At 44.8% G+C, this 72,089-nt stretch overlaps 3 protein-coding genes and 2 pseudogenes across 3 annotated transcripts; 1 reads left to right on the top strand and 4 right to left on the bottom strand.

Moving 5' to 3' along the window:
* Positions 1–14,710: 14,710 nt before the first annotated feature.
* Positions 14,711–22,560, top strand: LOC125548851 (protein SUPPRESSOR OF GENE SILENCING 3 homolog). The gene is made up of 6 exons (XM_048712379.1): positions 14,711–14,874; positions 17,412–18,202; positions 19,066–19,363; positions 20,577–20,821; positions 21,426–21,583; positions 22,158–22,560. The coding sequence occupies exons 1-6, from the start codon at positions 14,793–14,795 to the stop codon at positions 22,381–22,383; spliced, it is 1,800 nt and encodes a 599-aa protein (XP_048568336.1). The 5' UTR covers positions 14,711–14,792; the 3' UTR covers positions 22,384–22,560.
* Positions 22,561–29,530: 6,970 nt separating this feature from the next.
* On the bottom strand, positions 29,531–30,424 carry LOC125548850 (acidic endochitinase SE2-like). Its single transcript, XM_048712378.1, has one exon. The coding sequence runs from the start codon at positions 30,422–30,424 to the stop codon at positions 29,531–29,533; it is 894 nt and encodes a 297-aa protein (XP_048568335.1).
* Positions 30,425–38,232: 7,808 nt separating this feature from the next.
* LOC125545348 lies at positions 38,233–41,059 on the bottom strand (annotated as a pseudogene).
* Positions 41,060–53,305: 12,246 nt separating this feature from the next.
* Positions 53,306–54,199, bottom strand: LOC125548849 (acidic endochitinase SE2-like). Its single transcript, XM_048712377.1, has one exon. It carries the CDS (start codon positions 54,197–54,199, stop codon positions 53,306–53,308), a length of 894 nt encoding a protein of 297 aa, XP_048568334.1.
* Positions 54,200–63,757: 9,558 nt separating this feature from the next.
* On the bottom strand, positions 63,758–64,640 carry LOC125548848 (annotated as a pseudogene).
* Between the last annotated feature and the right edge of the window lie 7,449 nt (positions 64,641–72,089).

Below are 72,089 nucleotides of genomic sequence, written 5' to 3'. Positions count from 1 at the left end.
TGTGATATACATGTAATTGATGTGTACCTTCCCAGTACTCGTAGTAGCTCCTGGGTATTTGATACCGGTGCGGTTGCTCACAGTTGTAACTCAAAGCAGGAGCTGCGGAATAAACGGAGACTGGCGAAGGACGAGGTGACGATGCGCGGCGGGAATGGTTCCAAGGTCGATGTGATCGCCGTCGGCACGCTACCTCTACATTTACCTACGGGATTAGTTTTAAACCTCAATAATTGTTATTTAGTGCCAGCTTTGAGCATGAACATTGTATCAGGATCTCATTTAATACGAGATGGCTACTCATTTAAATCTGAGAATAATGGTTGTTCTATTTATATGAGAGATATGTTTTATGGTCATGCTCCGATGGTGAATGGTTTATTCCTAATGAATCTCGAGCGTAATGCTACACATATTCATAGTGTGAATACCAAAAGATGTAAGGTTGATAATGATAGTCCCACATACTTGTGGCACTGCCGCCTTGGTCACATAGGTGTCAAACGCATGAAGAAGCTCCATGCAGATGGACTTTTAGAGTCTCTTGATTACGAATCATTTGACATGTGCGAACCATGCCTCATGGGTAAAATTACCAAGACTCCGTTCTCAGGAACAATGGAGCGAGCAACCAACTTATTGGAAATCATACATACTGATGTGTGTGGTCCAATGAGTGTTGAGGCTCGCGGTGGCTATCATTATGTTCTCACCCTCACTGATGACTTGAGTAGATATTGGTATGTCTACTTAATGAAACACAAGTCTGAGACCTTTGAAAAGTTCAAGGAATTTCAGAGTGAGGTTGAGAATCAACGTGACAGGAAAATCAAGTTCTTGCGATCAGGTCGTGGGGGAGAATACTTGAGTCACAAATTAGGCACACACTTAAGAAAATGTGGAATAGTTTCACAACTAACGCCGCCTGGAACACCTCAGCGTAATGGTGTGTCCGAATGTCATAATCGCACACTATTAGATATGGTGCGATCTATGATGCCTCTTACCGATTTACCGCTATCATTTTGGGGCTATGCTTTAGAGACTGCCGCATTCACTTTAAATAGGGCTCCGTCGAAATCCGTTGAGACGACACCGTATGAATTATGGTTTGGGAAGAAACCTAAGCTGTCGTTTCTAAAAGTTTGGGGATGCGATGCTTATGTCAAGAAACTTCAACCTGAAAAGCTCAAACCCAAGTCGGAAAAATGCATCTTCATAGGATACCCTAAAGAAACTGTTGGGTATACCTTCTACCTCAGATCCGAAGGCAAGATCTTTGTTGCCAAGAATGGGTCCTTTCTAGAGAAAGAGTTTCTCTCGAAAGAAATAAGTGGGAGGAAGGTAGAACTTGATGAAGTATTACCTCTTGAACCGGTAAGTGGCGCAGCTCAAGAAAATGTTCCTGAGGTGCCTGCACCGACTAGAGAGGAAGTTGATGATGATCATGAAACTTCAGATCAAGTTGCTACTGAACTTCGTAGGTCCACAAGGACACGTTCCGCACCAGAGTGGTACGGCAACCCTGTCTTGGAAATCATGTTGTTAGACAACGGTGAACCTTCAAACTACGAAGAAGCGATGGCGGGCCCGGATTCCGACAAACGGCTGGAAGCCATGAAATCCGAGATAGGATCCATGTATGAAAACAAAGTATGGACTTTGACTGACTTGCCCGTTGATCGGCGAGCCATAGAAAATAAATGGATCTTTAAGAAGACATACGTGGATGGTAATGTGACCATCTATAAAGCTCGGCTTGTCGCTAAGGGTTATCGACAAGTTCAAGGGGTTGACTACGATGAGACTTTCTCACCCGTAGCGAAGCTGAAGTCCGTCCGAATCATGTTAGCAATTGCCGCATTCTATGATTATGAGATATGGCAAATGGACGTCAAAACGGCATTCCTTAATGGTTTCCTTAAGGAAGAATTGTATATGATGCAGCCGGAAGGTTTTGTCGATCCTAAGAATGCTGACAAGGTGTGCAAGCTCCAACGCTCGATTTATGGGCTGGTGCAAGCATCTCAGAGTTGGAACATTCGTTTTGATGAGATGATCAAAGCGTTTGGGTTTATGCAGACTTATGGAGAAGCCTGCATTTACAAGAAAGTGAGTGGGAGCTCTGTAGCATTTCTCATATTGTATGTGGATGACATACTGTTGATGGGAAATGATATAGAATTCTTGGAAAGCATAAAGGCCTACTTGAACAAGTGTTTTTCAATGAAGGACCTTGGAGAAGCTGCTTATATATTAGGCATCAAGATCTATAGAGATAGATCGAGACGCCTCATTGGTCTTTCACAGAGCACGTACCTTGACAAGATATTGAAGAAGTTCAAAATGGATCAGTCAAAGAAGGGGTTCTTGCCTGTATTGCAAGGTATGAGATTGAGCACGGCTCAATGCCCGACCACAGCAGAAGATAGAGAAAAGATGAGTGTCGTCCCCTATGCCTCGGCCATAGGGTATATCATGTATGCTATGCTGTGTACCAGACCTGATGTAAACCTTGCCGTAAGTTTGGTAGGAAGGTACCAAAGTAATCTCGGCATGGAACACTGGATAGCGGTCAAGAATATCCTGAAGTACCTGAAAAGGACTAAGGAGATGTTTCTTGTTTATGGAGGTGACGAAGAGCTCGTCGTAAAGAGTTACGTCGATGCTAGCTTCGACACAGATCTGGATGACTCTAAGTCACAAACCGGATATGTGTATATTTTGAATCGTGGGGCAGTAAGCTGGTGCAGTTGCAAGCAAAGCGTTGTGGCGGGATCTACATGTGAAGCGGAGTACATGGCAGCCTCGGAGGCAGCACAAGAAGCAGTTTGGGTGAAGGAGTTCATTACCGACCTAGGAGTCATACCCAATGCATCGGGCCCGATGACTCTCTTCTGTGACAACACTGGAGCTATTGCCCTTGCCAAGGAGCCCAGGTTTCATAGGAAGACCAGGCATATCAAGCGTCGCTTCAACTCCATTCGTGAAAGTGTTCAAAATGGATACATAGAGATTTGTAAAGTACATATGGACCTGAATGTAGCAGATCCGTTGACTAAACCTCTCCCTAGAGCAAAACATGATCAACACCAGAACTGCATGGGTGTTCGATTCATCACAATGTAACTAGAATATTGACTCTAGTGCAAGTGGGAGACTGTTGGAAATATGCCCTACAGGCAATAATAAAATGGTTATTATTATATTTCTTTGTTCATGATAATTGTCTATTGTTCATGCTATAATTGTGTTATCCGGAAATCGTAATACATGTGTGAATACATAGACCACAACACGTCCCTAGTGAGCCTCTAGTTGACTAGCTCGTTGATCAAAGGATAGTCATGGTTTCCTGACTATGGACATTAGATGTCATTGATAACGGGATCACATCATTAGGAGAATGATGTGATGGACAAGACCCAATCCTAAGCTTAGCTCAAAGATTGTGTAGTTCGTTTGCTCTAGCTTTTCTGAATGTCAAGTATCATTTCCATAGACCATGAGATTGTGCAACTCCCGGATACCGTAGGAGTGCCTTGGGTGTGCCAAATGTCACAACGTAACTGGGTGACTATAAAGGTACATTACAGGTATCTCCGAAAGTGTCTGTTGGGTTGGCATGAATCGAGACTGGGATTTGTCACTCTGTATGACGGAGAGGTATCTCTGGGCCCACTCGGTAATGCATCATCATAATGAGATCAATGTGATCAAGTGGTTGATCACGGGATCATGCATTACGGTGCGAGTAAAGTGACTTGCCGGTAATGAGACTGAACAAGGTATTGGGATACCGACGATCGAGTCTCGGGCAAGTAACGTACCGATTGACAAAGGGAATTGTATACGGATTGATTGAATCCTCGACATCGTGGTTCATCCGATGAGATCATCGTGGAGCATGTGGGAGCCAACATGGGTATCCAGATCCCGCTGTTGGTTATTGACCGGAGAGACTTCTCGGTCATGTCTGCATGTCTCCCGAACCCGTAGGGTCTACACATGTAACACCCCGGATGTAACTTTCCCAATTTGTACTCCAACTCTTGCCATTTCCAGCGTTAAGTTATATTTATTTCCTCGGGTTCGGGTTTTGTCTCCGTGTGTTGTTGTCATTGTCATGCATCTCATATCATGTCATCATGTGCATTGCATTTGCATACGTGTTCGTCTCTTGCATTCGAGCATTTTCCCCGTTGTCCGTTTTGCATTCCGGTGCTTCGTAATCCTCCGGTGGCCATTTCTGGCTTTCTTTTGTGTGTGGGGATTAAACATTTCCGGATTGGACCGAGACTTGCCAACCGGCCTTGGTTTACTACCGGTAGACCGCCTGTCAAGTTTCGTATTATTTGGACTTCGTTTGATACTCCAACGGTTAACCGAGGGACCGAAAAGGCCTCGTGTGTGTTGCTGCCCAACACCCCTCCAATTTGGCCCAAAACCCACCTAACTCTGCTCCATCATCTAGAGCATCCGATCACGATCGCGTGGCCGAAAACCGCACCTCTTTTGGACTCTCCTAGCTCCTCCTATTTCTATAAATAGACCCCCCCCCAAATCCGGATCTCTCCCTCTCCGAAACCCTAATTTTCCACCGCGCGCCGCCGGACATTGTCCGCCCGAGGCGGACACACCGCCGCCAGCCAACCGCCTCCTCCCACGTCATCGCCCGCCGCCGCCACTCCCACCACGGCCCGGGAGCCCGCATCCGGCCCCCGCGGCCCGGTGAGCGCCGCCGCCGCCCGGGTCTCGTCTCCCGCGCCGCGCCGCCACCTCCCTCGCCTCCGGCGCTCCGGCCGCCGAGCCGCCATCGCCGCCCCGCCGCAGTTCCTCGCCGGCCCCGCCGCCTCCGGCCGCCGCACTGGCCTCGACCCCGCCGCCCGCCGTGCGCCGCCGCCCGCCGCCGCCCGGGCCGGATCCGGCGTAGATCCGGCCGGCCCCTTGCTCCCCCGGCCACTCCGGCGAGCTCCAGCCCCGCCGGTGAACAGTGCGCGCCGCCGCCTCGATCTGCGTGCCGGGTCAAACCCTAGATCCGATGGTAAAATTTCGTCAAAGTCCTCGGAATTTTCAGTCCAAGTGCTCCTGTTCGTAGCTCCGTAACTTTGCATCCGTAGCTCCGATTCATGCATATAGCATATCAAAATGTTCATCTCAGAGAGTACATCATTTCATTCCATTGCATCATTTTCATTTGAGTTCATCTTGATGCCCGAAATGCTGTTAGAAGAGGGCTACTTGAGATATCTGTTACTCCGTGTAGCTTTTTGTCATTTTTTCCATGATTAATGTGTGCATGCTATGCCCTGATGCTCTACATGTGTTTTGTTAAGGGTTTTGTCATCTTTTCAGAGGTGCCACCCATGTATTTTTGTGATGTGTGTGGTGACTTGTGCAAGCTTGCAAAGTGGTGCACTTGCTAATTCTGTTTTCAGGGACTTAGTGATTTCACCAAGTCCTGGAGCTGTTTATCTCATGTTGCCATATGTTCTTGTTGTTTCCTAGTGATCCGTGCCCCTTTTGAGAATGATCAGTAAGGATGTTTTGTTAATATTGTAGTGCTCTATCCATCCATGTCTTTGTTTTCAATTATAGAGCACCCTAGCTTGAGTCAATCGAGCTCTACTTTTGCTACTTTGTGAATCTGGGCAGATTGTCAACTTGTTTGCAATTTTGCCGGCGATGTTGTAGGTGATCCGTGCATGCTATGCTATTGTTCTTGCCATGTCTAGCTTGAATTTTGTGCCTTGATGTGTGTATGCTTGTCTTGCCATGACTTGCACCGTAGTGAGTGCATCAAGCTCGTGAACATGCCTACTTGAGTTATATTTCAGCTTGCTCCAGTTTTCACTAAGTCTGAAAACTGATTATGTTTTTGCTATGTTCACATGCTTGCAATTGTATTTTCTGATCCCTTTTGGCTCAAGGTCACTAAGGGACTTTTGTTAAGCTCTTTGAGTAGCTCCATGCCATGCTTTACTTTGCCATGTTCAGATCCTGTAGCATGTAGTTTTTCTGCTCCGAAGAGGGCTACCTGATCTGAAATTCCAGACAAGTGTTAATTTCACTAAGTCTGAGATCTGTTTGCCATATGCATTTTTGCCATGCTTGTTTGAACCTGTTAATGGATGAATTGGCCGTAGCTCAGTGCTAGACTTTTGTTAAGCATCTTGTGTGCATCCCTACCATGTATTTTGTTGTCATGTTTGGGTGCTGTAGCATGTTCATTTCATTGCATTTAGATGCCTACTTGCGTAAATCGCAGACCGGTGTCATTTTTGAATCGATTGCCATTTCCAAACCGTAACTTCGATTCTGGCGTTCTTTATATCGTTTTCAAGCGATTTCATCTCATCTTTCTAGTGGAACACTTGGTTTTCCATGTTGAGGCCAGGTTCATGCATTTCCTGTCATATCTTGCATTTTGCATACCGCATCGCATCCCGCATAGCATATCATCATCGCATCGTCTTGTTTGGGTTCTTGCACGTGATTGATTGTATCCTTGTTGCTTGTTTGTCTTGTTTGGGTAGAGCCGGGAGACGAGTTCACTAACGAGGAGCCCGTTGAGTTTACTTTCGAGGATCTAGTCAACTCTGACAACTGTGCAGGCAAGATGATCATACCCTCGAAATCACTACTATCTTTGCCATGCTAGTTTGCTCGCTCTTTTGCTATGCCATTGCTACGATGCCTACCACTTGCTTGCAAGCCTCCCAAATTTCCATGTTAAACCTCTAACCCACCATGTCCTAGCAAACCGCTGATTGGCTATGTTACCGCTTTGCTCAGCCCCTCTTATATCGTTGCTAGTTGCACGTGAAGATTGGAGGCCGTTCCTTGTTGGAACATATTTTATTTAATTGTTGGGATATCATTATATTGCTATGTTATCTTATTGCATCTATATACTTGGTAAAGGGTGGAAGGCTCGGCCTCTCTCCTAGTGTTTTGTTCCACTCTTGCCACCCTAGTTTCTGTCATATCGGTGTTATGTTCCCGGATTTTGCGTTCCTTACGCGGTTGGGTTATAATGGGAACCCCTTGATAGTTCGCCTTGATTAAATCTTTTCCAGCAATGCCCAACCTTGGTTTTACCATTCGCCACCTAGCCTATTTTTCCCTTGGGTTACCGGAGCCCAAGGGTCATCTTATTTTAACCCCCCCGGGCCAGTGCTCCTCTGAGTGTTGGTCCGGACTGAGCTGCATGCGGGGCCACCTCGGGGAAACTTGAGGGTTGGTTTTACTCGTAGCTAGTCTCATCTGAGTGTGCCCTGAGAACGAGATATGTGCAGATCCTATCGGGATTTGTCGGCACATTCGGCGGTGTTGCTGGTCTTGTTTTAACCTATCGAAGTGTCTTGAATTACCGAGATACCGAGCCGAGATCACCGTTGCTTCCACCACCACGCCGTCGTGCTACTGGATCTTCATCAACCTCTCCTTCCCCCTTGCTGGATCAAGTTGGAGGAGACGTCTTCCCAACCGTACGTGTGTTGAACGCGGAGGTGCTGTCCGTTCGGCACTTGGTCATCGATGATTTGAATCACGTCGAGTACGACTCCATCAACCTCGTTCTCTTGAACGCTTCCGCTCGTGATCTACAAGGGTATGTAGATGCACTCCTCTTTCCCTCGTTGATAGATGACTCCATAGATTGATCTTGGTGATGCGTAGAAAATTTTAAAATTCTGCTACATTCCCCAACACGAAGGAGTTCGGAGTCCCAGATGAGATCGGGGACATGACGAGGAGTCTCGAAATGGTCGAGACGTAAAGATCGATATATTGGACGATTATATTCGGACATCGGAAAGGTTCCGAGTGATTCGGGTATTTTCGGAGGTACCGGGAAATTACGGGAATACGAGGAAGAAGCAATGGGCCTTAATGGGCCTTAGTGGAATGGACCAGGAGGTGGCGCGCGCCCCTCCCAAGCCCAGTCCGAATTGGACAAGGGGTTTGGGGCACGGCCCCTCTCTCCCTTCCTTCCCCTCTTCTCCCCTTTCCCCCCTTCTCCTAGTTGGACTAGGAAAGGAGGAAACCTACTCCAACTAGGAGTAGGAATCCTACTCCCTAGCGCGCCCCTCCTAGGGCCGGCCTCCTCCCCCTTGCTCCTTTATATACGGGGGCAGGGGGCACCTCTAGACACACAAGTTGATCTTCGTGATCGTTCTCTTAGCCGTGTGCGGTGCCCCCCCTCCACCATAATCCTCGATAATATTGTAGCGGTGCTTAGGCGAAGCCCTGCGACAGTAGAACATCAAGATCGTCACCACGCCGTCGTGCTGACGGAACTCTTCCCCGACACTTTGCTGGATCGGAGTCCGGGGATCGTCATCGAGCTGAACGTGTGCTAGAACTCGGAGGTTCCGTAGTTTCGGTGCTTGATCGGTCGGGCCGTGAAGACGTACGACTACATCAACCGCGTTGTCATAACGCTTTCGATGTCGGTCTACAAGGGTACGTAGATCACACTCTCCCCTCTCGTTGCTATGCATCACCATGATCTTGCGTGTGCGTAGGAATTTTTTTAAAATTACTACGTTCCCCAACACCTATTTGGTGTGTACTTACAAACCCAATGCACTCCACAAAAATTGACATGTTTATAGGAGACATTTTCATCATAACTAGTGCAATTATCATTAGTATCATGGATATTCAAATAATTCGTACTAAGAACATTGCAATCATGCTCATCATTCACATATTGTATGCCAAACATTTTATAGATTTCTTCTTCTAGCACTTGAGCACGGTTATCCTTTCCATCATACTCACAAAAGATATTAAAAAGGTGAAGCGTATGAGACAAACTCAATTCCATTTTTTATGGTTTTCTTTTATAAACTAAACTAGTGATAAAACAAGAAACTAAAAGACTCTATTGCAAGATCTAAAGATATACCTTCAAGCACTAACCTCCCCGGCAATGGCGCCAGAAAAGAGCTTGATGTCTACTACACAACCTTCTTCTTGTAGACGTTGTTGGGCCTCCAAGTGCAGAGGTTTGTAGGACAGTAGCAAATTTCCCTCAAGTGGATGACCTAAGGTTTATCAATCCGTAGGAGGCGTAGGATGAAGATAGTCTCTCTCAAGCAACCCTGCAACCAAATAACAAAGAGTCTCTTGTGTCCCCAACACACCCAATACAATGGTAAATTGTATAGGTGCACTAGTTCGGCGAAGAGATGGTGATACAAGTGGTATATGGATAGTAGATAATAGTTTTTCTAATCTGAAAATATAAAAACAGCAAGGTAACTAATGATAAAAGTGAGCGTAAACGGTATTGCAATGCGTTGAAACAAGGCCCGGGGTTCATACTTTCACTAGTGCATGTCCTCTCAACAATAATAACATAATTGGATCATATAACTATCCCTCAACATGCAACAAAGAGTCACTCCAAAGTCACTAATAGCAGAGAACAAACAAAGAGATTATGGTAGGGTACGAAACCACCTCAAAGTTATTCTTTCCAATCAATATGTTGGGCTATTCCTATAAGTGTCACAAACATCCCTAGAGTTCGTACTAGAATAATACCTTAAGACACAAATCAACCAAAACCCTAATGTCACCTAGATACTCTAATGTCACCTCAAGTATCCGTGGGTATGATTATACAATATGCGTCACACAATCTCAGATTCATCTATTCAACCAACACAAAGGACCTCAAAGAGTGCCCCAAAGTTTGTACCAGAGAATCACGACGAAAACATGTGCCAACCCCTATGCATAGGTTCATGGGCGGAACCCGCAAGTTGATCACCAAAACATACATCAAGTGAATCACGTGGTATCCCATTGTCACCACAGATACGCACGGCAAGACATACATCAAGTGTTCTCAAATCTTTAAAGACTCAATCCGATAAGACAACTTCAAAGGGGAAACTCAATTCATTACAAGAAAGTAGAGGGGGAGAAAACATCATAGGATCCAACTATAATAGCAAAGCTCGCGATACATCAAGATCGTATCACCTCAAGAACACAGGAGAGAGAGATGAAACACATAGCTACTGGTACATACCCTCAGCCCCGAGGGAGAACTACTCCCTCCTCGTCATGGAGAGCACCGGGATGATGAAGATGGCCACCGGAGAAGGATTCCCCCCTCCGGCAGGGTGCCGGAACGGGTCTAGATTGGTTTTCAGTGGCTACGGAGGCTTCTGGCGGCGGAACTGCCGATCTATTGTCTGTTCTGGAAGTTTTAGGGTACGTGAGTATATATGGGTGCAGGAAGTACGTCGGTGGAGCTTCGGGGGCCCCACGAGGCAGGGGGCGCGCCCTAGGGGGGAGCCCCCCACCCTCGTGAGCACCTCCCTTGGCTCCTGACGTGGGGTCCAAGTCCATCCAGTAGCTTTCCTTCCAAAAATAACTTCTCCAGTTGATTTCGTTCTGTTTCGACTCTGTTTGATATTCCTTTTCTTCAAAACACTGAAATAGGCAAAAAAACAGCAATTCTGGACTGGGCCTCTGGTTAATAGGTTAGTCCCAAAAATAATATAAAAGTGGATAATAAAGCCCAATATTGCCCAAAACAGTAGATAACATAGCATGGAGCAATCAAAAATTATAGATACGTTGGAGACGTATCATTAGCACAATTTACATAAATAGAATTTATTATAAAAACATTGCAATCATGCTTTTTATTCAAAGATCTATCGTGAATCGCTTCATAAAGTAATTCATCACACTTTTCAGATTCACGAATTTCAAGCAAAACCTCATAAAGATAATCTAGTGCACAAAACTCACTAGCAATTGGTTCATCATAATTGGATCTCTTAAAAAGATTAGCAAGCGGATGAGGATCCATAGATCTTAGGTTCTCTGTTTAGCAATAAATAAACAACTAATCCAACCAAACAAGCAAACGAGCCAAGTAAGACATCAAAGCAAATGGAGAGACGAACAGAAGAAGGGCGAATAAAACGGCAAGGGTGAAGTGGGGGAGAGGAAAAAGAGAGGCAAATGACAAATAATGTAATGCGAGGGATAAGAGTTTGTGATGGGTACTTGGTATATTTTGACTTGTTAATGGCGCCAGAAATGACTCGTTGTGGGAGTCAAATCTTGACTTGACTTGGCGCGGATCTCCCCGGCAACGGCGCCGGAAATCCTTCTTGCTACCTCTTGAGCACTGCGTTGTTTTTTCCTTGAAGAGGAAAGGGTGATGCAGTAAAGCAGCGTAAGTATTTCCCTCAGTTTTTGAGAACCAAGGTATCAATCCAGTAGAAGATCACGCTCAAGTCCCACGCACCTACACAAACAAATAAGAACCTCACAACCAACGCGATAAAGGGGTTGTCGAGCCCTTCTCGGTCACTTACGAGAGTGAGATCTGATAGATATGATAAGATAATATTTTTGGTATTTTTATGATAAAGAAAAATAAAGATGCAAAGTAAAATAAACGGCAAAGGAAATAACTAAGTATTGGAAGATTAATATGATGGAAGATAGACCCCGGGGCCATAGGTTTCATTAGTGGCTTCTCTCAAGAGCGTAAGTATTACAGTGGGTAAACGAATTACTGTCGAGCAATTGATAGAATTGAGCATAGTTATAAGAATGTCTAGGTATGATCATGTATATAGGCATCACATCCGAGACAAGTTGACCGACTACTGCCTGCATCTACTACTATTACTCCACACATCGACCGCTATCCAGCATGCATCTAGAGTATTAAGTTCAAGAGAACAGAGTAATGCTTTAAGGAAGATGGCATGATGTAGAGGGATAAACTCATGCAATATGATATAAACCCCATCTTTTTATCCTCGATGGCAACAATACAATACGTATCGGTTCCCTTTCTGTCACTGGGATCGAACACCGCACGATTGAACCCAAAGCTAAGCACTTCTCCCAATGCAAGAAAGATCAATCTAGTAGGCCAAACCAAATTGATAATTCGAAGAGACTTGCAAAGATAAACCAAGCATACATAAAATAATTTAGAGGAGAATCAAATATTGTTCATAGATAATCTGGATCATAAACCCACAATTCATCAGATCTCGACAAACACACCGCAAAACAAGATTACATCGAATAGATCTCCAAGAAAATTGAGGAGAACTTTGTATTGAGATCCAAAGAGAGAGAAGAAGCCATGTAGCTAATAACTATGGACCCGTAGGTCTGAAGTAAACTACTCACACATCACCGGAGAGGCCATGGAGTTGATGTAGAGGCCCTCCGTGATCAATGCCCCCTCCGGTGGAGCTCCGGAAAAGGCCCCGAGATGGGATCTCTCGAGTACAGAAGGTTGCGGCGGTGGAATTAGGTTTTCGTGGTGCTCCTGGATGTTTAGGGGGTACGTGGATATATATAGGAGGAAGAAGTACGTCGGTGGAGCAACGGAGGGCCCACGAGGGTGGAGGGCGCGCCCAGGGGGGTAGGCGCGCCCCCTGCCTCGCGCCTTCCTCCCTTGTTTCTTGACGGTCACTCCAAGTCTCCTGGATCACGTTTGTTGAGAAAATCACGTCCCCGAAGGTTTCATTCCGTTTGGACTCCGTTTGATATTCCTTTTCTTCAAAAGCCTAAAATAAGCAAAAAACAACAATTTGGGCCGGGCCTCCGGTTAGTAGGTTAGTCCCAAAAATGATATAAAAGTGAAAAATAAAGCCCATTAACATTCAAAATAGATAATATAATAGCATAGAGCAATCAAAAATTATAGATACGTTGGAGACGTATCAAGGTTCATCGCATTGGAGGAAACTCGGCGGAGCTGTGGTCGATCCGATCCGCATAGCCTCCCCCAACCTCCTGATGATGCTCCTCCAGGGCACCTCCTTCTTAGTAGTGTTCTGGGCCTATACCTGCTAAGCGACCCCTCCATCGGATATGGAACGCTGATGTTGTATCCCCATTCCCCACTAGCTTACGTCACCAATCTCGATGTCATGACCCCCACGCTCATGACGATGTTAAGGAGAAGAAGGGGAAGATGTCATGGGTAGGAGTAGAAGGTTGCGTGTGGGGGGAGAGGAAGAGGAAACAAGAGGGAGGCATCGTAATCAGTGGGCTTTGATGGCTTCATTGCAGACAACTTCCAGGAACCTTCCTTTTCCCTCTCATCCAGCGTATGGCAAATGGTCCAATCAAAATGACCAAGACGAGAGGAAGGAACGAGTAGAACTGTGCATGTTTTTACCCTTTATCGCTAAATTGTTGATGATGACGTGGCATAGCCCTAAGGCCCTCAAGAAGTCGCAGTTAATGGGTTTAATGCGGTGCTTTGGTGGGCCCTTCTAGGTGGTGCGATTTTGTGATATCTATTAATCAACCTAGCGAACCCACACATATGTGGGAAATTTTTTTGCGCTGGTGACCCCATGTACTAATATTGGTGAGGTTGCACAGAGCTGATGTGTTTTTGTAGACCGGTTGTTGTTGATTTTGATTTGATGATTTGACAAGTCATTAATCTAGACCAAATCTAAATCAAACACCTTGACCGATTGGGAGAGCTCTAAAGTTAGAGAGTATAATGAATTTTAAAAAAATAGTGACAACAGACTTACATGCATCGCAGTGTTGGGCATGTGCTTACGGAAGTCAGAGATAGTACTCTTTAGTGAGAAGAGCAAACATTTCCCAAGGATTGATCATGCCGATTACACCCTTCGATTCCTCACCAACTCGGTGAAAGTCAAATGCGCGATTGGAAAAGAAACAATCCCGCCGTTGGCAAATCAGACGTTTGCAATGGTCTTCACACTTCACACGCAAAAGAAAAAAAAATGTTCTTCACACTTAAATTTCACCAAACTGGCAGGCAAGACGAACCGTGTGAAACGAAACGGGTTTGCGCGGAGGAAACACCCCGTCAACCGTCGAACGCCGCTCCGCCAACTGAAACCTGGGGCGAACCTCCCGTCCCCATTGGTCAGCGTGAGGGGTGCGCCCGGCCGGGATGCGAAGCGGGCGAAGGCTCCCCCAATCAACGGGCAGTGTGCCCACTCGTCAGTTAGCCTTCCGCTGGGCGCTGGCTATATAGAGAGAGAAGTGCATATTTCAACTCTGAACTTTGGCCCTAATTTAATTTACAATCCCGAACTTTAATACCGTCTAAATTACAACTTCCAAGTCTCAAAATCGGGTAGGATTCAACCCTCCCTTTTCTGTTGACCGGTTTTGACCTAGGGTGACCAGTTTTGACTAGTCAACGGGTCCAATCAGCATGCCACATCAGATTTTTTTTTCAAAATTTCAAGAAAAAGTAAATAAAAATCTGTAAGATTAGGAAAAAAAATATAAAAAAGCAAAATTCCGAAAAAATTGTTCGCGAAAAAAGCTAGGGAAAATAAAAAATGATTTTTTCTGGAAATATTTTTTTTCTAGAATTTGAGTTTTTGGGTTTTTTCTGGATTTTTTTGGAAATTCGTTTTTTTATTTTCCGTGTTTTTCAGAAATTGGATTTTTTATTTCTTTTTCTGTATTTTCTTTGATTTTATAAGTTGTTTCCTTGGAAATTTTGCATTTTTTGTTGATATGGCATGCTGACTGGACCTATTGACTGGTCAAAACCGGTCAATAAAAAGGAAAGGGTTGAATACTGGCCGATTTTGAGAATTGAGGGTTGTAGTTTAGACGATATTAAAGTTCGGGATTGTAAATTAGACTAGTCCAAAAGTTTGGGTTGAAATATGCACTTCTCTCCTGTATAGAAGGCGCCTCCCCCTCCGGCCGCTACGGTGGCCTCCCTCCTCCCGCCCGCCCTAAAACCCACGCCGCGAGCCGCCGAGACGCCCGACATGTTCGGCGGCGGCGGGCCTCGCGGCAACGGCGGCAGCGGCAGCGGCAACGGCAACCCTGGAATGGCTGCTCGCGGAAGAGGTGAGGTGTTTACCCGTACGCGTCGTCCTTGCTGTTACCTTTTTCTCAGTTGTCCGTTCGTCTCCTCCGCAAAAGATGTTGCGGCCGGGTTCGTGTTCCCCTGTTCCTCGTCTCCCGGGGATCGCCGGATGTGGGTCGATTTGGCTGGTGGGGCGGGCGGATTGTTCCGATAGGGGTCTTGGTTTCGCTCGATCGCGGTGAGCACTGAGGAGGAGGGGAGGGGCTCGGTAATGCTGATTCGTGTAGGTGCGGAATTGTTGGATGTTTCGTTTGGGCGTTTGGTTCATCTGGCTGGGAGTTTTATGCAGATTAACCGGTTTCTCTCTGCTTGCCGATTAGGGGGTTTTCGGCGATGATATCTAGCCAGTTATTGCCATTGCTGGTATGCAATTCAACGCCGCCAGTCTGTGCCTCCTCCGTCGTCTACTCCGGGGGGGGGGGGGGGGGGGGGGGGTTTGGCTCCCGCTGTAGATAGGATAGGTTTTGTGTGTAGGGCGGCGCTGCTTCTGACGGTGACGGCAGCGATGCATCCAAGAATGATGCCTGACTCAAGTCTTGTCTTGCCGGCGTTGATGAGCCGTGGGCTCAGTCTCCATCGACTCTTCGGGCCTGAGGGTTTAGGTCTTTGGCCGGTGGCTGCTGTCGCTGACATTGTTGCCGGTGAGCGAGCGTGGATAACAGTTTTAGATCTGGGCTTGAGGCTTGATGGCGGCAGATCTGGGGCTTGAGGATTGATGGTGGCGGATCTGGCGCTTGAGGATTGATGGCGGCAGATCTGGCGAGGATTGATGGCGGCAGATCTGGCGCTTGAGGATTGATGGCGGCGGATCTGGCGATTGACCATGATGATGTTGATGGCTGACGGCGGCCATGAGACTCATGGAGGGTGGGGATGATCCCCGGTCGACACACCACATCGACAAAGCCCTTGCCGAAGGCTGGCTTCGTCATCCAGTCACAACGATCTTCTGGGCTATTGCTTTCCTACGAGTCCGGCGCCGGTTAGCGGCAGCAATGGCAGTTTCAGGATTACCTAGGACTCCTTTGTACTTTTTTTTTCCTCGGAAGGTTTTTCTGAAAAGTTTGGTGGACACGTGTTGTCTCTTGAACCTTCTAGTCGGTTCAGCATGCGTGTTGCGGTTACACTAAAAAAGGTAAGTGTAAATAATGGTTTCCTACGAGTGCGGCGACGGTTAGCAGCTGCAATGACAGTTGCAAGATTACCTAAGGAATATTTTTTACCTTCCTTTTCTTGGAGAGGTTTTTCTGCAAATTTATATGGGCATGTTGTCTCTTAAGCCTTCTGGTCGGTTCTGAGTTCGTGTTGCGGTTACCCCCCAAAAAGATTATGTGTAAATAATCGCCTGATCCTGGTACAGTGGTACTGCCTTGTTTTGGACTTTGATTCTGTTTTTGCCTCATGTCGGGCAAAAACCTGCCCTGTCTTTTCTTTCGCCCCTCAATTGATTTGGAAATCTTAAAATATTTGATGCATTTACTGGTAAAATCATTGAATATTAATAGACAATCTGTGAAGCCCCTCTAGAGAAGAGCCACCACATGCAATTTGTGTTGTACTGGTTATCAGGTCTCAAACAAAAAGGAGTGCCGCATAATCTTCTCTTTTTCTGTAAATTAAGCTATGCATATTAATTTGGTTTCTTGAAAATTAACGACGTAGGCCTTCTCTTTCTAAGTTTAGTGTGTGAGCAAAGTTTTATTTTCTTGAAAAGTTTGACCAAGACCAGTTAGAGTCTTTTTCCGGCGTAGACCTATCAATATTGGGGTTAGTATAAGGGTGATAGTTGACTCTCTTCGTTACCACAAGAAATCATCTTTTAGTTAAGAAATTACATCGATAGCACCACTGTATGTGCCATATATGGTACACTATTACATTGGCTTTGCTCAGCTCAACTCAAAGAAAAGATTCTTCGCATACCACATCATTAATTTATCAAGTATACAATATTTATATTTGTTGCGATTAATATACCTGTTGGCATTTGTACCTTATTTGGCATTTTTACTTTATATGCTACTGAGCGAAAACAAAAACTGTGTTATTGACACATCTGGAAGCTAAACGGAAACCGGAAGGTATTTATTAGCAATGAGATTGGGTGATACAATTATATATTTTCTTATAAAATTATTAATTAAAATAAGTATGTTTTTGCAGCAAACTAGGCAAAATACAGATAAGAGTCTGTTGTCTTAAATTTCGCAAAAACCATGGTGTCAGTGCTTGTTTTAGTAGTCATGGTCTCAGTTGATATTTAGCTTTGTTTTGGCACGCGTCAATATAAAATTTATCCACAAATGAGCACAAGAATATGGTTGTTGTTCAGTTACCACTCCATCGAATGTTTACAGCATTTTCTACATGCAAGTCCAGAGATCAATTCCTGTACCAGGATCCTATAGTAAAACTTTGATTACACTTATGTTTTCCACACTTTTTGAATTGTTGTTCGGAAAAATATGTATAGATTGTTCTATCTAATAATGCTTGCATAATCATGTCCTGCATCCAGGGGAGATTTGGAAGAAGAAATCAGGCCAAGCAGCTGGGAGGGGACAATGGCCACCATCAGGCTCCTCCTCAAATGCTTCACATACTGCAGCATGGCAAGCTTGCAATGGCAGTGGAGGATCTTCACTTCCTTTGAGGAACTATGGAACGCAACCTTCTGATCGTAGGCCTGCTGCCGTAGACAATCGCGGGCCATCATCACAAACATATCCGAGAGAAAATCCAGTTGTGTGGCCAGCTCTGGCAAATGGTTCGCAGTTGTCATCCAGGTCTCATCCATATGGCCCTGAAAGCAATAAGGACAATGTTCCTTCATCTAGTTTTGACCCCGAGGACAGCTCTGAAGTTGAGGATTTGTCAGATGATGACATTGATGATGATATGAGCGAGGAGGATGATTCTGATGAAAGTGAAAAAAGTTTTGAGACTCAAAAAAAGAATAAATGGTTCAAGAAATTCTTTGAAGTCATCGATACTTTAAATGAGGAGCAAATACATGATCAGACTAGGCCATGGCATTGTCCGGCATGCCAAAATGGACCTGGGGCAATTGACTGGTTCAATGGGCTACAATCTTTAGTGAGACATGCTAGAACGAAGGGCTCTAGAAGAGTTAAGCTCCACAGAGAATTTGCCACATTGCTAGAACATGAGTTAGGAACTACACTGCTACCACCTGGTGAGCAATTTGGGAAATGGGAAGGATTACGAGGAAGCACTGATCGCGAGATTGTATGGCCACCAATGGTTATTGTCATGAACACTTTACTGGAACAAGATAATGATGACAAGGTGATGTATTTTCTTCCTTCTGGTCATGAACCTCTTCCACATCAAATACAAATATGTGTTTCTACTGTGTTGATATGGTAAGAGTTGGTGAATCCGTTGCACTTTCATGTATGTGCCTTATGGTACACTATTACATTGGCTTTGCTAAGCTCGACTCGTAGAAAAGATTCTTTGCATACCACATCATTAATTTATCAAGTATACAAATTTACATATTCATTTATTTATATTTGTTGCGATTAATGTACTTGTTGGCATTTGTACCATATTTGGCATTTTCACTTTATATGCCACTGAGCAAAAACAGAAACTGTGTTATTGACACATCCAGAAGCTAAATGGAAACTGGAAGGTACTTATTAGCCTCATATGTGCTATCCTAATTTAGCAATGAGATTGGCTGATACAATTATATATTTTCTTATAAAATTATAAAATTAAAATAAGTATGTTTCTGCACTAAAATAGGCAAAATACAGATATGGGTCTATCGTCTTAAATTTTGCAAAAACCATGGTGTCAATGCTTGTTTTAGTAGTCATGGTCTCAGTTTGCATTTAGCTTTTTTTTGGCACACGTCGATATAAAATTAATCCACAAATGAGCACAAGAATATGGTTGTTGTTCAATTACCACTCCATCGAATATTTACATCATTTTCTACATGCAAGTCCAGAGACCAATTCCTGTACCAGGTTCCTATAGTAAAACTTTGATTACAATTATGTTTTCCACACTTTTTTAATTGTTGTCCCAAAAAATATGTTGGTTGCACTTTAATAGAACATCTCTTTAATAATCTTTCAATGATCAGCGATGATGATTATTGTATTCTGACATTGCTGTACTTTGATGCTCTCTAGTGGTTAGGCATGGGCAATGAAGAGCTTCTCGATTATTTCCATGAATATGATGCAATCAAAGCACGACATGCCTACGGTCCAGGTGGGCACCGTGGCATGAGTGTGTTAATATTTGAAAGCTCTGCCGTGGGTTATATGGATGCTGAACGTCTGCATAAGCACTTCGTCGGTGAAAGAACAGACAGGGAAGCATGGCAAGCTCCGTCTAAGCGTCGGTTCTTACCTGGTGGGAAAAGACTGTTATATGGTTTCTTAGCCAACAAAGAGGATATGGAGATTTTCAATAAGCACCACCCGGGTATACTGTTTAACTTATTTTCATGCATTTAATGCTTTTGCTTCCATATGATTGCTCAGTTATATGGTAAATACCTGTTTGATGCTGAAATTTTGTAGCCTTAAATTCTCTGCCACCAATGATAATTGCTGCAGATGCAACATGATACACCTGTCAAGCTGCATATTTCTCTGTTCTTTCCTGCATTGACATCTTAACTTTTTTAAGGAACTTGACATTGATATTTATGTTTCGCAATTGACAATACCTGGACCTCATTCGAACTTCAGAACGTGTATTTGAAGCAGAATACACCCGATCTGTTAAGTTTTCCGATGTATTTGATTACTAACTTTTGGGGCTTGGTAGCATTTGCATTATGATCATGTGATTGTTCAGATGGCATGTTTTCTTCATTATGTTAGTAGTAGAAGCCAATATGCAATGGGTAGCTTGGGATAATTCGGAGAAGATGAGGGATAGAGATCCCTGCCCCTCTTTGTTCACCTATGTATTTGCAGTTTTTTCTCTGATCATGCCATCCTTTGTTGTTTGTTCATATAATATGCATAGATTCTGCATCCATGTGGCAATTCATAGTTCATCTGTATCATTTTTGTGTGTATGCTATATATGGATACCTGCTCTGATGGCCAGGACTTGGTTCACATTATATTAGTAAAAGCTATTACTCTAGTAACAAGAAGCCAATTACATCCGTAAGAAGAAACAAAGGCAGCTTTATTCGGTTTACTATGAAGACGTTGCCTGCAAGTTCAATACACACTGAAGCACTGTAAAAAAATGTATCATCCACACAATCTGTTACGCATCTACTGAATATGACCTGCAAGTTCTGTTTATTATGAAGACGTGGCCTACAAGTTCAATACACACTGAAGCACTGTAAAAAAATGCATCACCCACGCAATCTACTATGCGTCTACTGAACATGACCTGCAAGTTCTGTTTATCATGAAGACGCGGCCTGCAAGTTCAATTCACACTGAAGCACTGTAAAAAAATGTATCACCCACACAATCTGTTATGCATCTACTGAATATGACCTTCAATACTATATGATGCTCTTAGCAGATACTCCCTCTGTAAACTAATATAAGAGCATTTAGATCACTACTTTAGTGATCTATAAATGCTCTTATGTTTCTTCACGGAGGGAGTACATTGCCTATTGTACTATACTTTTAACATAAGTGCTTTATTATGTTTTCAGGAAAAAGTTGCCTGAAATACGATATGAGATCTTATAATGAAATGGTAGTGGTAGGTATGAAACAAATGAGTCTAGACAATCAGCGACTGAATCATATGAAGAACAGGGTGGTGAAGACAGAGAAACACTCTAAAGTTGTAGAAGAATCGCTTGGTGTCATCACTCAGAAATGTCGGGAGACTAGTGAAGAGAATAAGGTGCTCATGCGTCGGATTAAAGAGAAGCACTTGGAGCATGAGGAAGAGGTAATGGTTTCTCAACAGTTACACCAGTATATATGACTGAGTGCAGATTTTCTTATCTCTACTGGGGTATACAACAGTATTAATTAATTTAAAGTTTGCATTATTTATGTCTCGGCACTATGCAGCATTATACTGTTCGTGTTAAAGCAATCCATATTTAGGTAGAACTAATACATGTGTATGCATGTCAGCCATTGAGAATGTATTAGTGGTTGAGTGATAGTCACATCTAAGCAATATTGACCTTGTTCTGAATTTGACTTTATTAAGGTGTCAAATGTGGATGCGCCGCAATGAAGGTGATGAAAACATGCAAATCTCAAAACACGAAATTATGGATATAGCTAACGTGTTTCTCATATATATAATTTTGTGAACCTGCATATGAACATTAAGCATACATTTATTTCCAAACTCTATGCATGCCAATGACTTAAAATAAGATGGGCATGCCCAACATTAGACTGAAACTTCCTGGTGGTTCCTATTTTTTTTTCTGTGCAATACATATTTTTTTTCCAATTTGTCTTCCTGATGGTTCCTATTTTTCTTTTCCTTGTTATGATTTCATTGCCTTGTTCACCTTGTTTCCTACACTTTGCAGATGTCTTCCCAGGAGAAATTTTTCGATGACCAGATAGAAAACCTTTACAAGGCCATGGAGGAGAAAGAAAGTGAATATGAGAAGAGACTGCAGGAGGAGCGTGCAAAGGCTAGACAGTATGATGTGGATTCTGGGACTACTGAAAATCGCAGGCTAAGGTGCGTAACTGGTACTTGACTGGATGATTCTATTTTGTCGGTCCGCGTCACAAAATATGAGTCCGTGCTCTTAGGGCATCTACAATGGAGGCGCTTAGAGCAGGCGCTAAGGAATAAAATCCTAGCCAATCTGGCAACCACCTGTTTCAATCCCAGCATCGGTCGGCATCAGGCTGGCATCGCTGCCATAAGAGGAGTCGGGCGCCTAGGCCAATTTGTTGTGCACTGTTGATTTTTTTTAATAATCCAAGCGTCTATTTAAGCGGCTGCGCGTTGGAAGCTCAGGCTTTTGCGATAGGTGCTTAATGAGATCCCACTCTTTTCCCTCTTTAAGCGCCTGGTTAAGAGGTTGTGCATTGTAGATGCCCTTAGGATGTTATAATATTTTTTATGGAACACTCATATTCCATCTTTGACACGGCGAGATGGATCAATCTTTTTTCTAGGATGTAATCTTCAAATGTGTGTTTGAGGACAGAATTCTCCTGATCAGCATGCCATGTATTCTTGGCTTCTCGTACCCATCTCAAAATAGCGAAACGCTATCTTTTTTAATCCATCTCACCCTCTGCAGGAAGGAGGAAGTGCAGCATTTCATAGATTGCCAGGCTAAGGGCGTGGAGGAGTTTATGTCTAAAAGGGACGAACTGATAAAGGCACACGAGAAGAAGAAGGTGCAGCTCAAGAGAGAGTATATGGAGAAGGAGGTGGAGCTCGAGAAGGAGCTCGATGCCGCTCTCACGTTTCTGATGGAGAAGCACGAGCCAGACACCTTCAAGGCTTCTAGCTCCAGCTCGTGAAGATCGCCATACAATTTCAGCTCAGAGCAATTTAAGCCCGACTAGGAGACCTGGACCTATGTGGGTGTCTTATGGCCAATATCATGAAACTTAAACATGCTGGAATGTCAAGGTCTGTAGCATGTGCTACCAACATGTAATGACTGCGTCGAAACCTTAAATGTGTATGGATTATATTGTCACCTTGCTCTGCTTCCACCCTCTGCTTCAAAATCAAAGCCTCCCTCATTTTCTAACGAACCCTAGCCAAGAGTTTCTTGCAATTCTATTAGAAAATAAAATAAAGTCTGGCACCAGACTGAAAACCATACATACGTTCAGCTGTGCCCAGTCCATGAACGTTCAATGGCTGCCGCCCCAAAAGCCGCCTCCCACACCGGCAAAACGACAATGCATGATATGCAATCCACCATCACCTACCTGGCCCCCGAGGCTGCTCGACTCATTTTCCCAAGGCCAAACCTTGAGTTTTCATCTGAAAGAACACAAGGCCATGATGGTGGGTGGTTGGAGCTTCACAACAATGCCTGCAAGAGGGAACGACGTCAAAAAACATCATCGTCGCCGACAATCATCAGAGTCAGGCCTCTTTTGGTTCATAGGATAGGATTATCGTAGGAATAGGAATTTTATAGAAAATGATATGACATGTATCTCAAATCCTATGAGTAGGAATAGGAAACGAGATGTCATTTGGTTGACAACAAAGGAATTTTTCCATTGAGTTTAGGCTCATTTTTATTTTCCTATGAAATATGGAGGATAGGAATCAATCCTATGTAAGAATAGGAATCTATTCCTATGAACCAAAGGGCTTTAAAGGAAAAAATCCTATAAGAATCCTATCCTCTAAAATTCCTATGAAATTCCTTCAAACCAAAAAAGGCCTCAAAGTTAGGGTTTCACCTGGAACTTATCCGACAGTGCAGCCGGCCAAGCCGGCCAATCAACCGTACTCAAGCTTCTGGACACTTGTATGCCGCCAAACATGCTTGCATGGCGGGAGATGCCTCAAGCCATCGCCCACGCTGACCTCGCGACCCAGAGCGCCCGTTGCGCCTCCTCATGCTTGGAGTCGCTGCTCCTGTGCACAAACACGACCCCGAGTCAACGTGAAGCCTATTGTGAGATCAACCAGATCTATGCCCAATGCCTCCCGCCACATTACACTGCAAAACCAAATCAAGTTAGCTGCTACTGTTGCAATACCCACCGTCCCACCCCGAAACCAGACTCACGAGCCCAGCCATGCATGCCAGCCAGCCGACCACCGCCGTCAACAAAAGAGAATGCTCCGTAGTGGAGGCCGACGGCAGCGACGATAAGAGGGCAAGGAAGGAGGGGTCTGGTGGAGCCGTGGAGGCGACACTAGGGTTTCCACCTCGTGTTGCATGGGAGAGAGACACAAGGGGAGGGTTCAAATACAACTCTCTCTCTCTCTCTCTGTGTGTGTGTATACCTAGGAGTTAAGTTAAATATACCGAATGTAATCTCTTGTGCTCGTCTATCATATATAAGCACATACGAGTCCCGCTGCTTTTTGAATAGTTTAGATTGCTTACCACATGTGTCACATGGTCCTTGCTATTGGATACAACAAACTCTTTACCCAATTTCACAAGGTGAAAATACGGACACTTCCATACTGCATATGACATGTCACGAAAACAACGATAAGCTAACAACACTACCGTCTGATTCCAACACAAGAATCACACCTCTAGTGTTAGACTTCGTATTGTAGTCTTACTGTGTAATCCATACCGTATTGGTATAGGACTTGTATGACACCATTATATATATGTGATAGGCCATCCATAGAGGGACGAGCCAGTTCCCCCAAAATCTTTGTTTTACATGGTATCAGAGTCTAACCTAGGTCCTACACCCCACCCCACCGCCACCGCATCCGAAACCCTAAACCCTAGGGCTGAACCGCCGGCACCATGACTGCTTCCGCCTCGGGCGCCGCCAGCTCCGGGTCGATCCCTGCGTTGCTTGCCGCCCTCCTCAACATACCAACTCATCCTCTGGCTCCGTCGGTGCCCCAGTTCTTCAGCACCACTGCTGTCAGCTCCATGTTTTCCGCGCCGATCCCGCCGCTGTCGCCCGCAACCTCCGGTGACGTGTTGTTGGTTCTTCCTGTGCCATCCGTGGCCTCAACCGGCTCCTCCTCGACACTTGTCGTCATCCCGGTGGCCTCGGGGGAGGTCCTACCCGCGGTGCCACCTGTGGCCTCGTTCACGGCCCCGCCCGCAGCCGCGATCCTGACCCTGCCCGCGTCGTCACCCGCGACGTCGGTCGCTGCCGTGGTCCCCGTCGCGGCTCCGCCGCCCACCGCCCCTGCTGCTGGCGTCATTATGCCCACCGGGCCGTTCCACTTCGACAACTTGATCGCCATTAGACTCAAGCCGGACAACTACTTGTTCTGGCGAGCCAAGGTCTTACCGCTGCTCCGCAGCCGGTCTCTCCTAGGGTTTTTTATTGATGGTTCGCTATCGTGTCCTCGCAGGTCATCCCTACCATCCATGGTCCGGCCATCAACCCGGAACACCGTATGTGGGTGCAGCAGGACCAGGCGATTCTTTCTGCCATCCAGGGTTCCCTCGGCGGTTGGGTCGCCAGCCTCTGCCTCTTCGCCGCCACCTCTATGGACGCCTGGACGACCCTGGAGCATGCCTTTGCTAAGGTCTCTACCTCCCGCTCGATGGCCCTTCGCAGCGAGCTCGCCGACATCAAGAAGCTAGACTCCTCTGCCACGACCTACTTCAACAAGATGAAGGTGTTGGCGGATACACTCACCTCCATCGGTCGGCAGCTCAGCGACGAGGAGTTCGCTGGCTTTGCCATCAAAGGTCTCGACGCCAACTACAACAATCTCGCCGAGGCTGTTCACAACGTCAAGCCAGCGATGCCCCCGCACGAGCTCTACTCACGCCTCCTCTTCACCGAGAAACGCGTTGAGGCTCGTCGTACCTCCACCACCATCACCGCACAGCCGGCGGCCTTCTGGGCTTCTCGCGGCCAGCGCTCCCCCGCTCTGTCGCCTGGCAAGGCCGCCCACCCCCTGCATTAACCCTGGGTGGGGGTCCGAACTCTCGGGTGGTGTGCCAGCTATGTGGTCGTGAACGCCATGTCGCCTCCAAGTGTCACCGCCGCTTTCAGAGAAGCTTCCTTGGCATCGGCGATGACGGCAAGGGCAACGAGCTCCAGTTTTCCATGGCAGACTTTGGAGCCCCCGCTGCCGCCTCGGCTTCCCACCTCACTACCACCCCGACCGCCCACATCGCCACCAAGGGAAAGGACCCGCGCATCGAACAGGGGTACACGCCGTCCTATCCTGTTGATCCAGCCTGGTACATGGACACCGATGCCACGGATCACATGATGGACGAGCTCAACAAACTCTCCACCTACCAGCCCTACTATGGGCACGATCAGGTTCACACTGCCAATGGTGTAGGTATGCCCATCTCTCACATTGGCCAAGCATCTCTTTTAACTAGTCATCCTTCTAGGCAGCTTCATCTTCGTAATGTTTTGCGGGTTCCCTCGGTGACTCGTAATCTTTTATCTGTCCCTAAGCTCAACCTTGATAATCATGTCCTATGTGAATTTCACCCTTTTAATCTTTTTATTAAGGACCGAGCAACCCGAGACGTTTTGCTTAGTGGTCGCTTGAGCCAAGGCTTGTACCGTTTGGAGGATCCATCCGCCCCGTACGTCTTCAGCGGTGTTCGTGTGTCGCCTTCCCAATGGCACTCTCGTTTTGGTCACCTTGCCACACACATCGTTTGCCACATACTCCACCGCCATGGGCTGCCATTAGAGTCTAGCAATAAAGAGATGTCCGTGTGTGATGCCTGTCAACAAGGCAAAAGTCATCAACTACCTTTTGTTTCATCTACTAGAGAAGTTAAGAGTCCTCTTGAAATTGTGTTTTCTGATGTGTGGGGTCCGGCACAAACATCTGTTAGTGGTCACAACTACTATGTCAGTTTTGTTGATGCCTATAGTCGTTTCACATGGCTTTATCTTCTCAAGCGTAAATCTGATGTGTTTGATATATTCATTCAGTTTCAATTGCATGTTGAACGTTTACTCAAGTATAAAATTATCTATGTTCAGTCAGATTGGGGGGGGGGCGAATATCGCAACCACAACACCTTCTTTAATAAGATTGGGATCTCCCATCGTTTATCATGCCCACATACACATCAGCAGAATGGCGTTGTTGAGCGCAAACATCGCCATATAGTTGAAGCCGGCCTCACACTTCTTGCTCATGCTTCTGTATCTTTTCGCTTTTGGAGTGATGCTTTTGCCACCGCGTGTTTTCTCATTAACAGATTACCTACGCGTGTTCTTAATATGAAAACTCCTATTGAGCTTCTTTTGGGTGAAACTCCTGACTATACCTTTTCCAAGGTGTTCGGGTGTGCCTGCTGGCCTCATCTTCGTCCTTATAATGATCGCGAACTTGAGTTTCGCTCCAAAAAGTGTGTGTTCTTGGGGTATAGTTCTCTCCACAAAGGCTACAAGTGTCTCCATGTCCCAACAAATCGAGTCTTCATCTCTTGGGATGTTGTTTTCGATGAGAACGTCTTCCCGTTTTCTGCCATGCCTCAATCATCTATCATGGCACCATCTATGCATTCATCTCCTCTTATGCCTGGCCAATTTGAAAATGTTGCATATTCGCCTGTGTTGTTACCTAATCATGGTGCATGAACTGGACGCGGAGTTCGCCTGGAACTTCTCCCTGACGGACCCACTACGCCACCCGTGGCACACGGCGATCGGTCGGTGCATACGCCTGCACTACCTCCAGCCCTCGACTCCGTCTCAGGAGCCCTGTCTACCACTCCGACTGGGCCGGAGCTTGCATCGGATACTGTGGTGGATAGGTCGGAGCTCACAACGGAGCGGCCTTCGTCGCCGCCTCCTCGCCTAGCTTCTCCTCCGTCGTCACCCCCGCCATCTGCACGGGCGTCGCTGCCGCCTACGTCGCCTGGGCCTGCAGCGACTCACACGCCGCCCGGGCCAACATCGCCGGGCCTGCCGTCGCCCGGGCCATCTTCGCTGGCGTCCCCTGGCCCGGCCTCGCCTGCTCCGGAGGCCTCGCCCGCTCCGGATGTCCCGCCGGCCCCGCCTGCCCAGGTGTTCGCTGCTCCACGGCGTCCACACACACACAGTCGCAGTGGCATTGCTCGTCCCAAGGAACACACCGATGGCACGGTCACATACCTTGCTACTTTCCTGGCTCATGTTGTGGATGATCCAACCGCCGAACCACGCAGTTATCAAGCCGCTATGAGTATCTCACACTGGTGGGCTGCTATGGAACAAGAATATCATGCTCTTTTGGAGAATAAGACCTGGACACTTGTTCCCCCTCCACCTCGTGTCAACATCATCGATTCGAAGTGGGTTTTCAAGGTGAAGAAACATGTTGATGGCTCCACTGAGCTCTACAAAGCGCGTCTCGTGGCTAAGGGCTTTAAACAGCGTCAGGGTCTGGATTACGAGGATACATTCAGTCCAGTTGTCAAGCCTACCACCATTCGACTTCTTCTGTCTCTGGCAGTTTCTTGTGGATGGTCTCTCCGCCAGCTTGACGTGCAAAACACTTTTCTTCATGGATTGCTTGAAGAGGAGGTTTACACGAGGCAACCACCTGGATTTGTTGATCACACTCAGCCTCATCATCTCTGTCGTCAGACCAAGGCTCTCTATGGACTGAAACTGGCACCTCGTGCCTGGCATGCTCGTTTGGCTTCAGCTCTACGCACTCATGGATTCATTCCTTCGACAACTGATACTTCGCTATTCATGTTTCAGCGACCGAGTTTGACCATGTACCTCCTTGTGTACGCGGATGATATTGTCCTGGTTAGCTCCTCTCCGACGATAGCTGATGCTCTTGTGACTGTGCTTGGTCGTGATTTCGCAGTTAAGGATTTGGGAAAACTTCATTTCTTTCTGGGTATTGAAGTCGCTCATCAGTCTCGTGGCAGTTTGGCTCTCACCCAGAAGAAGTACTCTCTTGATCTCTTGAGTCGTCCTGCTATGCTCAAGTGCAAGACTTCACCTACACCCATGTCCTCCACTGACAAACTTTCAGCTGATGATGGTACTCTTCTATCTCCTGTGGATGCTACTAAGTACAGGAGTATCGTTAGTGGCCTGCAGTATCTGACGATCACGCATACTGTTCTCTCCTTTGCGGTTAACAGGGTGTGCCAATATCTTCATGCACCTACTAATGTGCAATGGTCTGCTATGACGCGCATACTGCGCTATGTGCGTCTCACTGTCTCCTTTGGTCTTCACCTGCGCCCCGGTTCTTCCGGAGTTCTTTCTGCATTCTCGGATGCTGATTGGGCTGGGTGTCTAGATGACAGGCGATCTACGGGGGGACATGTTGTGTTCTTGGGGCCTAATAATATCGCCTGGAGTGCACGCAAGCAAGCCACTATTTCCCGCAGCAGCACAGAGGCCGAGTACAAGTCAGTTGCCAATGCAACTGCCGAACTCATATGGATTGAGTCCCTACTTCGAGAGCTAGGAGTTGCTCAGCCACATCCTTCGGTCCTTTGGTATGACAACATCGGTGCTACGTTTCTGTCAGCAAACCCGGTGTTCCATACACGAACCAAACACATTGAGATTGACTATCATTTTGTGAGAGAACGTGTCGTATAGAAGCTACTACAAGTCAGGTTTATCTCTTCAAAAGATCAACTTGCAGACATCTTCACCAAGCCTCTACCTTCTCCCATGTTTGAGGCCTGTAGGCGCAATATCAACCTCCTAGATGCTTCAGGAGTGAGTTGAGATTGAGGGAGGGTGTTAGACTTTGTATTGTAGTCTTACTGTGTAATCCATACCGTATTGGTATAGGACTTGTATGACACCATTATATATATGTGATAGGCCACCCCATAGAGGGACGAGCCAGTTCCCCCAAAACCTTTGTTTTACATCCAGTAACAAATTTGAGATATGGACAAAGAATATGCACACACAAATACATAAGCACAAAGATGAAAAGACCAAAGAACATGGTACTTACAAAGATACCCACATGCAACACACTGCTCGGGCGAACATATTAGTGAGAATCACGCGAACATATTAGTGAGAATCACACGTCGCTCTTGATGGCGGAGCTGTAGCCCGTGCGGTCGTCATAGAACTTGGACCATAGCATGACACCACCGTACTTTGGAGAGCCCTTGATGAGCGGCAGCACACGTGAGGTGAGCTCTCCGGCAGGGACAAACCCCGTGCCTGCCGCGTCCTTGGAGGCTGGCAACCCCAGGAAGATCTTCACGGCCGGCACCGACTCCCACTTCTTCCACGCATCCATGAATGCCCTGCGTCCCGCACTGAACTGGCATTCCTCGTTGTTGTAGAACTGCACCCACACAAAGTCAAACAGTCCCGTGTTGATCGCACCGCTGTCCCATTCATCCGGGAATGGGCACTGCGGAGCCGCGCTCAGCAAGACGGTCTTGCCTCCGTTCTTTCCCAAATTCTTCAGGTCAGTGGCAAGATCGTTCCAGAACTTGGCGCTGCCTTGCTCGATGTCAAAGTCAATGCCGTCGAGCATGACATCGCCGAGGGGACCTGACGAGGACGCACCACCCAGGTAGTTGTTCCAGAGGTACATGGCAACTTGCCGTGCGTCGCCGGGGGACGAGAGACCGTAACTACCGTCACCACCGCCGATGGAGAGCAGGACTTTCACGCCGCGGCTCTGGCACTCTTTGATGTCCTTGCTCTGGCTTCTGCATCCACCGGAGGAAGGGTCGCAGTGGCTGGCAAGGTTCAGCTGCGGCGTCTGGCTCTTGCCGAATTTCGGGAGAAAAGCGAGGATGACGAACTCATAGTTCCCCGACGCGCACGTCTCAGCCAACGATGCCTCGCCGTCGTTCTGGCCCCAGTACACGGCGATACTGCCAGCATGACACGTGGCAAGGAGTGCCACGAAGAGGGTGGCAGTGAGCTGGAAAGGGGTGAGAGAACGGCTCGCCATTGTTGGGATCAATCTGCGTGTGCCTGTGCAAGTAGCCTAGTACAGGACGGTGGAGACTAGTGAGGACTTATCTGTGTTTTGCATTGTGATTACTATTGCGTATGTTTGGATTTTATAGTGTCTTGAAGGAGCGTCATGGACGCTTTTTTAGTGGCTTTCGTGCCGTCTCACGTCCGCTTCTGCATCTGGATTTAATTAACTATATATGGTAGTAGAGTGGTTACGGTTAAGTAAAGTTGAGGGTAGAAAATTTCCGTTTGCGGTGGGTTGTTTCCTTGCTTAATTTACTCTGACAGATTAGTGAAACGGACTGCGTTCAAATCGCAAATGCTGCACCGTACTCAACGAAACTCCTCTGTTTCCTGTGCCGGTAGAGTGCCGGACAGAACGTATATGCAGCTTCAAGCACCCTCGACGGTCATTGACAGCTTTGTAAAAGGAGTAAAATGCATCGGCGGTCGGCGGTCATCGTGCTTTGTCGAAAATTCACTTTGATCATTATACTCCAGAATACAGTCAATATACTCTCTCCGTCCTATAATATAAGAACGTTTTAATACTAGTGTAGTGCCAAGAACGTTTTTATATTATGGGACAGAGGAAGTATATGCTTTTAGATGATTATACTCGGCGATCATATAATCATTGAAATGCGTATATAGTGACTAAAGTAAGCTTTCGACACAAGTATGACACCAGATGCATTTTACTCTAAAAAAAATTGAACTTGAGGCAAAAGATTTGCTCTATGCAGTAAATGAGAAAGAAATTGACATGGTAGATCATGCGGAAAAAAATTGAAGAAAAGACTTTCCTCGGAAAAATATGGCCCAAGCATCGATGACATATTTTTTACGCATTCCTCTTTCATGTACCATGTGTGCCCTAGCCAAACTTTAATCATGTGCCAAATTCTCAATGCCTAGCAGCATTCGAAAAGGAGTCTGGCCACCATTTTTTGACATTCTTTTGCATAAGGAGAAGAGACAACAAATACAGGCCACCTTCATTCGAGCCAATCGGCCATCCAAACACGATTTTTGGATGATTAACACAGGGAAACAAATTCCCAAATCTACGAAGGGTGTCATTCATACAAGTTGAGGTTGCTCTGGAAATTGCACATTGTAGGATGAGGCTGTAGAGTATTGACAAGAAGGAGAAAGCTCCAAAAGAATATAATCACATGTGTCTGTATTTAGTTAATTTTTTTGACGAGGCAACATTTCGTTAAGCAAGATGATACCCCGACACGTTGTTGTGAGAATGTTTTGCAATATTTCAATGTGATTTGGTTGTATTGAACATGAATATTTGGAGTAATAGTATGAGTACTAAACTAAAGATACATATGATTTATTGTGTCTGATTGTTGTATAGTTGTAAAAATATGTATTAAATATAAATGGCATAATAGTATGACAATTATCATGCATGTTTGCATGTTGAGTAGACTTTTTTTAGAGCAAAAGGGCACGCAGCCCCGGTTCCATTGCAAGCAACAAAACCAGTGTGACAAGCATTCACCAATACAGCCCGCGGAGCACAGCACACCAAGCTGTCTCAGCAAGAAACACAAAACTATCCTGGAGCTGAACTACACCAAGCTAACATAGAAAGCAACCCTCAAGTCTACTGGAACAAAAGAAAAAAAAATTAAAAGGTACACAGGGGGAGTTTACATCTTGTGCTCTCTCTATTCAAAACAGAAAGAGAGTAGCAACATCAGCATCAATCTTCTTTTTTCAGTTTCGCCCCCACGTGCAGCTTGAAAGGATCAACCGGGGTCTGGCCACATCAGCATATGAGGATTTCTGGCAAGCTTCTCGAGGTTTTTCACCACAGCAGAGACCTGGATTTTTGCATCGTTTGAGAACAGAACCTCCCATGCTGCTAGCTCCATAGCCACCTGTCTCCATATTTTCTGCATTCCAGACCACACAGAGCGATTGAAACACAGGCTATTCCTGATTTTCCAGAGAGACCACATAACAGCTGCATGTAAAGCATTCACAACTGCATGTTTCTTATTGGAAACCCACCAAGCCGCAAGTTTCTCAATATCAGAGACCTTGCCAACTCCTGACATGTCTCCAATAACTCTCCAGAGTTCAATCGACACTACACATTCAAAAAAAAATGCTGGCAAGATTCTGGCTCAGAGCAAAACATGCAGGTCATGTCAGGGACATGCTGCCTTTTAACAAGATTATCTTTGGTTAAAATCTTGTTATTATAGACCAGCCAAAGGAAAATTTGTACTCTAGGGACAATCTTCAGCTTCCACACATACTGTGTATGGACGGGGAGGATTCCCCTAAAGTTCACAATGTTGTAAAAAGATTTAACTGAATATTGCCCATTTGCACTGTACTTCCATACTGGAGTATCCTCACAATCTTTAAAGGTAATAGTACTAGCAATAGAGACAAGGTCCATCCAGTCAGAGATTTGATCACCCCCTAGACACCTCCTAAAGGTGATCTTAAGATCAATCCCATCCCATATTTTATATATAGAAATGTTATGATCATTAGCCAAAGAATATAGATCCCAAAATTGAGTGGATAGTGGCGCATTACCAAACCACTCATCCTCCCAAAAACGAATCTTCTTGCCATTCCCCACAACCCAGGAGTACCCCAACTTAGAGGCTTTAATGGCCCATAAAATACCTTTCCAGAGAGGGGAGGCCCCATTGCTGGAGCAAGCAAAAATATTTGGTTTACTAGTGTTGTACTTGTCATCAATAATAAGTTTCCAAATCTTATTATCTCCAGAAAAGTATCTTTTAGCCCAAGAAGCAAGGAGGCATAAGTTCATATCAGCAATATTAGTAACAGCAAGACCACCATGTTCCTTCTTAAGGGCAACAGTCCCCCATGAAGTAAGATGGTATTTATGATGTCCTTCATAATCATCCCAGAAGCAATTAGCTAGCTGCGAGTTAATGAGAGTGGTTGCCCATTTTGGGAGTTTAATTACCCCCATCAAATAGGCAGGGATGCTAGCCAAATTAGATTGGACTAGCACACGTCTCTTACCTATGGATAAGAGACGTCCCCTCCACCCTGAGGCTTTCTTAAGAATCTTATCTACTAGGGGTTGTAGATCTTCTCTCTTCAACTTAGCATAATGAAGAGGAGCACCTAAATATTTAATTGGGAACACACCTAATCTACACCCCAAAGTTTGGGCAAAAAGTTGGGCCTCATCCCCATCTACATTTATGGGAACCAAGTCACATTTGTGAAAGTTAATTCTCATGCCAGACATTTGCTCAAAACATGACAGGAGCCATTTGAGATTTTTGGCATGATCTAAATTCTTGCTCATGAAAAGAAGAGTATCATCTGCATACTGCATACTGCATACTGATGACCCCAAAAGGTTTGGTGTTTGGGAAAACACCAGAAATCAAATTATACCTGGCTGCTTCAACTAACATTCTAGTGAATGCATCAGCAACCACATTGAAAAGTAAAGGGGAAATAGGATCACCCTGTTTCACCCCTTTACCTGTGATAAAGAAGTCACTATTGGTGTCATTAACTCTGACACCAATAGATCCATTAACTATTAGAGTTCTAATTCTCTCAATCCATTTAGGGCTAAAGCCTCTACTGGATAACACTTCAAAAAGGAAATCTCTATTTATCATGTCATAAGCTTTCTCATAGTCAAGTTTGAAAACAAAACCAGGAAGTTTAGAGGAGGCCAAAGAGTGCACAATCTCATGAGCAGCAACTATGCTCTCCATAATGAACCTCCCTTTCATAAAGGCAGTTTGGTTTTGTAAGATAATATCATCACACACTGGACCAAACCTATTTGTACATCATTTAGAAAAAAAATTAAAACTACAATTAGTCATGGCAAGAGGTCTAAATCTTTCTAGTCTAACGGCATTTGGTTCTTTAGGAACCAAAGTAAGAAGGGAGAAATTAAGCCTATATAAATCAAGCTCCCCTTTTTCCCAGTCTGCAAAAAGAGCAAGCAAGTCTGGCTTAATCAAATCCCAAAAGTGCTGATAAAATAAAAAGGAGAAGCCATCTGGGCCTGGGGCCCCTTCAGCATAAGAGCCAAAGATAGCAGCCTTGATTTCTTCCTCAGAAAAAGGAGCATCAAGTTTTTCATTATGAGCCCTGGAAACTATCCCATCCTCTCCCCAAAACCCTTTTTTGAGGTGAATATTAAGTTTGGGGGTAAAGCCAAATAGTTTTTTATAGAACTGAACAGTAAGGTCAAGTATACCTTTGGGGTCTTCAACAGGTCCATCCTCTCCTTCCAGGATTGCAATCTGTTTTTTCCTTCTTTTTTGGTTTGCAACAACTTGAAAGTATCATGTATTTAGCTCCCCCTCCAGTACTTCTCTCTCTCTAGATGTTTGTCTGGCCTTAATTTCTTCCCTCCTCCATATGTCCTGCAGCTCACCTGAAATATTTTTCATTTTTTTCTATGCATGGTTGCACGTAGAGGTGTGTATTTTCTCATGCATATTGCCTGCTGAGGTGACATGTTTGAATGTCGAGAAAAATAGACTAGCGAAGACCGAAGACTAGCTATTTAGATATAAAAGATTTGGAAGGCGATAATCTTCAAAAATTCCTCAATATGATGCCCCAGAAGCCTTCGGTCTAGTCATTTTGATGGACCTATGCATTTCCTTAAAGCACATTATTAACTCACTAGTTTTCCCCTCTCTTTTTTTTGCAGATGGCATAGGTTGGTGGAGTGATATCTTAAAGTCAATGCCCATTAGCCCACCCACATCCCAAAAGTAAGCTCCCCCTTCCATCCATTTTTACGGCCATTTAGGTGTAGAAGGGTTCCATGTCAGCATCGTCTCAAGGGTTTCCATTCGATTTTGAAGGTAGTTTTGTCATTCGAACATGTGCTCAACATATTAGTGCACATTGTGGAACCAACCGGGATTTAGGTAAGCTAGACTAATGTAAAAAAGAGTTTTCTACCACGTAAACCAATAATATCATCCTATTATAGAGCACAAGATTACCACTAGATGCGCAGACCCAGTAGAAGTAGAGATGATGACTAGCGTTGGTGTTGCGTCCTTGTGGTGTCCCTCGTGTTGTCTGTCCTAGCATCATAGAAGTGATGCCTAAAATTATCACGTGTATAAGGTGGAACATAACACGGCAGCTTGCTAGATTCAATCACAAGACTTGGGTGTGGAGTTGGTGACAGCTGGAGTTTCCCAAATCCCTTATCAGCCAATCAATCAAGTAGCTCTTAACCAATCCATACTTCTCCATTTATATAGATCTTCTTACATGGGCCGCAACACCCATAACCCAATGGAAAACGCTTCAAATCAGCCAGCAGATTTAACGCACACGTCGACAGTCTTCGCGACCGTCTGATCAGTGCATGATCATGCGGCGTACAACACCCCTCCCTATCGCACGTGTGGTTTGCAACATCGGCCTTATTGCAAACAACAGAGCACAACACATGGCATGTTGCAGACCGACCAATCCATCTGCCTACTTGTTGCTTCGCCCCATCCACAACCACCCAAGTCAGGGAGATGCGCCCCGCGATGGCCGATCTCCGACGACCACCAGCGAGGTCGCCGGGCCCCACCACGCGCCTCCTCTCCTCCTTGTCAGCGCCACCGGAGCTGCCCCTTCCTCAACCCTTCAGTAGAGCCCCGCCTATAGTTCGTGGACGCTCGAGCGCCTCCATGTCGGATCTCCACCGCCAAACGCCTCCCCGCCACTGGATCAACTGATCCAACAAGATCCTACACGCCGGCGCAAAGCGCCGCCAACCTTGTCATCATACTGTCACGCAGGCAGTAGCCACAACCACCACGTCGTTCATCTATGCTCACCCCTCTCGGCCCGGTCGTGGGCCGTCTTCAGCCCGCCATGGGAAAAAGGTTAGGGAAGGTGATGTTTCTACAACGTGAGCTATGTTGCTACTTTTTTGCAACAAGGGTATTGTTGCATGAATATAGAGAAGAAAATCGAAGATACTATTGCAATTTTTTGCAATAAGGGTCTTGTTACAGAAATATTTTGCAACAAAGGCCTTGTTGTAGGAAAGTAGATAAGCAGAACGATCGGGAAAAATAGATAAAAAGAAACGATTGGACGGCTCGTGATCCGGTTGATCTTTTAAAAAGATCACCTGCCTAGCACGGCCCTAACCCAACATGACTTCATTCACTTATCTACTCAGATCGAATTAGAGTGGGGGTTGCCCCCTTAAGTGTGTGTCCCCATACATTCTTGACCAGTTACACATGTCATGAGCAGCCCACGTAAATTCAATCGACCCTCGAGAACCTAGTCAGGCCCGAGTACACTACTCGAACTCTGACTTACTCTAACTTCGACCATAATTGGTAGTGGCCCCTAGAAGGATGTGCCAACTCATAAGTGCTCACAAAGTTATGTAGAAGAACCTCACAATGTGTCATATGTTGTATATGTTGCCGAATCCACTATGAGTATTTGGAATCCTTGTCGAGTGGCTCAACATCTCCTGAACTCATGATATAGATTCCTCGATAAAGTTAGCACTTAAAGTTGGCTACACAGCCATGCATCATTTTAGTCTTGCCAATCGAGAGGCCCAAGACTCATCTCTCCAAGTCTGAGGGGAAAATCCTATTTTGGTCGGCCATGCCTCGCGGAATGCTTGGCAGCAAGCTCTAAAATTACCTTTATGACAATTCAGTTACATACAAGTATTGATAAAACCTAAGAAGGCCTATTCAATATTCACATCCCGAGAATGCATGGCGACCTTAGGTGTAGATCATGGCATATACACTATTCTTCAGACCAACAAATGACAATTCACACTGCATCTCAACATAGGTATGTCACACACTATGTTCTACCAACGCAAGTCATATTATCATAATGATATCACATATACTCACGACCTACGAAACAAGGTCATCGACAAATGATAAGCTAATCTTCAAATACGTCCGCTCATATCCTCAATGGCTAGCAATTGTTATCATAACATCATACAATAAAGAGTTTCACAAAAACTAAAGTATTCACCAACCTATGTCAAGATGATATTGAAGGACAATATTAGTAAATCATGGATACATGGGAGCATAATCATCACTATAATTGCCTCTAGATCATATTCCCAACCAAACATGTGACGTAAGGCCAAGGTTTGATAAATGAAGATGAGGCAACCTATTTTGTCTGTGCTATGCAGATAACTTTCTCATATGGTAAAACAACCACTCATGTTCTCTTATGTTATGTACCTCTGTAAAAAAAATTGTTGTTTGAATAGTGTTTTGGGCTTTGTTGGCTAGTTCAGTTGTATTGTATACTTTGTACTTCAGAAATTTTGGAAAATAAATCTGGCCGGTTGCTCTCCCTTCGTCGTCCCACAAAATATTAGAGTCTCTTTTGTCTCTTGAGATATGCAAATGATTTGTTGATGCCCCGCAAGTGCACAGGAATAATTGAATCAAAATTACAGGGAAGTATTTTCCAAAAACTTATTATTCTTTAAAAAGAATAATAACTTTCTTCTAGTTTTGGTTCTAGCTCTAGTTCAAGTTCAACACCGTCTAGTATAAAATATCTTCTAGTTGCAAGATGGCGAAATTTATTATTCTTAAAAAGTCGACGAGTCATATTGTCGGTTAATGGTATTCAAACCGAGGGACCAATATTGAACTAGAACCACAGTTGATTCACGAAATATTGTATACTTACTTTTCTATAGAATCAAAAGCAGTGTAGTGCATTATGAAAAATATGGAGTTCAAAATTTGATGCAATATGGGACTTGGTTCAAAGAAACTATACTGTGTTTTTATTCATATATATTCACATATGGCAATATCTGATGTCATCTCAAACAATTAACACACGATCCTATGACACATGACACAAGACACACAATAATAACAACTCAACCAAACCAAACACACTAGTGAGAACTATCACACATCGCTCTTGATGGCAGAGCTATAGCCGGTTTGGTCATCATAGAACTTGGACCATAGCATGACACCACCGTACTTTGAAGAGCCCTTGATGAGCGGCAACACACGCGAAGTGAGCTCGCCGGCAGGGACGAACCCCGTGCCCGCCGCGTCCTTGGAAGCCGGAAGCCCCAAGAAGATCTTCCCGGCCGGCACTGACTCCCACTTCTTCCATGCGTTCATGAAGGCCCCCTGTCCCGCACTGAACTGGCATTCCTCGTTGTTGTAGAACTGCACCCACACGTAGTCGAACAGTCCCGTGCTGATCGCACCGCCGTCCCATTCATCCGGGAACGGGCACTGCGGTGCCGCGCTCAGCAATACGGTCTTGCCTCCGTTCTTTCCCAAATTCTTTAGGTCAGTGGCAAGATCGTTCCAGAACTTGGCGCTGCCTTGCTCGATATCAAAGTCAATGCCATCGAGTGCGACGTCGCCGAGGGGACCGGACGAGGATGCACCGGCCAGGTAGTTGTTCCAGAGGTACAAGGCAACTTGCCGTGCGTCGCCTGGAGAAGAGAGGCCATAACTACCATCGCCGCCGCCGATGGAGAGCAGGACTTTAACGCCCTGGCCCTGGCACGCTTTGATGTCCTTGCTCTGGCCTCTGCATCCACCGGAGGAAGGGTCGCAGTGGCTGGCTAGGTTCAGTTGCGGCGTCTGGCCCTTGCCGAATTTTGGGAGAAAAGCGAGGATGACAAATTCATAGTTCCCAGATGCACACGTCTCGGCCAGCGATGCCTCACCGTCGTTCTGGCCCCAGTACACGGCGATGCTACCGGCGTGGCACGTGGCAAGGAGTGCTAGGAAGAGGATGGCAGTGAGCTGGAAGGGGGGGGGAGAGAACGGCTCGCCATTGCTCGAATCAATCGGCGCGTGCCTGTGCAAGTAGTCTAGCCTAGTAGAGGAAACGGTGGAGACTAGTGAGGAGACGTGCTCTGTGCTTTGCGTTCTGATGGCTATGGCGCCTGTTTGGATTTTGTAGTGTCTTGACGGAGCATCATGGACGCTTTTTTAGTGGCTTTCGTGCCGTCTCACGTCCGCTTCTGCATCTGAATTTAATTACCTATGGTAGTAGAGTGGTTACGGTTAAGTAAAGCTGAGGGTAGAAAAGTTCCGTTTGCGGTGGGTTGTTTCCTTGCTTAATTTACTCGGACAGATTAGTGAAACTGATTGTGTTCAAATCGCAAACGCTGCACCGTACTCAACCCAAACTCCTGTGTTTCCTGTCCCGGCAGAGTGCCGGCCAAAACGTATACGCAGCTTGAAGCACCCTCGACTGCCCAAAGGACAGTACTAGGCGTCGGTGCGCTGGCCCAAATTTAGGCCGGCCACACCCTGTACGTCTGATTAAAACTCTTTTAGCCGTCAGATTTAGGACGCTTTCATCCCCACCATGCCGTTCTCTACTATGCAAATCACGCGAGCACACATAGCGGGTGCGAGCACCATGGACGAGCGACCTGACCCGCCGGATCTCCACCGCTCGCCGCCTCTCTCCGCGGCTCCAATTCGCCGTCCTCCTCATCTCCCGTCGTTTCAGCACCACCCCTTGACAGATGCATCTTTGCCAAACGTCGGATGCAGCAACTCGCGCCGGCGCCGCCCATCATAGCACAACGTTGCCGCCACGGTCGACCTGCACCACTTGATTCCAGCTAAAAAACACATCTCAGCCCAAAAAAGAACTCCGGTGGGTAATTGCAGCAAAACCAAAAATTGGTTCCAGCAAAAAAACAAAAAGGTTTCCAGCGAATCGACTTGAGCACCTAGCAAACCCAGTAAATTGCTTGAAGCAAGAAAATTCACGATTCCTGCAAAAATTAATACGGTTCCAGCAAAAATGCTCGCCGCCGCCTGATCGTAGCAAATAATCTCAAGCGGCAAGAAACTCGTCGTAGCAAAATCATTTGCCGGTTCCAGCCAAAAAAAGACCCGGTTCCAGCAAAAAATGACCTGGTTCCAGCAAAGAAGATGAATTAAGCTGGGCAAAAGCTGGAACTGGTGATTGGAAAAGTTTTAATCAGCTGAAAAAAAGCTACAACAGTTGAGTTTGAATTGACACTGGAAATCCAAAAAAGCTACAACCGGCTGAATAAAAAGCTACAACCGGTGATTTGGTAAGCTGGAACCGGCGATTTGGAAAAAATATATGCAAAAATCACATATATTTGGACCAAAGCTGGATCTAAAAGTGATTTAAAAAAGATTCCACCGGTTAAGCAGAAAGCTGCTATACCAGCGATTTAAAGAGCTACAACCGCGTGGGCAAATCGAAGATAGAAGAAATCTTCCACCGGTGACATGGGAAGATTTAATTGAAGCTGGGGATCGCCGGAGTTCCGCGGACATGGAACGGTAGCCGACGGCGACTTGCAGCTCACAGCAAAAAGTCTCCACTGCCGCCGCAGGCGCAACATCGCCAGAGAGCCCGCGGTGGATCTCCAGTCCCCTTCGAGTTGCCTGATCTAGCTGCGCGCGGTGGTCATCGATGTGTGGAAAGAGAGAATAGACCGAGGAGGAAACAGCGCAGATGCGCAGGGCGAGAAAAATGAATGGAAGCAAAGCATCCACGAATGGATAAGGCGAGGTGCTGGCGGTTGGTGGGCATCGAGCCACGCGTCCCACCACGCGAGGGAGGCCGCGTATATGGCTAGCCATACGATAAAAGGAGATCGCATGGGGCGTGTGCGGCCGGCCGAAGCGTTCAGCAGGCACGCCGAAGGCAAGCATTTTCCTTTGTAAAATGCAGTCATCATACTTATGTCAAAAGTTCACTTTGGTCATTGTACTAAAGAATATAGTCAATACAGTCAATATATATGTCTTTCAGTGATTATACTCAGTGACCATATAATCATCGAAAGGCGTATATATTGACCAAAGTGAGCTTTCGACACAAGTATAATGACCAGATGCATTTTACTCTAAAAAATTTGAACTTGAGGCAAAAGTTTTCCCTCGATGCAGTAAATAAGAAAGAAATTGACATAGTACATCATGCGGAAATTAATTAGAAGAAAAGACTTTTTCCTTGAAAAGATATGGCCCAAGCGTCAACGATGGCATGTTTGTTTTTTCTCATTCTTCTTTCATGTACCATGTGTGCCTTAGCCAATCTTCTGTAATCACGTGCCAAATTATCAATGCCTGGCGGCATTCGAAAAGGTGGTTGGTCACCATTTTCTGACATTCTTTTGCATAAGGAGCAAACACAACAAATAAAGGTCACCCTCGTTCGAGCCAATCAGCTATCCAAACATGATTTTTTGGACGATTAACATAGAGAAAAAATTACGAAAATCCACAAACGTTGTCATTCATACAAGTCGAGGTTGCTAAATTGCACATTATAGGGTGAGGCCGTAGAGTATTGACAAGAAGGAGAAAACACCAAAAGAATAGAGTCACATGTGTCCGTATTTAGTTGATTTCTTTTTTGCGAGGGAACATTTAGTTAAACAAGATGATACCCCCATGCGTTGTTATGAGAATGTTTTGCAACATTTCAATGAGATTTGATTGTATTGAACATGAATATTTGGAGTAATAATATGAATACTACACTAAAGATACATATGCTTTATTGTGTCTAATTGTTGTATAGTTGCAAAAATATGTATTAAATATGAATAGCATGATATAATGATTATTATCATGCATGTTTGCATGTTGAGTAGACTTTTTTCTATGCATGGTTGCATGTTGAGGTGTGTATTTTCTCACGCATATTGCATGCTGAGGTGACATGTTTGAATGTTGAGAGAAATAGGTTGGCAAAGACCGAAGACTAGCTATTTAGATATAAAAGATTTCGAAGGTGATGACCCAAATCTTCATGAATTCTTCAATATGACGCCCGAGAGGCCTTCGGTCTAGTCATTTTGATGGACCTGTATATTTCCTTAAAGCACATTATTAACACACTAATTTTCCCCCTCTCTTTTTTACAGATGGCATGGATTGGTGGAGCGATATCTTAAAGTCGATGCCCATTAGACCACCCGCATCCCAAAAGTAAGCTCACCCTTCCATCCATGTTTGCGGTCATTTAGGTGTAGAAGGTTCCATGTCAAAATCATCTCAAGGGATACCATTCAATTTTGAAGGTAGTTTCATCATTCGAGCATGTGATCAATGTTGGAAATATGCCCTAGAGGCAATAATAAATTGGTTATTATTATATTTCCTTATTCATGATAATCGTTTATTATCCATGCTATAATTGTATTGATAGGAAACTCAGATACATGTGTGGATACATAGACAACACCATGTCCCTAGTAAGTCTCTAGATGACTAGCTCGTTGATCAATAGATGGTTACGGTTTCCTAACCATGGACATTGGATGTCGTTGATAACGGGATCACATCATTAGGAGAATGATGTGATGGACAAGACCCAATCCTAAGCCTAGCACAAAGATCGTGTAGTTCGTATGCTAAAGCTTTTCTAATGTCAAGTATCATTTCCTTAGACCATGAGATTGTGCAACTCCCGGATACCGTAGGAATGCTTTGGGTGTATCAAACGTCACAACGCAACTTGGTGACTATAAAGGTGCATTACAGGTATCTCCGAAAGTGTCTGTTGGGTTGGCACGAATCGAGACTGGGATTTGTCACTCCGTGTAAGCGGAGAGGTATCTCTGGGCCCACTCGGTAGGACATCATCATATGCGCAATGTGACCAAGGAGTTGATCACGGGATGATGTGTTACGGAACGAGTAAAGCGACTTGCCGGTAACGAGATTGAACAAGGTATAAGGATACCGACGATCGAATCTCGGGCAAGTACAATACCGCTAGACAAAGGGAATTGTATACGGGATTGATTAAGTCCTTGACATCGTGGTTCATCCGATGAGATCATCGTGGAACATGTGGGATCCAACATGGGTATCCAGATCCCGCTGTTGGTTATTGACTGGAGAACGTCTCGGTCATGTCTGCATGTCTCCCGAACCCGTAGGGTCTACACACTTAAGGTTCGATGACGCTAGGGTTATAAAGGAAGTTTGTATGTGGTTACCGAATGTTGTTCGGAGTCCCGGATGAGATCCCGGACGTCACGAGGAGTTCCGGAATGGTCCGGAGGTAAAGATTTATATATAGGAAGTCCTGTTTCGGCCATCGGGACAAGTTTCGGGGTCATCGGTATTGTACCGGGACCACCGGAAGGGTCCCGGGGGCCCACCGGGTGGGGCCACCTTCCCCGGGGGCCACATGGGCTGTAGGGGGTGCACCTTGGCCTACATGGGCCAAGGGCACCAGCCCCAAGAGGCCCATGCGCCTGGGGAAACCCTAAAGGAAGAGTCCCAGCAGGGGAAGGCACCTCCTAGGTGCCTTGGGGGGGGGGAGGACTCCTCCCCTGGCCGCCGCCCCCTAGGAGATTGGATCTCCTAGGGCTGGCGCACCCCCCCTTGGGATCCCTATATATAGTGGGGTAGGAGGGCCTCTCAAAAACACACCTTTTGCCTTTGGTGCAGCCCCTCCCTGTCTCCCAAGTTCTTCTCCTCTTCTGCGGTGCTTGGCGAAGCCCTGCAGGATTGCCACGCTCCTCCATCACCACCACGCCATTGTGCTGCTGCTGGATGGAGTCTTCCTCAACCTCTCCCTCTCTCCTTGCTGGATCAAGGCATGGGAGACGTCTTCGGGCTGTACGTGTGTTGAACGCGGAGGTGCCGTCCGTTCGGCACTAGGATCATCGGTGATTTGAATCACGACGAGTACGACTCCATCAACCCCGTTCCTTGAACGCTTCCGCTTAGCGATCTACAAGGGTATGTAGATGCACTCTCCTTCCCCTCGTTGCTAGTCTCTCCATAGATTGATCTTGGTGATGCATAGAAAATTTTGAATTTCTGCTACGTTCCCCAACAGTGGTATCAGAGCTAGGTCTATGCGTAGTTTCTATGCACGAGTAGAACACAAAGTAGTTGTGGGCATTGATTTTGTTCAATATGCTTGCCGTTACTAGTCTTATCTTGATTCGGCGGCATCGTGGGATGAAGCGGCCCGGACCGACCTTACACGTACTCTTACGTGAGACAGGTTCCACCGACTGACATGCACTAGTTGCATAAGGTGGCTAGCGGGTGTCTGTCTCTCCTACTTTAGTCGGATCGGATTCGATGAAAAGGGTCCTTATGAAGGGTAAATAGCAATTGGCATATCACGTTGTGGTCTTTGCGTAGGTAAGAAACATTCTTGCTAGAAACCCATAGCAGCCACGTAAAACATGCAAACAACAATTAGAGGACGTCTAACTTGTTTTTGCAGGGTATGCTATGTGATGTGATATGGCCAAAAGGATGTGATGAATGATATATGTGATGTATGAGATTGATCATGTTCTTGTAATAGGAATCACGACTTGCATGTCGATGAGTATGACAACCGGCATGAGCCATAGGAGTTGTCTTAATTTATTCATGACCTGCGTGTCAACATAAACGTCATGTAATTACTTTACTTTATTGCTAACCGTTAGCTGTAGTAGTAGAAGTAATAGATGACGTGACAACTTCATGGAGACACGATGATGGAGATCATGATGATGGAGATCATGGTGTCATGCCGGTGACAAGATGATCATGGAGCCCCAAGATGGAGATCAAAGGAGCTATATGATATTGGCCATATCATGTCACTATTATTTGATTGCATATGATGTTTATCATGTTTATACATCTTATTTGCTTAGAACGACGGTAGTAAATAAGATGATCCCTCATTAAAATTTCAAGAAGTGTTCTCCCCTAACTGTGCACCGTTGCTACAGTTCGTCGTTTCGAAGCACGTCGTGATGATCGGGTGTGATAGATCCTTACGTTCACATACAATGGGTGTAAGACAGTTTTACACAGCAAAACACTTAGGGTTAACTTGACGAGCCTAGCATGTACAGACATGGCCTCGGAACACAGAAGACCGAAAGGTCGAGCATGAGTCGTATAGAAGATATGATCAACATGAAGATGTTCACCGACGTTAACTAGTCCGTCTCACGTGATGATCGGACACGGGCTAGTTGACTCGGATCATGTAATCACTTAGATGACTAGAGGGATGTCTATCTGAGTGGGAGTTCATAAGATGAACTTAATTATCCTGAACATAGTCAAAGGGTTTTTGCAAATTATGTCGTAGCTCGCGTTTTCAGTTCTACTATTTAATTATGTTCCTAGAGAAAATTTAGTTGAAAGTTGATAGTAGCAATTATGCGGACTAGGTCCATAAACTGAGGATTGTCCTCATTGCTTCTTAGAAGGCTTATGTCCTTAATGCACCGCTCAGTGTGCTGAACCTCGAACGTTGTCTGTGGATGTTGTGAACATCTGACATACACATTTTTGATAACTACATGATAGTTCAGTTAAACGGTTTAGAGTTGAGGCACCAAAGACATTTTGAAACGTCGCGAAACATATGAGATGTTTTGAGGGCTGAAATTGGGATTTCAAGCTCGTGCCCACGTCAAGAGGTATAAGACCTCCGACGATTTTCTTAGCCTGCAAACTAAGGGAGAATAGCTCAATTGTTGAGCTTGTGCTCAGATTGTCTGAGTACAACAATCATTTGAATCGAGTGGGAGTTAATCTTCCAGATAAGATAGTGATGTTTCTCCGAAGTCATTACCACCAAGCTGCTAGAGCTTCGTGATGAACTATAATATATCGGGGACATGTATGATGATCCTTGAGATGTTCGTGATGTTTGACACCACAAAAGTAGAAATCAAGAAGGAGCATCAATTGTTGATGGTTGGTGAAACCACTAGTTTCAAGAAGGGTAAGGGCAAGAAGGGATACTTCATGAAACCCAAGGTTGAACCCAAACCCGAGACTAAGTGCTTCTGTAATAAGGGGAACAACCACTGGAGCAGAATTACCCTAGATACTTGGTAGATTAGAAGGCTGGCAAGGTCGATAGAAGTATATTGGATATACATTGTGTTGATGTGTACTTTACTAGTACTCCTAGTAGCACCAGGGTATTAGATACCGGTTCGGTTGCTAAGTGTTAGTAACTCGAAACAAAAGGCTACGGAATAAACGGAGACTAGCTAAAGGTGAGCTGACGACATGTGTTGGAAGTGTTTCCAAGGTTGATATGATCAAGCATCGCACGCTCCCTCTACCATCAAGTTTGGTGTTTGCGTTGAGCATAGACATGATTGGATTATGTCTATCGCAATACGGTTATTCATTTAAGGAGAATAATGGTTACTCTGTTTATTTGAATAATACCTTCAATGGTCTTACACCTAAAATCTCGATCGTAGTGATACACATGTTCATGCCAAAAGATAGTAATGATAGTACCACCTACTTGTGGCACTGCCACGTAAGTCATATCGGTATAAAACGCATGAAGAAGCTCCATGTTGATGGATCTTTGGACTCACTCGTTTTGAAAAGTTTGAGACATGCGAACCATGTCTATTGGTGTATATGCATGAAGAAACTCCATGCAAATGGACCGTTTGGACTCACTTGATTTTGAATCACTTGAGACATGCAAATCATACCACATGGGAAAGATGACTGAAAGCCTCGTTTTCAGTAAAATGGAACTAGAAAGCAACTTGTTGGAAGTAATACATTTTGATGTATGCAGTCCAATGAGTGCTGAGGCATGTAGTGGATGTCGTTATGTTCTTACTTCACAGATGATTTGAGTAGATGTTGAGTATATTTACTTGATGAATCACGAGTCTGAATTATTGAAAGGTTCAAGTAATTTCAGGGTGAAGTTGAAAGATCGTCGTGACAAGAGGATAAAATATCTATGATATGATCATAGAGATGAATATCTGAATTACGAGTTTGGCACAGAATTAAGACATTGTGGAAATTGTTTCACAACTAATACAGCCTGGAACACCATAGTGTGATGGTGTGTCCGAACATCATAACTGCACCCTATTTGGATATGATGCATACCATGATGTCTCTTATCGAATTACCACGATAGTTTATGGGTTAGGCATTAGAGACAACCACATTCACTTTAAATAGGGCACCACAAAATTCCGATGAGATGACACCGTATGAACTATGGCTTAGAGAAACCTAAGCTGTCATTTCTGAAAAAGTTTGGGGCTGCGACGCTTATGTGAAAAAGTTTCAGGCTGATAAGCTCGAACCCAAAGCGGATAAATGCATCTTCATAGGACACCCAAAACAGTTGGGTATACCTCCTGTCTCAGATCCTAAAGCAATAAGGGATTGTTTCTAGAATCGGGTCCTTTCTCGAGGAAAAGTTTCTCTCGAAAGAATTGGGTGGGAGGGTGGTGGAGACTTGATGAGGTTATTGAACCATCTCTTCAACTAGTGTGTGGCAGGGCACAGGAAGTTGTTCCTGTGGCACCTACACCAATTGAAGTGGAAGCTTATGATAGTGATCATGAAACTTCAGATCAAGTCACTACCAAACCTCGTAGGATGACAAGGATGCGTACTACTTCAGAGTGGTACGTAATCCTGTCTTGGAAGTCATGTTGCTAGACAACAATGAACCTACGAGCTATGGAAAAGCGATGGTGGGCCCGGATTCCAAAATGGCTCGAGGCCATATAATCCGAGAGAGGATCCATATATGAAAACAAAGTGTAGACTTTGGCAGAACAGCTCGATGGTCGTAAGGCTGTTGAGTGCAGATGGATTTTAAAAGGAAGACGGACAATGATGGTAAGTATTACCATTAAGAAAGCTCGACTTGTCTTTAAGAAGTTTCTGACAAGTTCAAGGAGTTGACTACGATGAGATTTTCTCACTCGTAGCGATGCTAAGAGTCTGTTGGAATTATGTTAGCGATCACTGCATTATTTATGAAATCTTGCAGATAGGATGTCAAAACATTGTTTCCTCGACGATTTTCTTGAGGAAAGGTTGTATGTGATACAGCCGGAAGGTTTTGTCAATCCTGAAAGATGCTAATAAGTATGCAAAGCTCCAGCAATCCTTCTAAGGACTGGAGTAAGCATCTCGGAGTTGGAATGTATACTTTGATGATGATCAAAGATTTTGGGTTTATACAAAGTTTATGAGAAACTTGTATTTCCAAAGAAGTGAGTGGGAACACTATAGAATTTCTGATAAGTATATGTTGACATATTGTTGATCAGAAATGACGTAGAATTTCTGGAAAGCATATAGGGTATTTGGAAAGTGTTTTCAATGGAAAGCCTGGATTAAGCTACTTGAGCATTGAGCATCAAGATCTATAAGGATAGATCAAAACGCTTAATGGAACTTTCAAATGAGCACATACCTTGACATGATCTTGAAGGTGTTCAAGATGGATCAGTCAAAGAAGGAGTTCTTTCCTGAGTTGTAAGGTATGAAGTTAAGACTTAAAGCTCGACCACGGCAGAGTAGAGAGAAAGGACGAAGGTCGTCCCCTATGCTTAAGACATAGGCTCTACAGTATGTTGTGCTGTGTACCGCACCTGAAATGTGCCTTGCCATGAGTCAGTCAAGGGGTACAAGAGTGATCCAAGAACGGATCACAGGACAGTGGTCAAAGTTATCCTTAGTAACTAGTGGACTAAGGAATTTTCTCGATTATGGAGGTGGTAAAAGAGTTCGTCGTAAAGGGTTATGCCGATGCAAACTTTGACACTAATCCAGATTATTCTGAGTAATAAACTGGATTCGTATAGTAGAACAGTTATTTGGAATAGCTCCAAATAGAGCGTGGTAGCTACATCTAGGAGATGACATAGAGATTTGTAAAGCACACACGGATCTGAAAGGTTCGGACCCGTTGACTAAAACCTCTCTCACAAGCAACATGATCAAACCTAAAACTCATTGAGTGTTAATCACATAGTGATGTGAACTAGACTACTGACTCTAGTAAACTCTTGGGTGTTAGTCACATGGCGATGTGACCTGTGAGTGTTAATCACATGGCGATGTGAACTAGATTATTGACTCTAGTGCAAGTGGGAGACTGTTGGAAATATGCCCTAGAGGCAATAATAAATTGGTTATTATTATATTTCCTTGTTCATGATAATAGTTTATTATCCATGCTATAATTGTATTGATAGGAAACTCAGATACATGTGTGGATACATAGACAACACCATGTCCCTAGTAAGCCTCTAGATGACTAGCTCGTTGATCAATAGATGGTTACGGTTTCCTAACCATGGACATTGGATGTCGTTGATAACGGGATCACATCATTAGGAGAATGATGTGATGGACAAGACCCAATCCTAAGCCTAACACAAAGATCGTGTAGTTCGTATGCTAAAGCTTTTCTAATGTCAAGTATCATTTCCTTAGACCATGAGATTGTGCAACTCCCGGATACCGTAGGAATGCTTTGGGTGTATCAAACGTCACAACGTAACTGGGTGACTATAAAGGTGCATTACAGGTATCTCCGAAAGTGTCTGTTGGGTTGGCATGAATCGAGACTGGGATTTGTCACTCCGTGTAAGCGGAGAGGTATCTCTGGGCCCACTCGGTAGGACATCATCATATGCGCAATGTGACCAAGGAGTTGATCACGGGATGATGTGTTACGGAACGAGTAAAGATACTTGCCGGTAACGAGATTGAACAAGGTATAAGGATACCGACGATCGAATCTCGGGCAAGTACAATACCGCTAGACAAAGGGAATTGTATACGGGATTGATTAAGTCCTTGACATCGTGGTTCATCCGATGAGATCATCGTGGAACATGTGGGATCCAACATGGGTATCCAGATCCCGCTGTTGGTTATTGACTGGAGAACGTCTCGGTCATGTCTGCATGTCTCCCGAACCCGTAGGGTCTACACACTTAAGGTTCGATGATGCTAGGGTTATAAAGGAAGTTTGTATGTGGTTACCGAATGTTGTTCGGAGTCCCGGATGAGATCCCGGACGTCACGAGGAGTTCCGGAATGGTCCGGAGGTAAAGATTTATATATAGGAAGTCCTGTTTCGGCCATCAGGACAAGTTTCGGGGTCATCGGTATTGTACCGGGACCACCGGAAGGGTCCCGGGGGCCCACCGGGTGGGGCCACCTGCCCCGGGGGCCACATGGGCTGTAGGGGGTGCACCTTGGACTACATGGGCCAAGGGCACCAGCCCCAAGAGGCCCATGCGCCTAGGGAAACCCTAAAGGAAGAGTCCCAGCAGGGGAAGGCACCTCCTAGGTGCCTTGGGGGGGAGGACTCCTCCCCTGGCCGTCGCCCCCTAGGAGATTGGATCTCCTAGGGCTGGCGCACCCCCCCTTGGGATCCCTATATATAGTGAGGGTAGGAGGGCCTCTAAGAGACACACCTTATGCCTTTGGTGCAGCCCCTCCCTCTCCCTAAGTCTTCTCCTCTCCCGTGGTGCTTGGCGAAGCCCTGCAGGATTGCCACGCTCCTCCACCACCACCATGCTGTTGTGCTGCTGCTGGATGGAGTCTTCCTCAACCTCTCCCTCTCTCCTTGCTGGATCAAGGCGTGGGAGACATCGTCGGGCTGTACGTGTGTTGAACGCGGAGGTGCCGTCCGTTCGGCACTAGGATCATCGGTGATTTGAATCACGACGAGTACGACTCCATCAACCCCGTTCACTTGAACGCTTCCGCTTAGCGATCTACAAGGGTATGTAGATGCACTCTCCTTCCCCTCGTTGCTAGTCTCTCCATAGATTGATCTTGGTGATGCGTAGAAAATTTTGAATTTCTGCTACGTTCCCCAACAATCAACATATTAGTGCACATTGTGGAACCTATCGGGATTCAGGTAAGCTAAGACTAATGTAAAAATGAGTTTTCTACCACATAAACCAATAATATCATCCTACTATAGACCACAAGATTACCACTAGATGCGCAGACCTAGCAGAAGTAGAGATGACACGAGCGTCGGTGTTGCGTCCTGTGTCCCTCGTGCTGTTTGTCATAGCATCATAGATGTGATGCATACAAGTTATCCATGTGCATGAGGTGGAACATAACATGGCATATTGCTAGATTCGGTCACAAGACTTGGGTGTGGTGTTGGTAATAGCTTGAGTTTTCCAAACCCCTCATGAGACAATCAATCAAGCAGCTCTTAACCAATCCATACTTCTGCATTTACATATATCTTTAGATGGGCTGCAACACCCGTAACCCAACATGACTTCATTTGCTTATCCACTCAGACGAATCATAGTGGGTGTTGCCCCCGTAAATGTGTGAACCCATATGTTCTTGATCAGTTACACATGTTGTGAGCAGCCTACATAAACTCAGTCGACCCTTGAGTACCTAGTCAGGCCCCAAGTACACTACTCGAACTCTAACTTACTCTAACTTGGACCATAGTTGGTAGTGGCCCCTAGCAAGATGTGCCAACTCATAAGTGCTCACAAAGTCATGTAGATGAACCTCACAATGTGGCATATGCTATACCTCGGGATATATGTTGCCGAACCCATTATGAGTATTTGGAATCATTGTCGAGCGGCTCAACATCTCCCGAACTCATGATATAGATTCATCGATAAGGTTAGCACTTAAGTTGGTTACACAGCCATGCATCTTTTTAGTCTAGCCAATCAAGAGGCCCTAGAGTCATCTCTCCAAGTCGGAGGGAAAAATCCTATCTTGTTCGGCCATGCCTCGCGGAATGCTTGGGAGAAAGATCTAAAATCACCTTTATGACTATCCAGTTACGAACAAGTGTTGATAGACCCTAAGAAGGTCTATTCACATCCTGAGAATGTATGATGACCTCAGGTGTGGATCATGGCATATACACTATACATTAGACCAACAAATGACAATTTGCACTACATCTCAAAATAGGTATGTCTCACACTATGTTCTACCAACTCGCAAGTCTTATTATCATATTAATATCACATATATACTCATGACCTCCTAAACAAGGTCATCGACAGATGATATGCTAATCTTCAGATATGTGTTCTCATATCCACAATGGCTAGCGATTGTTATCATAACATCATACAACAAAGAGTTTCACAAAAAATAAAGTATGCGCCAACCTATGTCAAGATGATATTGAAGGAGAATATTAGTAAATCATGGATATACATGGACACATAATCATCTCTATAATTGCATCTTGATCATATTCCCAACCGAACATGTGACGTAAGGCCAAGGCTTGATAAATGAAGATGAGGCAACCTATTTTGTCTACGCTATGCAAATAACTTTCTCATATGGTAAAACAACCACTCATGTTCTCTTATATTATCTACCTCTGTATAATTTTTGTTGTTTGAATAGTGTTTTGGCCTTTGTTGGCTAGTTCAGTTGTATTGTAAACTTTGTACTCCCAAAATTTTGGAAAATAAATCTGGCCGACTATTCTCCCTTAATCATCCAAGAAAATATTAGAGTCTCTTTTGTCTCTTGAGATATGCAAATGACTTGTTGATGTCCTGCAAGTGCACATGAATAACTGAATCATAATTCAAGGGGAGTATTTTCCAAAAAGTTATTCTTTGAATAATAACTTCTTCTTCTAGCACTAGTCCTAGTTCAACATCATCTATAAAATTCCTTCCAGTTGCAAGATGGCGAAGGTTATTACTCTTAAAAAGTCGAGGTGTCATGTTGTTGGTGAATGGTATTCAAACTGAGGGACCAATATTGAACTAGAACCACAGTTGATTGACCAAATATTGTACACTTACTTTTCTGTAGAATCAAAAGCAGTGTAGTGCATGATGTAAAATATGGAGTTCAAAATTTAATGTAATATGGGACTTGGTTCAAAGAAACTATACTGTGTTTTTATTCATATATTCACATATGGCAATATCTGATGTCATCTCAAACAATTAACACACGATCCTATGATACATGACACAAGACACACAGTAATAACAACTCAACCAAACCAAATAGACTAGAGAGAACTATCACACATCGCTCTTGATGGCGGAGCTGTAGCCTGTTTGGTCATCATAGAACTTGGACCATAGCAAGACACCACCGTACTTTGAAGAGACCTTGATGAGCGGCAACACACGCGAAGTGAGCTCGCCGGCAGGGACGAACCCCGTGCCCGCCGCGTCCTTGGAAGCCGGAAGCCCCAAGAAGATCTTCCCGGCCGGCACTGACTCCCACTTCTTCCATGCATTCATGAAGGCCCCCTGTCCCGCACTGAACTGGCATTCCTCGTTGTTGTAGAACTGCACCCACACGTAGTCGAACAGTCCCGTGCTGATCGCACCGCCGTCCCATTCATCCGGGAACGGGCACTGCGGTGCCGCGCTCAGCAATACAGTCTTGCCTCCGTTCTTTCCCAAATTCTTCAGGTCAGTGGCAAGATCGTTCCAGAACTTGGCGCTGCCTTGCTCGATGTCAAAGTCAATGCCGTCGAGCGCGACGTCGCCGAGGGGACCGGACGAGGATGAACCGCCCAGGTAGTTGTTCCAGAGGTACAAGGCAACTTGTCGTGCATCGCCAGGAGAAGAGAGGCCATAACTACCATCGCCGCCGCCGATGGAGAGCAGGACTTTAACACCCTGGCCCTGGCACGCTTTGATGTCCTTGCTCTGGCCTCTGCATCCACCGGAGGAAGGGTCGCAGTGGCTGGCTAGGTTCAGCTGTGGCGTCTGGCCCTTGCCGAATTTTGGGAGAAAAGCGAGGATGACGAACTCATAGTTCCCAGACGCACACGTCTCGGCCAGCGATGCCTCGCCGTCGTTCTGGCCCCAGTACACGGCGATGCTGCCGGCGTGGCACGTGGCAAGGAGTGCTACGAAGAGGGTGGAAGTGAGCTGGACGGGAGTGAGAGAACGGCTCGCCATTGTTGGGATCAATCGGCACGTGCCTATGCAAGTAGCCTAGTACAGGACGGCGGAGGCTAGTGAGGAGACGTGCTCTGTGTTTTGCGTTGTGATGGCTATTGGGGATGTTTGGATTTTATAGTGGTTTGGGGAGCGTCAGGTACGCTTTTTTTAGTGGCTTTCGTGCCGTCTCACGTCCGCTTCTGCATCTGAATTTAGTTACCTATATATTGTAGTAGAGTGGTTACGGTTAAGTAAAGCTGAGGGGTAGAAAAATTCCGTTTGCGGCGGGTTGTTTCCTTGCTTAATTTAGTCGGACAGATTAGTGAAACGGACTGCGTTCAAATTGCAAATGCTGCACCGCACTCAACTCCTCTGTTTCCTATCCCGGCAGAGTGCTGGACAAAACGTATACGCAGCTTGGCAGCTTGCAGCACCCTTGTATTTTGTGTTCAAAGTTCACTTTGGTCATTTTTACTCAAGAATACGGCCAATATATATGCCTTTTGACAGTGACCATATAATCACCGAAAGGCGTATATAGTGACCAAAGTGAGCTTTCGAGTCTCCTCCTCGCCCCTCCTCGCCGCCGTCCATAGCGCCGCCGGGCGAAGCCTGGCCGGCTGGGCGCCGGCGGGGCTTTTCCCCATCCTCTCCGTCTTGGCTGGCGCGGGACAGCGGGATCCAGAGGAACGCCGGGCGAACGTGGGGTCCGGCGGCGCGGTGGGCGGGTCTCCCATCGGCGTCGTGCGCGGCACGGCGGTGGCGACCAGCGTGTCGTGAGGTGGTGGCTGCGTTGGCCTGACCGGTGGTCGCCGGTGCCGCCGGATCCAGATCAGATCCATCTGAATCCTTTCTTTGGACTCCGTCGGGCCGCCGCGGGGTGGTGATGATCGTCGCTGGCCACGTTGGATCGTTGGATTCGACGTCTGGAGATCTACAAGGAGTTCTTCTCGATCCTCCTTTCTGGTGGGTTGAGCCCCATGGCTCTTTCATCTTCGCGGGTTTCGGATCATGGCTTGCCGGATCCGGAGTACACGGGGGTTTGGTGGAATAGGATGGGGACCGGAGAAAACTTTGGTCGGCGTGTTCGGCCCGGCATCGGCGACGTCACTTGACGCCGTTACCCTTCCTGGAGGCGAAGCCGAGGTCCCCCCTATCCACCCCCGAACCCCTCCCGGACGAAAGTCCAAAATTCAATCTGGATTGGGCGGCGGCGGCGTCCTGCGCGTCGTATCCTCCATGGAGGCGCCGTATTGGGAGGAACTGCTGTTCGGGGGAGAGATGTTGTGGATGGTGGGCTCCGAGTAGCTCCAGCAGTGGCGATGGTGTGGAGGTTGCCAGGTGGTGCGGCGTTGTATCTACCGCGTTATTGACGACGAGTGGTGGCGGCATGGTGCAGCTGCATATCGACGACGGATGCGGCTGGATGGACGAGCGCAGGGTGGTCGAGCTGTCTGGCGCCATGGTGGCGTCTACGGCAGGCCTGGCCAGGTCTGTGCGTCAGTACCTGCTCTGGAGATGGATCGGTGGAAGAAGGCGGCGGCAACCTCGGTGAGTGCGCCGGACCGGCGTGTGACCCAGTCCCGGTATGTGGCTAGGATGGGGCATCCGGCATTAGATGTTAGGATTTGATGCGATGCCTGTTTGGTATTAAGCTCGGACATTCGGCACCACTGCATCAAGGGGGTAGGAGTAGCGACATATGTTGCCTAAATGGTGGCTTCAGGCTTACTGATGTACTACTTCGTAAAGTCTTTTGTGCTTAATAATTAATAAAATGGCCATATGCATCGTCCAGATGCAGAGGCCGGGGTGCATCCTCCTTTTCTATAAAAAAAATAAAAAAGTGAGCTTTCGACACAAGTATGACAACCAGATGCATTTTACTCTAAAAACATTGAACTTGAGGCAAAAGATTTGCCTCTGATGCAATAGTTAGAAAGAAATTGACATAGTACATCATGTGGAAATTAATTAGAAGAAAAGACTTTTTCCTTGGAAAAATATGACCCAAGCGTCAATGACGACATGTTTTTTTAGCATTCTTCTTTCATGTATCATGTGTGCCCTAGCCAATCTTTAATCATGTGCCAAATTCTCAATGCCTAGCGGCATTCAAAAAGGAGGTTGGCCACCATTTTCGGACATTCTTTTGCATAAGGAGCAAAGACAAGAAATACAAGTCACCCTCGTTCGAGCCAATCGGCCATCCAAACACGATTTTTAGATGATTAACACAGAGAAAATTTTCCCAAATCTACAAATGGTGTCATTCATACAAGTTGAGGTTGCTCTGAAAATTGCACATTGTAGAAATGAGGCCGTAGAGTATTGACAAGAAGGAGAAAGCTCAAAAAGAATAGAGTCACATGTGTCCGTATTTAGTTGATTTTTTTTGCGAGTCAGCATTTAGTTAATCAAGATTATAGCCCCACGCATTGTTGTGAGAATATTTTGCAATATTTCAATAAGATTTGATTGTAGTGAACATGAATATTTTGAGTAATAATATGGGTATTAAACTAAATATACATATGATTTATTGTGTCTGATTGTTGTATAGTTGTAAAAATATGTATTAAATATAAATAGGATAATAGAATGAAATTATCATGCATGTTTGCATGTTGAGTAGACTTTTTTTTCTATGCATGGTTGCATGTTGAGGTGCGTATTTTCTCATGCATAGTGCATGCTGAGGTGACATGTTTGAATGTTAAGAGAAATAGGCTACGAAAACCGAAGACTAGCTATTTAGATAGAAAATATTTGGAAGGCGATGACCCAAATCTTCATGAATTATTCAATATGATGCCCGAGAAGCCTTTGGTCTAGTCATTTTGATGGACTTATGCATCTTCTTAAAGCACACTAGATCCATGATGGCGCGCGTTGCCGCACCCGTCTATTTTGACAATATAGTGATAATAAGTTCCATAAGTATATAAGGGAGTTCTTGATCACCAAATTGGAAAGTAAAGTCATTTTTATCCGAGACAATTTTGCATTACTCATTAGAAATTAGCAAGGTAAAATAATCGGCATCACTTGTCCAATAGTCAACATCCATCAATTCACTATCATAAAATTAGACATACAAAGCAAGAAGATATAACATCATTCATCCACATCACATACTGAAATGTGGACTTTACAACCACTGGTAGCAATACTTCCATGACATGTGCTTGTACCTTGGAACGGTGTCCTCCTAATATGGATCTTTTGGTCCTTCCATTACTTGTGCTTGTCAAAGAAATGTGCCTTTCCCAACCTGGATCTTTCGATCAAATACAACCACATCCTACATTAGTACAGCACAAATAATTAATATGCAGCAATATGATATAAGAAAGCATGTAGATTTACTGATTATGTATCTTTGATCTTATAATAAAATGAAGATATCTTAGCTTGGGCTGTAACGAAATACACAAAATGTTGTACTCATAATTGCATGTAATTGTACACATGGTCAAATAGTTTGCCAACTTTCTACTTTGTGGAATAAGAGGAACGCATAGAATAACTAAATCTCACAAAACGAGGGAGCTCAGCAGCTAGAGAAGAGCACTGTAGCAAAACTTCAGAGTGCCGAAGTTGGTTAAGTCAGAGTCTATCCTAAACAGGCAGAACAAAGAGAGTTATTCCATGGGATAACAACCTAACTAGGAAAGTCAAGAGCTACAAATAGTTCCAATTGTAACATTGTGTCCTCTTGGTACTTCTCACAGAATTAGTAAACTACATTACCCATACGAACGATAAGTCCACTACAAATATAGTAAAAAAGGAGAAATATTCAATTTATTATTGTCATAGATGGTCATGATGATCGAAGCTGGCCAAGCTTTAGAAACGATAAGGTCATAACCTAAAGAATATTATTCTTTACTTATTTTCTCCTAGCCTAAATATTTTCCTAGTACAATAAAAGTAATGTTTAGTGGGCTCAGGCTGCGCTAGCGGGACGAAATCTTAGTCATGGACCCAGGCTCACCTATGAAATAGTCTGCAGTCACGTTAATGGTTCAACTAATTGATGGACAACAGAAAATGAAAAAAAAACCATAAAACTGCAAGGAAAAGGGCTCACATATGGCTCATAGTAAGTATTGTAACACATATATCAATGGTTATCTCTGCTTAGAAATTTTACCTAGAGGCAACAGGCAAGTGCAGAGTCACAAAAATATGTGATACGAAAAGTTTGAGAATGGTAAGTTAGTAATGGGTAAAGCAACTATGACACCAATTTAAAAGAGTTCTAGATATCAATCGTTACAGTGCTAAACTCACAAATCAGGTAGACTCAAAAAATAAGAAGAAAACAATCTGTAACAATATCTATTGAGTTAAACCTCCCCTCAAATATCCAGTATAAGCATTACTCTGTACAAAAAGAGCTTTCAAGAAGCAATCTATCATCATGTAAGCCAGAGCAATCAACATTTAACATACTATATGTTCCACTGTTATTGACTTTGCCCTATCTCAGAAGTTAAAATTTGACTATTTATTTTGTGCGAATTCATTTATTAAATGGGAAGGAAATTCATGGTGACCAAAAAATGTAGGAAACCTGTAACCACACAACTTTTTTTAAATACCATCAGCGAAAGCTTTCAGGGTTTGATTAGTCGGACACTGGGGAGCACTTTATGAGGTTTGTAGGTTGAATCCACCGCAAGATGTATAAACCTTATTACTTATAAGCAACTAAAGCCTCTTACCTTTAAGATTATATGTGCCGTCACTTATGACAAAGCTTCATCCAAGCTGAAAGCAAAATTTCCCAAACTACATGGGCACCGCCATCACAATACCTCCGAGAAATTCCAAGTTTTCCCACCTTCCAATTTTTTCGAAATCTTTTATTTTGCTAGATGAGCAAGATTCCTGTCATCCCATGGAAGGCATTCAAGAATTATGCGAGCCAAATAAAATTTTACGTAAAAAACTTGACTATTTTGGAATGTAAAAATTTAAATTGAGATGCTCACTAACATCATTTTTCAAAGATGGAATTCCACTTTTTTTTAACAAATTAGTACAAAGAAAAGAATTAATGTAACACTGGATAACTTAAAAGAGGCACGTAACCATCCTCGTTGTACATCCCAGCTTCTAGTATAGTTGCTGCACAGCAAATCAGAAAGTGGATTGGTTACTGTACTAATTTCAAGAGATGAAGAGAGAAATTAAAAATAGTAATGAATGCACAAAATAAATAAGAGAAACACATACATGTTGGTAAACCTGGTTATACAACTGATTCTTGAATTTTTCTGCATGTGGTTTCCCCTCAGATTTAAATGCATAAGAAACTTGAGCATCAACTCCTGTGACAGAATTGAAGTATTTTCCAAGTACGAACCTTTCATTGTTAAAGCAAACAAAAAATCATATTCTTTTCTTTCTGCTCAATTCTGTAAAAGAGAAAGAACAAATTAAAAAAGTATCACCAACATAAATTTTACACTTCAGAAAACGATCAAACTGTACATAAAAGAATTAAGAGAAATTTGAGTTTATTTGGAATATCTTGAACAAGTAGAAAAAAATGATTAAATAGATACAATGGAACTCACATGATTCAATCGAGTGTATCAGTGATAATTGTCAGGGGCCTTGTATCATGTCAAAGCTCTCGCGTAAAGCAGATATCTAAGACCTAGCAAGCTGCATGAGAGTGTCTACAGCCATTTCTTTTGGGATGATTCTCGTGTTTTCGTCGTCTGAAGCATGGCATTCCCCTGTGGCCTAGGCATATGGCATAAGGGGGAAGGAGAACTGTACCTGTAGGCAATCGACTACCAACGTGGAGCAAGTGCAGCAGGGCGGCGGCCATCTTGAGATGTACCTGTAGGCAAGGATGACCAGCGTGTAGTAAGTGCAGCAGGGCAGAGGCCATCTTGGAACTTGGATGGCAACGCACATGTGGCTGACGACCTACTTGACAAGCAGGAAGAGATTCAGATCGGGTCCGAAGGACCAGAACGGTGAACTCGGTGCCTAGCCTAGGTTTTCCCCGAGAGGTGTCCGCTGCAACCACATAGTAGCCCTTGCGAGTTCGACCAGCGCGCCACGACAGCCGCTTCCAAACCCCTCTCCTTCCCCGCATCGACCGCCTACATCGCCTCGCCCTGCATCGATCGGTGAAGCCCTACATCGCCTCGCCCCGCATCGATCGATGAAGCACGCATGGCTTCGTGTCGCTTCGCATCAGGCGATCACTCGCACACGAGGGATTGGAATGAGACTGGGTTGGTCGGTGACGGAGGATGCACAGAAGTAGGAGAGATACACAGACCTGTAGAGGACGGATGGAGGAAGTGACTCCGGCCACCTCCTTCGCCATGATCTCCTTTTTTCGTGCGAGATTTGGAGGCTCGGTCTAGAAGGACAGCGATCTGAGTAGCTCCACTCCGCATGATGTGCTTGGCGATCCGTTTGGCCCGCCGTTGACATTTTCACCACACCTCTCTCTATTTCTCTCTGCGGATACGACCACAGCGGCGGCGCACCTGGAGGGATCGGGTGGAGTGGAGGGTGCGGGGAGGGGATTCTTCCTGTTGCATCTTGAGGGTAAAAATGTGAGAAGGAGGATGGCGGCGGCTGGGCGAAGAAGAGGCGTCCTTCCACGGATGGGGATGGGGATTTCGGTGGTGGCTGCGCAACTGAATCCCAGACGAGAGACGAGAGACGAGAGGTCAGGCCGTCAGGGAGTGGGGGCGAGGGGAGGATTGCTCATGCATGTAGTGGGAGCATCGGCCCGGCAGGCCCAAGCAACAGCAGATCGCTGATTTTGTTGCGGGAGCATCGGCCCAGTCCGTTTAGGGCTCCGAGCGGGGTGGAAGGTGCATCCAACGGCCAAAAACGCCTAGAAGTGCAGATCCGACGGTTGAGATACTAATAGCCTGAGAGGGCTGGAAAAGTGCTCGGTTGTAATGTTTCTAAATTATTAACGCACTAGTTTTCCCCTCTCTTTTTTATAGATGGCATCGATTGGTGGAGCGATATCTTAAAGTCACAGCCCATCAGCCCACCCGCATCCCAAAAGTAAGCTCCCCTTTCTATCCATTTTTATGGCCATTTAGGTATAGAAGGGTTCCATGTCAGCATCATCTCAAGAGTTTCCATTCGATTTTGAAGGTAGTTTCGTCATTCCAACATGTGCTCAACATATTAGTGCACATTGTGGAACCTATCGGGAATGAGGTAAGCTAGACTAATGTAAAAAAGAGTTTTCTACCACGTAAACCAATAATACCATCCTATTATAGACCACAAGATTACCACTAGATGCGCGGACCCAATAGAAGTAGAGATGATGACGAGCATCAGTGTTGCGTCCTCGTGGTTTCCCTAGTGTTGTTTGTCCCAGCCTACAAGTTATCCACGTGTATGAGGCGGAACATAACATGGCAGATTGCTAGATTTGATCACAAGACTTGGTTACGGAGTTGGTTACAGTCTGAGTTTCCCAAACCCCTTTTCAGATAATCAATCAAGCACATCTTAACCAAACCATACTTGTCCATTTATATAGATCTTCTTAGATGGGCCACAACACCCGTAACCCAACATGACTTCATTCGCTTATCCACTCAGATCGAATTAGAGTGGATGTTGCCCCCTTAAGTGTGGAACCCCATATGTTCTTGTTCAGTTACACATGTCGTGAGCAGCCTACATAAACTGAATCGACCCTCGAGTACCTAGTTAGGCCCCGAGTACACTACTCAAGCTCTGACTTACTCTAACTTGGACCATAGTTGGTAGTGAACCCATAGCTGGATGTGACAACGCACAAGTGCTCACAAATTCATGTAGAAGAACCTCATAATGTGTCATATGTTGCCTCAGGATATATGTTGTCGAACCCACTGTGAGTATTTGGAATCCTTCTCAAGCGGCTCAACATCTCCCAAACTCATGATATAGATTCCTCGATAAGGTTAGCACTTAAAGTTGACCACACAGCCATGCATCTTTTTAGTATAACCAATCTAGAGCCCTAGAGTTATCTCTCCAAGTTGGAGGGAAAAATCCTATATTGGTCGGCCATGCCTCGCGGAATGCTTGGCAACAAGCTCTAAAATCACATTTATGACTATCCAGTTTTGAACAAGTGTTGATAGACCCTAAGAAGGTCTATTCACATCCCGAGAATGTATGATGACCTGAGGTGTAGATCATGGCATATACACTATACTTTAGACCAACAAATGAAAATTCACACTGCATCTCAAAATAGGTATGTCTCACACTATGTTCTACCAACGCAACTCTTATTATCATATTGATATTACATGTACTCATGACCTACGAAACAAGGTCATTGAAAGATGATATGCTCATATCCTCAATGGCTAGCGATTGTTATCATAACATCATACAACAAAGAGTTTCACAAAAAATAAAGTATTCACCAACCTATGTCAAGATGATATTGGAGGACAATATTAGTAAATCATGGATACATGGGAACATAATCATCTCTATAGTTGCCTCTAGATCATATTCCAAACTGAGCATGTGATGTAAGGCCAAGGTTTGATAAATGAAGATGAGGCAACCCATTTTGTCTATGCTATGCAAATAACTTTCTCATATGGTAAAATAGCCACTCATGTTCTCTTACATTATTTACCTCTGTATATTTTTTGTTGTTTGAATAGTGTTTTGGCATTTCTTGGCTAGTTTAGTTGTATTGTAAACTTTGTACTCCGGAAATTTTGGAAAATAAATCTAGCCGGTTGTTCTCCCTTCATCGCCCCACAAAATATTAGTCTCTTTTGTCTCTTGAGAGGTGCAAATGACTTGTTGATGTCTTGCAAGTGCACAGGAATAATCGAATCACAAAAGCAGGGAAGTATTTTCCAAAAAGTTATTATTCTTAAAAAAGAATAATACTCCCTCCATTCCCTTATACAAGGCCACTGGTTTTCGTCTCAAAATTTGACTTATAATTTTAGTCAACAAATATGGATTATATGTCATCAAAGATATACTAACGAATAGTTCTTTGAAATGTGCATCCGATAAAATACTTTTTGCGACATATAACTCACCTTTTACTGGTAAAATTAATAGTCAAAGTTAGACATAAAAATATGAAGTAGCCTTGTATAAGAGAATGGAGGGATTAACTTTCTTCTAGTTCTAGTTCTAGCTCTAGTCCTAGTTCAACATCATCTATAAAATTTCTTCTAGTTGCAAGATGGTGAAAGTTATTATTCTTAAAAATTCAAGGATTCATGTTGTCGGTTAATGGTATTCAAATTGAAGGACCAATATTTAACAAGAACCACATTTGATTGACCAAATATTGTACACACGTACTTTTCTTTATAATCAAAAGCAGTGTAGTGCATGATGTAAAATATGGAGTTCAAAATTTTATGTAATATGGGACTTGGTTCAAAGAAACTATACTTTATTCTTATTCATATATTTACATATGGCAATATCCGATGTCATCTCAAACAATTAACACATGATCCTATGATACACGACACAAGACACACAATAATAACAACTCAACTAAACCAAACACACTAGAGAGAACTATCACACATCGCTCTTGATGGCGGAGCTGTAGCCAGTTTGGTCATCATAGAACTTGGACCATAGCATGACACCACCGTACTTTGAAGAGCCCTTGATGAGCGGCAACACACGCGAAGTGAGCTCGCTGGCAGGGACGAACCCCGTGCCCGCCGCGTCCTTGGAGGCCGGAAGCCCCAACGACCGGCACTGACTCCCACTTCTTCCACGCGTCCATGAATGCCTCCCGCCCTGCACTGAACTGGCATTCCTCGTTGTTGTAGAACTGCACCCACACGTAGTCGAACAGCCCCGTGCTGATCGCACCGCCGTCCCATTCATCCGGGAATGGGCACTGCGGTGCCGCGCTCAGCAATACGGTCTTGCCTCCGTTCTTTCCCAAATTCTTCAGGTCAGTGGCGAGATCGTTCCAGAAGTTGGCGCTGCCTTGCTCGATGTCAAAGTCAATGCCGTCCAGCATGACATTGCCGAGGGGACCGGACGAGGACACACCGCCCAGGTAGTTGTTCCAGAGGTACAAGGCAACCTGCCGTGCGTCGCCGGGAGAAGAGAGGCCATAACTACCATCGCCGCCGCCGATGGAGAGAAGGACTTTCACGCCACGGCTCTGGCACATTTTGATGTCCTTGCTCTGGCCTCTGCAGCCACCGGACGAAGGGTCGCAGTGGCTGGCAAGGTCGAGCTGTGGCGTTTGGCCCTTGCCGAACTTCGGGAGAAAAGCGAGGATGACGAACTCGTAGTTCCTGGAGGCGCACGTCTCTGCTAGCGACACCTCGCCGTCGTTCTGGCCCCAGTAGACGGCGATGCTGCCGGCATGGCACGTCGCGAGTAGCGCCACCAAGAGGGTGGCAGTGAGCTGCAGGAGAGGGAGAGCTCGGCTTGCCATGGCTGGGATCAAGCGAAGCGTACCTAGCTAGCTGCTTCCGAGGCAGTAGTGAGAAGGTACGCTCTGTATTGTGAGTTGTGATGGATATTGGGTATGTTTGGATTTTATATTGTCTCGGTGGAGCGTCATGGACGCTTTCTTTAGTGGATTTCGTTTCGTGCCGTCGCTTGTCCGTTCCGGTGTCTAAATCTACCGGCAATGCTTGCCGTTAACTAAGGCTGAGGTGCAGAACAAATTTCGTTGCAGCCGGTATGTTTCCATGCTAAATAATTTTATACTAGGACTGATCAACGGTTCATCAAAGATTAGTGAAAGTGACTGCGTGCCCTAAAAAAAAGAGCGTCCTCACCCGCAAAAATAAAAGTGCGTCCAAATCACAAATGCTCCATACTCAACCAAAACATCAACAATACGTCAATACGTGCGATAGAAACCGTGCATTTGCTCTGTTTTCTGGGCCTATATACAGAATCTTACTCCCTTTGGTCTTTTCTACGTCATATATAAGATTCATCTAAAGTAAATTTTCAGAAAGTTTGACCAATTTTATAAAAAAAGTATCAACATTCACAACACGAAATCAACATTATTAGATGCATCATGAATTTAACTTTTCCATTATATGACTTTAGACTTGTAGATGTTGATATATTTTAATATAAATATGATCAAACACTACAAAGTTTGGCTCCAGACAAATCTTATATGTGGAGTAAAAAAAAACGGAGGGAGTACTAAGTATGTACTAGTTTATTGTGACGCTGATGCATATAGTTTAGTTGCGGAGCAGTAAAATGTTCCTACAGAACCTTTTGATATCTTCAAGCCCACAAGTGTGCGCTGTGTTACTCGAACCGACAAAATATCAATCCTGCCATCCGGCCCCGACCGCATGAAGGCCCAACCCTAATTGCGGGAAGCGCCAAGCCGCCAAGCGGGCACGTCTATATCTCACTTATAGCAAGATATAGGGCAGCCTCTCCTGAAGGCGACTGTCAAACTATGCCGGCCCAGGTGTGCGGGAGGCCACAGGCCACAACTTGATTTTTTTTTAATTTTTTCATGTTTCTAAATGTTTATAAGAAAATTTCTCGTGTCTATGAAAAATGTATACAAAAAATATAAAATATTAATCTATCATTTCAAAAATGTAAATTACATATTTGAAAAATGTTAATCACACATTTGGAAAATGTTAAATATGTATAGAAAAATGTTTCCCATGTATACAAAAAATATACTATATGTATGAAAATAATGTTGATCATGTATTTTTAAAAGGTTAAACATGTATAAAAGAATGTTGATCATATATGTAAAGATGTTAAACATGTATAAAAAATGTTGATCATGTGTTGAACATTTTAATGATGGCAATAGACATTTGTCACACACAATGAACACTTTTAATATACATCAGAAACAATTTATATACATGTTTAACATTTTGAAAATATAGAATTAACATATTTTAAATATATGTTTTTTGGTGTCTACTTTTATTTAATGTACGGTGAACATTTATTGTATACATCAGTAACATTTTTATACACATTTAATTTTTTGAAAATGCGTGATCAAATATTTTTCATATAAAAAAAGAAGACCAATGAAAACTTAAAAAGAAATAAAGTAAATCATTATAAAAAGGAAAAAACAACAGAAAACCACCACAAATAGAATGGAAAACCGAGAAAGAAACAAATAAAATGACAAAAACTGATAAAAACAAGAAAGATGCAAAAGGAAAACCGAGAAAAAGAAGAAGAAAAGGAAAAAATGCCAGTGAAAACCAAGAAAAGAAACAAAAACAAATCAAAGAAAATGAAGGAAAAATAAGGAAAGTGAAAGAAAAATGAAAAACCGATAAAGAAACAATGAAAGCCAATGAAAAACAAAAAAACCGAAGAAAACTGGCAAAAAGACAAAGAAACCGAAAACAGAAACAAAAGTAAAAAGGAAACCGTGTTTGAACCAGTAAGCGATTGTTAGCCAGGGAGCGAAAAAAACAAAGAAACGGGGCGACCCTGTTGCTACACTAGATAAAAATTCCTTCAGACGAGAGAAGCTACCCACTCCGAAAGAATAGCGTCACATGTGTTTGTATTTAGTTGATTTCTTTTGTGATGCAACATTTAGTTAAGCAAGATGATACCCCGACGCGTTGTTGTGAGAATGTTTTGCAATATTTCAATGTGATTTGATTGTATTGAACATGAATATTTGGAGTAATAGTATGAGTACTAAACTAAAGATACATATGGTTTATTGTGTCTGATTGTTGTATAGTTGTAAAAATATGTATTAAAATATCAATGGCATAATAGAATGACAATTATCATGCATGTTTGCATGTTGAGTAGACTTTTTTCTATGCATCGTTGCACGTTCATGTGCGTATTTTCTCATGCATATTGCCTGTTGAGGTTGTCGAGAGAAATAGGCTAGCGAAGACCGAAGACTAGCTATTTAGATATAAAAGATTTGGAAGGCCATGACCCAAATCTTCACAAATTCTTCAATATGATGCCCAAGAAGCCTTCGGTCTAGTCATTTTGATGAACCTATGCATTTCCTTAAAGCACATTATTAACTCACTAGTTTCCCCCTCTTTTTCTATAGATGTCATAGATTGGTGGAGCGATATCTTAAATTCAATGCCCATTAGCCCACCCACATCCAAAAAGTAAGCTCCCCCTTCCATCCATTTTCACTGACATTTAGGTGTAGAAGGGTTCCATGCCAACATCATCTCAAGGGTTTCCATTCGATTTGAAGGTATTTTTGTCATTCGAACATGTGCTCAACATATTAGTGCACATTGTGGAACCAATCAGGATTCGGGTAAGCTAGAATAATGTGAAAAAGAATTTTATACCACGTATGTTGGGTAACGTAGCAGAATTTTAAAATTTTCTATGCATCACCAAGATCAATCTATGGAGTCATCTAGCAACGAGGGAGAGGGGAGTGCATCTACATACCCTTATAGATCGCGCGCGAAAGCGTTCAAGAGAACGGGGTTGATGGAGTCGTACTCGTCGTGATCCAAATCACCGATGACCTAGCGCCGAACGGACGACACCTCCGCGTTCAACACACGTACGGTTGGGAAGACGTCTCCTCCAACTTGATACAGCAAGGGGGAAGGAGAGGTTGATGGAGATCCAGTAGCACGACGGCGTGGTGGTGGAAACTACGGCGATCTCGGCAGGGCTTCACCGAGCACTGCGAGAAGGAGAGGTGTCACGGGAGGGAGAGGGAGGCGCCAGGGGTTAGGGTGCAGCTGCCCTCCCTTCCCCCCACTATTTATAGGACCCCTAAGGGGCGCCGGCCCTAGGAGATGCCATCTCCAAGGGGGGCGGCGGCCAAGGGGGGTGGAGTGCCCCCCAAGCCAAGTGGGGCGGCCCCACCCCTAAGGTTTCCAACCCTAGGCGCAGGGGAGGCCCATGGGGGGGTGTACTAGCCCATCTGGGGCTGGTTCCCCTCCCACTTCAGCCCATGGGGCCCTCCGGGATAGGTGGCCCCAGCCGGTGGACCCCCGGGACCCTTCCGGTGGTCCCGGTACAATACCGATTACCCCGAAAACCTTCCCGATGGCCGAAACTTGACTTCCTATATATAAATCTTCACCTCCGGACCATTCCGGAACTCCTCGTGACGTCCGGGATCTCATCCCGGACTCCGAACAACTTTCGGGTTACCGTATACTAATATCTCAACAACCCTAGCGTCACCGAACCTTAAGTGTGTAGACCCTATGGGTTCGGGAGACACACAGACATGACCAAGACGACTCTCCGGTCAATAACCAACAGCGGGATCTGGATACCCATGTTGGCTCCCACATGCTCCTCGATGATCTCATCGGATGAACCACGATGTCAAGGATTCGATCAATCCCGTATACAATTCCCTTTGTCAATCGGTACGTTACTTGCCCGAGACTCGATCGTCGGTATCCCAATACCTCGTTTAATCTCGTTACCGGCAAGTCACTTTACTCGTACCGTAATGCATGATCCCGTGATCAACCACTTGGTCACATTGAGCTCATTATGATGATGCATTACCGAGTGGGCCCAGAAATACCTCTCCGTCATACGGAGTGACAAATCCCAGTCTCGATTCGTGCCAACCCAACAGACACTTTCGGAGATACCCGTAGTGTACCTTTATAGTCACCCAGTTACGTTGTGACGTTTGGCACACCCAAAGCACTCCTACGGTATTTGGGAGTTGCACAATCTCATGGTCTAAGGAAATGATACTTGACATTTGGAAAAGCTATAGCAAACGAACTACACGATCTTTGAGCTATGCTTAGGATTGGGTCTTGTCCATCACATCATTCTCCTAATGATGTGATCCCGTTATCAATGACATCCAATGTCCATAGTCAGGAAACCATGATTATCTTTTGATCAACGAGCTAGTCAACTAGGGGCTCACTAGGGACGTGTTGTGGTCTATGTATTCACACATGTATTACGATTTCCGGATAACACAATTATAGCATGAACAATAGACAATTATCATGAACAAAGAAATATAATAATAACCATTTTATTATTGCCTCTAGGGCATATTTTCAACAGTCTCCCACTTGCACTAGAGTCAATAACCTAGTTACATTATGATGAATCGAACACCCATGCAGTTCTGGTGTTGATCATGTTTTGCTCTAGGGAGAGGTTTAGTCAATGGATCTGCCACATTCAGGTCCGTATGGACTTTACAAATATCTATGTCTCCATTTTGAACACTTTCACGAATGGAGTTGAAGCGACGTTTGATATGCCTGGTCTTCCTGTGAAACCTGGGCTCATTGGCAAGGGCAATAGCTCTAGTGTTGTCACAGAAGAGAGTCATCGGGCCTAACGCATTGGGTATGACTCCTAGGTCGGTAATGAACTCCTTCACCCAGATTGCTTCTTGTGCTGCCTCCGAGGCTGCCATGTACTCTGCTTCACATGTAGATCCCGCCACAACGCTTTGCTTGCAACTGCACCAGCTTACTGCCCCACCATTCAAAATATACACGTATCTGGTTTGTGACTTAGAGTCATCCAGATCTGTGTCGAAGCTAGCATCGACGTAACCCTTTACGACGAGCTCTTCGTCACCTCCATAAACGAGAAACATATCCTTAGTCCTCTTCAGGTACTTGAGGATATTCTTGACCGCTGTCCAGTGTTCCATGCCGGGATTACTTTGGTACCTTCCTACCAAATTTACGGCAAGGTTTACATCAGGTCTGGTACACAGCATAGCATACATGATAGACCCTATGGCCGAGGCATAGGGGACGACACTCATCTTTTCTCTATCTTCTGCCGTGGTCGGGCATTGAGCCGTGCTCAATCTCGTACCTTGCAATACAGGCAAGAACCCCTTCTTTGACTGATCCATATTGAACTTCTTCAATATCTTGTCAAGGTACGTACTCTGTGAAAGACCAATGAGGCATCTCGATCCATCCCTATAGATCTTGATGCCTAATATGTAAGCAGCTTCTCCAAGATCCTTCATTGAAAAACACTTGTTCAAGTAGGCCTTTATGCTTTCCAAGAATTCTATATCATTTCCCATCAACAGTATGTCATCCACATACAATATGAGAAATGCTACAGAGCTCCCACTCACTTTTTTTGTAAATGCAGGCTTCTCCATAAGTCTGCGTAAACCCAAACGCTTTGATCATCTCATCAAAAGGAATGTTCCAACTCCGAGATGCTTGCACCAGCCCATAGATCGAGCGTTGGAGCTTGCACACCTTGTCAGCATTCTTAGGATCGACAAAACCTTCCGGCTGCATCATATACAATTCTTCCTTAAGGAAACCATTAAGGAATGCCGTTTTGACGTCCATTTGCCATATCTCATAATCATAGAATGCGGCAATTGCTAACATGATTCGGATGGACTTCAGCTTCGCTACGGGTGAGAAAGTCTCATTGTAGTCAACCCCTTGAACTTGTCGATAACCCTTAGCGACAAGCCGAGCTTTATAGATGGTTACATTACCATCCGCGTCTGTCTTCTTCTTAAAGATCCATTTATTTTCTATGGCTCGCCGATCATCGGGCAAGTCAGTCAAAGTCCATACTTCGTTTTCATACATGGATCCTATCTCGGATTTCATGGCTTCCAGCCATTTGTCGGAATCTGGGCCCGCCATCGCTTCTTCATAGTTCGAAGGTTCACCGTTGTCTAACAACATGATTTCCAAGACAGGGTTGCCGTACCACTCTGGTGTGGAACGTGTCCTTGTGGACCTACGAAGTTCAGTAGCAACTTGATCTGAAGTTTCATGATCATCATCATTAACTTCCTCTCTAGTCGGTGCAGGCACCTCAGGAACAATTTCCTGAGCTGCGCCACTCCCCGGTTCAAGAGGTAATACTTCATCAAGTTCTACTTTCCTCCCACTTATTTCTTTCGAGAGAAACTCTTTCTCTAGAAAGGATCCATTCTTGGCAAAAAGATCTTGCCTTCGGATCTGAGGTAGAAGGTTGTGATGGCCTGGCTTATTAGGGATGATATACTGCTCATATCAATAAGGAATTCCTTCTTTTCCGGGAGCCCATTCGGACAGAACTCCAAAGTTAAGCGTGCTCAGCTTGGAGTAGTGTCTGGATGGGTGACCGACCGGGAAGTTGCTCCCGGGTGCGCATGAGTGAGGACAAAGTGCGCAGAAAAGACTAGTATTGATCTGTGGGGCCAGTCTAGATCCCGCCAGGAGTAATGACCACCGGCGGGTGTGTCCGGGGCGTTACAAAGGTATACCCAATAGTTTCTTTAGGGTATCCTATGAAGACGCATTTTCCCGATTGGGTTCGAGCTTTTCAGGTTGAAGTTTCTTGACATAAGCATCGCATCCCCAAACTTTTAGAAACGACAGCTTAGGTTTCTTCGCAAACCATAATTCATACGGTGTCGTCTCAACGGATTTCGATGGAGCCCTATTTAAAGTGAATGCGGCAGTCTCTAAAGCATAGCCCCAAAATGACAGCGGTAGATCGGTAAGAGACATCATAGATCGCACCATATCCAATAGAGTGCGATTACAACGTTCGGACACACCATTACGCTGAGGTGTTCCAGGCGGCGTGAGTTGTGAAACTATTCCACATTTCCTTAAGTGTGTGCCAAATTCGTGACTCAAGTATTCTCCCCCACGATCTGATCGCAAGAACTTGATTTTCCTGTCATGTTGATTCTCGACCTCACTCTGAAATTCCTTGAACTTTTCAAAGGTCTCAGACTTGTGTTTCATTAAGTAGACATATCCATATCTACTCAAGTCATCAGTGAGGGTGAGAACATAACGATAGCCACCGCGAGCCTCAACACTCATTGGACCGCACACATCAGTATGTATGATTTCCAATAAGTTGGTTGCTCGCTCCATTGTTCCTGAGAACGGAGTCTTGGTCATTTTACCCA

The sequence above is a fragment of the Triticum urartu genome, chromosome 3 (assembly GCF_003073215.2).
Source record: "Triticum urartu cultivar G1812 chromosome 3, Tu2.1, whole genome shotgun sequence".
NCBI lineage: Eukaryota > Viridiplantae > Streptophyta > Magnoliopsida > Poales > Poaceae > Triticum > Triticum urartu.
This window is presented reverse-complemented; position numbering and strand designations above follow the sequence as displayed.

Coding starts and splice junctions, on each gene's coding strand:
- LOC125548851 (XM_048712379.1), top strand. CDS start 14,793: ATGTTCGGCGGCGGCGGGCCTCGCGGCAACGGCGGCAGCGGCAGCGGC. Junction 14,875..17,411: donor AATGGCTGCTCGCGGAAGAG/GTGAGGTGTTTA, acceptor TCCTGCATCCAG/GGGAGATTTGGAAGAAGAAA. Junction 19,364..20,576: donor TTTCAATAAGCACCACCCGG/GTATACTGTTTA, acceptor TTATGTTTTCAG/GAAAAAGTTGCCTGAAATAC.
- LOC125548850 (XM_048712378.1), bottom strand. CDS start 30,424: ATGGCGAGCCGTTCTCTCACCCCTTTCCAGCTCACTGCCACCCTCTTC.
- LOC125548849 (XM_048712377.1), bottom strand. CDS start 54,199: ATGGCGAGCCGTTCTCTCACTCCCGTCCAGCTCACTTCCACCCTCTTC.